The sequence below is a fragment of the Micromys minutus genome, assembly GCF_963924665.1.
Source record: "Micromys minutus genome assembly, chromosome: 27".
In the NCBI taxonomy this organism is placed as follows: domain Eukaryota; kingdom Metazoa; phylum Chordata; class Mammalia; order Rodentia; family Muridae; genus Micromys; species Micromys minutus.
The window spans coordinates 23628789-23700877 of record NC_137962.1 but is presented as its reverse complement, the minus strand read 5'-3'; the positions used below and the strand labels follow the sequence as shown (position 1 = coordinate 23700877).

Sequence of the window (72089 nt, the reverse complement as noted above, 5' to 3'; positions counted from 1 at the left end):
ACATAACAATGCATTATCCTCCCGAGCCACAGGTTCAATTCTGCCTGCAAGCCAGGTGATTCCACAATATGACCTTGATAGAACCTGTGTTTTTATTTCTCTAATTGTTCCATCTGAATCATTTACAGATATTTTCCTCACCCATATGTGTGTGTGTGTGTGTGTGTGTGTATAATCTATATGACTATATAAATATCTATATGACTATGTAAAGCATACATACCTAAGGCTGGAGGATTAAACGCGGCCTTGCCAGCACACAGCACTCACTCTGCTGCTGAAGTGCATAACCGCCTCCTCCACATCACGGAATTTGACCAGGAGCCACACGAGTTTAGTCATGTTTTTTAGTCTCTTGAGATTTATAATCTTGTTAGGTTAAAAGAATGTGCCGTGTTTTAGGTTCTGATTATCTTTTTCCTTTGTCTCCTTTTTTTTCTCTTTTCTTTGTAATTCATTCTCTCTCTCTCTCTCTCTTTCTCTCCTCCTTTTTTTTTTTTTTTTTTTTTTTGGAGACAGGGACTGTTACACCAGGCTGACTTTAAACTCACTATATAGCCCAGGATGACCTGAACTTCGGCTTCCCTTGCCTCCACTCCTCCAGTTCCGAGTGCTGAGGTTATAGGTATACACCACTGTGCCGCATTTTTGTAGTGCTGAAGATTAAACCCTGGACTTGGTGCGTGTTAGGTGAGCTCTCTACCAACTTAGTTATATTACCATCCTGACAATATCATGTAAGACTGTGGGGCAAAGGTCCTGTCTTAATTAGGGTTTCTATTGCTATGATGAAACACCATGACCCAAGCAACTTGGAGAGGAAAGGGTTTATTTAGCTGACATTTTACATCCCATTGATGGAAGCCAGGCAGGAACTCAAACAGAGAAGGAACCTGGAAGCAGGTGCTGAGGCAAAGGCGATGGAGGAGTGCTGCTTTCTGGTCTACTACTGTTGGCTTGCTCAGCCTGCTTTCTTATACATCCCAGGATCACCAGCCCAGGGATGGCATTAATCAATCACTAAGAAAATGCCCTAAAAGCTTGCCTACAGCTCAATCTGACGGATGAGAAAATTCTCAATTGAGGTTCTGTCCTTTCAGATGATCCCAGCTTGTGTCAAGTCGACATAAAACTAGCCAGCACAGGTCCCACCAGGTTTTGTCATATTGCAGTCACGTTAAATCTAGAGTTTCTAGGCTTACATTTAAAATTTTTAATTAATTTTATGAGTATGGGTATTCTGTCTGCATTTATGCCTGTACACCAGCTATCCAGCTGGCTGCCCTGGGGCTGGAACCACAGGCTGCTGTGTAGGTGCTAGGAGTTAAACTCGGGTCCTCTGGAAGAAGAGTCAGTGCTCTTACCTACTGAGCCACCTCTTCAGACTCTCCTATGTCTGTCTATATGTATCTTACTGAGCACAGGCTTTAGTTTTCAATGGACGTTTCAAAGATTTCCAAAACTTGGAAGTTTCCAAAGGTCAGGGTTACAGTAAGATATTTTCATCAGGAATAAATAAAATTTATTTATTTTATACTTATATCTTAAATTTGCATATGGCTTGGATCCATCTGTTGTGGGTGCTGGGAAGGAACCCAAGTTCACTGCAAAAGCAGTATGTGTTCTTAACCGCGGAGACATCCCTCCATCCCTGATCTACTCTTTTTTTAAAAAAACATTATTTATTTTATGCATATGAGTACACTGTAGCTGTCTTCAGACACACCAGAAGAGAACATCAGATCCCATTACAGATGGTTGTGAGCCACCATGTGGTTGCTGGAAATTGAACTCAGGACCTCTGGAAGAACAGTCAGTGTTCTTAACCACTGAGCCATCTCTCCAGCCCAATCTACTCTTTAAAATAGTAACTATATGATACTCTGTTGCCGAAATGCACCAGACTTTATTCTATTCCTGTCCTCCACTGTGAGCTATGCTGGCTTTTCCGCTAGAATTAAAACAAGGCAGCACTTGAGACCCATGGCCGGTCAAGCACAGGAGAACAGTTAGAAACCATGGCTGCCTGTATTTAAAATTCCATGACGGATTTCCTTTTCTGATTACTTTTCCTATTAAAACCTTTTGACCCTTGTTTTTATTACCACAGGGTTTTTTTTTTTTAAACAGAATTAAAAATAGTATCAGTTAACCTTTAAATAGCCTAGATCAACATAGTTTTAAAGTATCAGCTCATTAGACCTCCAAAAGATAACTTACCAAGCATCTCTATTAGTCATTGCTTATTCAGCGTACTTGCCTCTGTATGACAGGCAGTATAACCCTTTATAGTTCCCATTTAACGGAAACAACAGGGAGAAGAGAAACGAAAAGGTAATAGTAAAATTGTATTTTAATTTTTCTGAGGGCATAGTTACAAAATTGTAGTTCCTTCTTTCCCCAACTCCATTAGAAAAAAAGTTATCCCAAATGTCAGGCCTTAGTTTCAACTACTTTTGTTTGCCTGTGCATGTGTGCGTGTCTGCATGCACATGTAGATATATGTGTAGAGGACCAAAGCTGGAGTCGGTGTCTTTCTTAATCTCTATTTATGGAGGTGAGGACTCTTATTGATCCTGGCTAATCTATTTAGCCAGCTTTCTCTGGGGTCTCTGTCTCTACCTCCCAAGTGCCGGACTTACAGTAGCTTCTACACCTTTCCTATTTTAGCCTGAGTTTTGAGACCCCTTGTGGCAAGAGCTTTATCCACTGAGCCATATCTTCATCCCCATGTGAAATGTTTTTGAAAGTTACAATTACTCCATGTTTCTAGAATGAAGCTTTACAAATACAGCACTGTTTTCTGTGGCAGAGATATGACTGATTCCAGCTTAAGATAATCAGCCCAACACCTACGAATGGATCACAGATATTGAAATGCAACGTTTCCTTAGGTTTACAGAGCAAAAAAAATAGTACGAATTTCATTTACCTTCTACATGTTGAAATCATTTACTACTTTACTTGTGTCCGTGTGTGAAATAATCTTTTTTAAAGAAGACTGATTTATGTGTATGGGGCGCTTTGTTTCTGTGTATGGATGCTTATCTCAGGCATGAAGTGTCTTTAGGGACCAGAAGAGGGTGTCCCATTCCTGTAACTGGAGTTTAGGTGGTTGTAAGCTATGCTAGGAACCGAACCTGGGTCTTCTGCAAGAGCAGCAAGTGATCCTAATTGCTGAGCCATCTCTGTAACATTCTAGAATAGTAAGAAGACATCTTGTTTCATTTCCTGGAATCAAGTATCCAGTCCCTGCAGAACTCTCTGGGGTAAGTTCTGTGTCTTCCAGCCTGGCTGTCACTGCCCGTTTACCTCGGTCTCACACTGGAGTCTGTCTAAACTGAATGCAATCCTATTGGAACTTTTGTTGCTGGTAGTGGTGGTGGTGGTACAGAATATTTTAAAATTCACTTTAAAAGAGTCATCGTCTTGAGATGCCGAGCCTTTTAAAAACAAAGCCATAACGCCACTTTCTATTCTCTTGAGACGTTTTAAAGAGGACTGCTGTCTTGCTATCTTTGTGAACAGAGTAATTCTATTATAGCTTAATTTTTATCTCTCTCTGTGTCTCTGTCTCTTTGTGTCTCTCTCTCTCTCTCTCTCTTTATCTCTCTCTCTCTGTATGTGTGTGTATGTTTCTGTCCTTCTACCATCTAGGACCTGGGAATCAACTCAAGTGTGCTTGGAGCTTAGATCATTAGACTTGGAGGCAAAGGCCTTTCTGTGTTGAGCACTCTCTCTGGCATGCCCTGCTCTATCTTCTGGTTGTTCACATGCATGGGGATTATTGATTTCTCCATCGTTTGACAGGCAGGTGTCATGTTGGATTATGTCTCCCTGCCTGTGGCAGCTTTCCCACAGAGTCTTATCCGCAGGTCCCCACGGCTGTTACCGGTAAACAGTGGTGATGCTAAGACGTACGGCTAACCTGTGCTTAGACATTTAGAACAGTCTCTCTGGGCACCTGTTTGATTGCAAAAGTGATGTAAACTGTCAAACATAAGCGCACACAAGCCGACGACTGAAGTTACAGACGGCGTGAGGCCAAACAAGACACACATGCAAACAAAAACTGTTCTCGTGCTCGGTTGCTGGTTAATCAGTTGTTTCAGAGCTGGTGGGGACAAAACCAAAGGACATAACTGCATGCCACTATCCCTAAATAACCGCCGGCCTTGCGTTCTCCGCGTTCCTTAAAACATCACTAGGCGACCTATAACAAACACAGATTTGAACGTGTCCGGCACTCCAGTGAGATGTTACTTTGTTGCCTGCTCACTGTGTTATAGTTCCTCACAAGATTTAATTTGAATATCAAGTTTAGTTGACCAGAAAAGTGGAACAGGTCAAAAGGAGCCCTGCCTCTCAGTTTGGGGACACAGAGCTGTCACTGGAAGCACAGTGCCAGGGTGTCAGCAACCCACATCCTCTGTATTGTAATGTATTATACTGCAGAAGGGGCCTCTTGGCCTCCTCGAAGTGATGTTCGGAACAATGCCAGCTGTGTGCTCGCCTGCAGCGTAGGGATAGTTAAGATAAAGCCGGGTGAGAGCGTGGAGGAAGTGATTCATTGACAACCTTGCTCGGAAAACTCAGCCCAGGATTGCATCAGCCAACATTTGAAAACAACGCGTCCCAGGAAATTGTTTGGAAACCCATCCTGGCACTTTTCCCTACTGGCCTAACGATTGGTCGAGTTAACGCAAGCAGCAGCCTCTTGCGCTTTGCAGGTTACCTGTTCTGGTAGCTCTGGCAGGGGTGTGGGAGGGCCGGCTCTCCAGGCTCTCCCGTTTGCTCTCTGAGGGAAATGAGGCCCACGGAGGATCTGGGGTTTGCTCAGGGTTGCGTAAGCAGAAGGTGGCAGAACCAGGAGCTCCTAAGTCCAGTTCCGCCAAGGCATCGCGAGGGCACGGGTTGTGATTGGATCTCTTAGAAATGTAGTTTTCTGACTTGGGGGATGGGCATCGTGCTCTACCGTGGTGTTGTAAGGGTGAAATGAAGCCCACGTAAGCAAAGCATTTCAGGTAGTGTTCCCACATACACAGGACACAATGTATCTACGAAGCATGTCCGTTTTATGTATTATTCCCTTCTGCTCTGCCCTCTCAGCGTCCTGTTGACAGGCATGGGTTTAATTTACATTTCTAGACACCCACCCTCGGATCTCTTACCTACATCATCGCAAATTACGGCACGGTTTATCGAATCCTCAGCCGAACGACTTCCCTGGGGACCAACTTAGAGCAAATTCCTGCCAGAGCCTTTTAGTTGCTAACCTCTTCGCCTACTTTGCAAAGGCCAAGAGTGCTTCCAGATGATCGCGATGAAGCTACGGTTTATTGAATCATACCATTAGATGAAGTTGGAATTACACTATGATCCGTGTGCCAGATGACATATCCCAGGAGGCCATAAGCACCGGGCAGAAGCAGAATCATAAAAACGCGCTCATTTGCCAATGCGTTTGTGTAAGCGATTACACAGCAGGCCAGGAATTTCCTGCGGTGCCAAGTTTTTCCCTTTATGGAACTTTTCAATTGCCTGTTATGGGTCCCTGTGCTTCTTCCTCAGGCCTGGCTCTTATCAGCTCCATTCAGCCATTCCTTCCTATGCGGCCTGGCATGCCGGTGACACTTGTGAATGGGTGTGCCCGGCTTTCAACGGTTAGAATGTCACGGCTGTGTCGAGGAGGACCGGTTGTCATCTCTGCTCCTTCACACATAGGAGTGCTGTAAGTGACTTTTCAAACACGCCTTAGTTATTTAAACCTCCAGGAAAACAGTTTCAGACGATCAGAAGCCACATGCATCTTATAAGAAATAATTTCCTACAATTATTAATGTGTCAGTTAACAATGAGGAAACTTCCAGGGAGCCGAGGAAGGTAATTCGGGTATTTTTTTAAAAATTTGTTTTTAGACTTATATATGTGTACGAGCGTTTTGCCTGCATGAATGTCTGTGCACCAAGGGCACATCAAGTACCCTCAGAGGTATTGTATTCGCTGGGACTGGGGTTACTGATGACTAGGAGTCACTATGTGGGTTCTGGGAAACAAAATGGGGGCCTCTATTAGAGCAGCCAGTGCTCTGAGTTGCTGAGCCACCCCCACAGACCTAATCTGAGTGTTTTTAGTGAGAACTGTGATGAAAAGTGAAACAGGACATTGCAGAGGATGGCGGGAAGCTTGTCTGGCTACAGGGTCCAGTCCAGCCCCACAGCCGAGTCAGTGAACTGGGAGAGCGCTGGGGGCTCAGTTTCCTCAGCCCTAGAAATGGGAGAGCTGGTCGGAGTTCTTCATCTCTGACTTGTGAAGTCAAAGGGAACACCCCGGAAATCCTCTTCTAGAGATTCAGAGGAAAACTCATGCAGCCTTATTTTAGTGTGTAGACATGCAGATTAGCCTTGAACCCGCTTAAACTCGTGCTCAGGTCGTAAGTAGGAAGTAGTCCAGAGATTTGATGCTTCTTCGCTTTCCACAGAGAGACGTGGTCCTTTGTTTTTTAAAGTAGACTCGGCTATAGCAGAGTTAACAAATTTATCAGCTTCCTAAATATAATCTAATGTAAACTTTTTTTTTTTAAATCAATGTTACAACAATCTACCAGGAAAGGGGGGAGATCGGTATTCTCTTTAATCTCTTTGCGTATGCAGCTGTAATTTGAACTTTACCAAGTGTTTTAACTCCCTTAGATTAAACTTCCTTACACATTGCACAGGCGAGCGATACCTTTAATCCCAGCACTCCAGAGGCAGAGGCAGGCAGATCTCTGAGAGCTGCAGGCCAGCCTGGGCTACATAGGGATTCCAGGCCAGCCTGAGCTACACAGTGAAACCTGTGGGGAAAACATAAAAGAGAGCAAGTTATTCATATTCCCTGACTGTACAGCAGAACTAGTGTCTAGAAATGCAAACACAAATCCTTGCCGATTTCACTGGGCATCTGAACAATGGGTAAAGCAGGAATGTGTGTGTTGGGAGGGGCAGGAAGAGCTGCCACGATCTCTTCAAGTGACAGGATGCTCTACTTCGGAAGAGTGGCAACTCGGAGACAAATATGTTTAGAGACAGAGGTGGATTTACTTTTGAAAAAATTCACTTCTTAATAAGCAGGCATGTTAAAAATGAAAATGTGGGGGAAAGTAGCTTTTGTAACTGCAATTGTGACTATTTATTTTGTCTTTACAATACTGGGGCTGGAACCAGCATCTCGTAGGTGCGGGGCAAGCGTCTTTCAGGCTGAGTTATAGCCTCAGCCCTCAAATTATAATTTATAGGAAAACAGAATCTCAATGTTATAAAAACAAACTGCATAAAGGCAAGGGACATTTTTACACAAAGCTCATAGAATAGTCTTTAGTAAAGACAGTAGGCAGACGCAGACACATGCCAATAAATGGATTATAAAATAATTATAAAAATTATAAAATACATAGTTCCTTATAATGAAATACTGAAGGGCATGAGAGACTTGAATGTATGTCTGGCTCATTATTGTTTTATTTATTTCAAAACAGGGTCTCTGTACATACAGCTCTGGCTATCCTGAAACTCACTCCGAAGATCAGGGTGGCCTGGAACTCACACAGATCTGCCTGCCTCTGCCTTCCAAGTGCTGGGATTAAAGACTTGCACCACCTTATAGGTCTGACCAGAATAGCTCTTATTTGGGAGTGTTTGATACTGTAACAGCTTCCAACCTTTCTATAAGAGTCTAATTGGTTAACATTAGTGGAATTGAAAATTCCATAGATGCTGTCTTGCACGTGTGAAATTAATTGTTCAGTGGAAGAAGCCGGTGTAAAAGAAGCCAGTGGATTTTCAGCGGGAGGAACAGTGGCTGGATATAGGTTTTCCTCCCCTAAACGGTCACTAATTCACCAAATATGTTGAGACTTGACCATGGATGTGGCAGTATTTTATGGCTAGTGATACCAAAAAAAAAAAAAATCAATCAACTCGACCCAAACTTGGTTTCTCATGGAACTTGGAAGTAGCTTGGAGATACAAACCCTACGCCAATAAACAAGAACACAAGCAAGGTAAACGGTGGTGGTGCGTGTCAAGGAGAAGAAAGCGAAAAGGGGGTCGGGGGTGGGGGTGGGCATGGAATTGTTAATACTGATTGTAAGAACTGAAGTCGGTGAGTTGTGAGAAGTGATCTGGGGTAGTAGACGCTGCATTGGATTGGGGGTGCATGCTGAGCAGTGAGAAGCCCTGGGTGCAGTCCCCCACACTTGAGAAAACAAGAAACTCAATGTGGCTACTAGACAGTGCAGTCTTAGCCCCAAAGAGTCAGGGATGTGGAGGCAATACTGAATTCAAACTCGGACAAATGCACGAGAAGAGTCAGAATGTCATAAAGTGGCTAAGAGAATGAACTGTGCACTATCAGTGCTGGAATAAACCGCTAGCCGTTTGATTGGGGGAGAGAGAGCTTTATGCAGATCAGACTTACCAATGGATGTAAAAAGCCTCTGGCTGAGAAATGTGCATTAAACTGTCAGAATGTTAGTTAAAGAAGCAGCTCGTCCATTCTTTGACTATGGAAAGATACTTAGAGCAGGACAACAAAGTCAGACTGTAAACAAAGAAGCTGATGACAGGAAGCTTGTGGTAGAGTTGCAACTGGGGAGAAAGCAATGGCGGGATTTAGGGAGGAGCAGTCAAAAGAGACGTGGTGGGAGGGAGGCAGAGACACTGAAGCTTCTTTCCAGAACCTGATGAAAGCTCTGACCTTTCCATCCAGAAAGATCCTCAAATATATACATGTATTTTGTATGTAGTCTTAGACATGGCAATAGTCCATCTGCCGTCCTCAGATTAAGGACCTTAATATAGCTCGTTTATTTACCTATTACCAGTGCTGGGAAGCACCCGAGCCGCCGAGCCACACCCCCGTTCTTGTACTGTAGCATCTGAACGTGACGCAGGACGTCACCCCAAACCCCCAAAACAAACAAAGGATTTACTTATTTCATTTTAACTGCTGAGAGAATTTAGGGCTGTCTGAGATGAAATGCTGTCTGAGTGAGCTAAAACCCGACACCGGAAACCAAGCCCCATCTTCTGAGGTTGAACTGATATTTCTGTCTCTCCCATCCTAATGGGAGGCCCAGTTCTTCAGGCTCCGGATGCTCTAGAGTTGAGTAAAACTACGTTTGTCTGGAACATTTAGTGTCAGGTCTGACATTGCTGTGGTGGCTCACACCCACACAGAATGGTCACTCAGTCGATGTTTGTCTATAACACACTTGCTTTGCAGTGTCCCTGAAACACGGACATTCCATTGATTGTCTATACAATTTCACACCAAGTCAAGGTTTGGGGAACTTTCTTTGGTCAAGGAAGTTGCTGGTGATTGTTGCTTTTAAGGTTTTTAACTCCCTAGATTACCTGAAAAATATTAGGTATATGTATTTGAAGCTATTTTAATGCCTTTTCTACATAGTGTGTGTATATATACATATACATTACATATACATATACACATACACATACACATACACATACATATACACATACACATACATATACACATACACATACACATACACATACACATACATATACATACACATACACATACATATACATACACATACACATACACATACATATACACATACACATACATATACATATATACATACACATACATATGCATATACATACCAAATAGTATTTGTGAGGAACATTAAGGCTAACAGGGAGTTTATGTCATAGACAGTGATTTCTTTGGGATGAGTCTAAGATCATTTGCTCAGGTGCCTCTTTGGATGACATTTGTTCTCCCAGCAGGGCAAGGCAAGGCCCACATTGTTGATTTGATTTCTTTTGATTACTCAGTGATTAGCAGCTAGCGCATCCTTTGCGTTCATCTACCTACTTATCTCTAAAGTATTCAGATGTCTCTCTGTTCAGGTTCTGGGCATTTCTTTGTCAAGCTATCTTATTGGTCACAGTGGCCTGGGATTAACGTCTTCGTTAATTAGAGATCAATCTGGTGGGTCTTCGGAAGAAGATGGGATGTGAGAGAGAGAGAAGAAACGCAGGGTTTTTTTTTTTTAATCTGGCCACTAGAACCATAGATCCAGAGGCTGCTGCCTGTGCTTCCTGGGCTCTGGGCTATGTGCTGTGCACAGGTACATTCTCTTCACTTTCAAGAAGCCTGCGAGGTGGTCGGTGTCACCATTTGTCGCTAAAGTAGTGGGAAACATACTCAGAGATGTTTTCATAAGTACCTCAGATGGACAGTGTTAGAAAATAGCAGTCAGAATTTGAACTCAGGAGCATTGAGGCCCCAAGCCTGTATGGTGTGTGTGTGTGTGTGTGTGTGTGTGTGTGTGTGTGTGTGTGTGTACCAGTGCTGCCTATGGCCATGTGAGCAATGCTGACACTGTAGTGATTTCTCTCCGTTTGTTTCTGGTTAGCTGCCCAGCATTCTTTTCAGTGCATGTGCCCCACACTCCTGGTTTATTTTCATTCAGTGATAAGAGCGCACAGAGAGCTGCCGGTCCTTTTATGGCTTGTTGAAATTTATTCTGTATTTACTACTCGCTGTGCATCAGAACGACTTGATTAGTTGAAAATAGAAGCATTGATGCCTGCGTGGGATCTGAATAATGCATGATGTGTAAATTTCTGGTTTCTCTTTTGGAACTCGATAATTTGCATTTATCTCTTCTCTTGGGCCTCTGGAAGAGCATGGGACCTTCAAGTATTAAAATCAAGGAACGGCTATTATGATTTTTCTATACTCCATGAGAATACAGCCGTGAGCCTGGGGATAGATCCAATGACCTGAGATTGCGCCTCCTGCCCGTGTCCCTCTGGGGACAGTCACCGTGCTCTGAAGGTGTGCCAAGAAGACTTTGCTCCACCAGACGTCACCCAGTTTGTTTACTGGGTGACATCTGCCACAGGACTGCACTGGAAGAGCATTTGTTGTTATTCCTTGTCTCTGTCCCTGTCTCTGTCTCTCTGTCTCTTTCTCACTGGACAAGTTCTCATAAGTTCGGGCTGGCCTGGGACTGACTGTGAGCTCTTGATCCTCCTGCCTTCACCTCCACCTCCAAACGTTGGGATCATCGGTGTGTGCACTGTGCCTGGCTTAGCAGTTTGTCTTCTGCAAAGTTAAAAAACAAAACAAAACACAACACAATGCTACAGGACTGGAAGGTTTATGAAGGCTTTGCCCGGTGACAGATAACCCTTAACTCGTCAACTGTGGGAAATACAGTGATCACCCACTTACTACGTCTGCTTTCAAGGAACCTGTGAATGGGGGGAAGGGAATATAGAGATCGATTCCAGTGTGGGGGTGTCGATGGCCAGAGTCACGGGGCCAAGTGAGGGCACAATGGAGAGGCGTTTGGCATCACTAGAGGTGTCAGGGGAAATGTTCCAGAGAGGAATAATCTATTCCTAGCTGGGCGGACCACATAGTTTGTGGGGCCCAGTAATTCATTTACTCAAAGACTTTCAAAGTATCACAGCAAATATGGGCACCTCAAACTGAAGTTCCTTTCACTTAAAAGTGTAGCCCCCACAGAGGGAAGATGAAGCCAGCCTGGAGCCTGGGCACCAGTGTTACTTGTTTCTTTTGAAACATTCTTATAATCAAACTGCAGTCCAAGAGAATACATTTAAGTCATTTTGGTGTGGTCCTGGTGGTCTTGGGGGAACCAAGGACATCAGAAAGGGTCACAGGGGCGTTAGTTTGTTGCTTCTCCTATGCCTCCAAAAGGAATAACATGTCAATGGCAAAAGGCAAGTTATTAATAGTATGTTTGCTGGGAATGGAAGAGAAACCCTACCTGCCGATGAGAAAAAGCAGATCAAGTGTCACCTGTGGCACGCTGTCTTCATGCTACCAGCCCTCACGGCTGAGCTGTGTGTGCTATGTATAGATTGTGCCCTGTCTGGACAGACACTGCCTATGACAGTTCCGGCCATGCATCTGTCACGTAACTCACTTTGGCTATTGCAGCAGGAGGAAGCCATGCCGGCTGGGTCTGAGGAGAAGTTCTGGGCCAGTTCTTCAAAGGCCATGGGAAGTTGGTGGTGCCTTTCTTATCCCCCACCTCAAGCCCCATGAGTCCCCTGTCCCTCATCCTTGATGCTGAATGAAGAAGCTGCAGGGAGCTGTAGCCAATGCATGAAGGAGAAACCAGGGAGGTCAAGAGCTTATTTATAAGCCGGGGAAAGGAGGGACCGGCACGCTGTTATCGTGAACTAATTCTCACAAGCACAGCACTAAAGGACAGGGCGATGACCCCATCCTCGAGGGAGCAGCGTTGTTCTAAGGACAATGGCAGCTTCTTCAGCGAAGGAGACTGAATTCTGCTGATGGTTACAGGATCTGCTGGGAAATCAAGCTGGACACTAGATGCAGGAAAGGACTTGATATCTGCAAGTCCTTGCCCTGGCTTCTCCATCTGGCTCAGCAGACTTTGGCCTGCTTGACCTTGGACGAATTGCTTAGCATCAATTTCCCCATCTGTAAACCTGGGACGCTGTTCACCTCCCGAGGCTGTGAAAGCAGAGACACCGCCTGCTTTTCCTTTCATATCCAAGCTCCCTTCCCATCAGTTTGGTTTACCTGTTTGGTGACACGGTCATCTCTTGTGACTTTTGCATTATCCACTCTTCATATAGAACACAATCGAGGGGGTGGGGAGAAGCAGGAGAGTCCGGCAGGGAGGATACCCAACAGGTGGAATAAGTCTCTAGGACTTCCAGGGCTCAGGATTTATTCTCAGTATAGGAGACAAAAAAATAAAACCCCTCCAAAACAATAACTGAAAACCAAAACAAAATGAAAAGACACACACAGTACACACACACATACACACACACACACACACACACACAGAGAGAGAGAGAGAGAGAGAACAAAAATGAAATGGCCCTCTCAAATGAAATACAAACCCCCAAATCAACTAGAATGACAGGATATTTGGAGGTTCCTGCCTGGTGATTCTTCCTCTTCAAGAGTTTGTTCCATTCTCTTTCTCTAGTGACAACCATGATCTCATATACGGTGTCTCCATTTTGATATCTTATGCATATTACAAAATATATTACTTATTATCACAGTATGCACTGTTCCAGGTAGATATGTACACACAGTTAAAATTTAAAACCATGACTATATATATGTATATATATATGTATACATATATATATATATATATATATATATATATATATATATATATATATATATATATTACAAAGTACACATCTAGGATGAAAAAGTAAGGCTGAATATTCTGGCGCATGCCTGCAATCCTAGAGCTTAGAGAACCAAGGCAAGGAGATGGTGGGATTGGGGCCAACCTGGGTTACATAGTGAGACACCTATTCACCTACCCCATCTCACAAACCAAAAAGAGGAAAAAATTAACAAGACGTACTATTTACTCCTTAAAAGATAAAGGAAGCAGACGACAAAGCTTTCTGTCTTTTGTCAAGTGTGTTTTTGTTGTTGTTTTGTTTTGTTTTTTGGTGACTGTCACTAAGGCTCAGGCCCTGCACTAGTAACTGGAAACCAAGCAGAAGGAGACAGAGAAAGGCTTGCTCTCTTTGGGGTTGCTTTTTAGTGGGGGGAGGACAGTACATTAGCAAGCAAATACAGTAACAGCCCCTGGAGTGTCAGGTGAGGGTCTCCAGAGACCTCGGAAGTGAGTAGGTTCAAATTAAGACCACACTACAGCTGTCTCAAGAAAGGAAAGTAATAACTGAGGATGTATAAGCTGCAAAAATTAAACAATAAAGTAAGACAACCAGGAAGTTGCCTGTAGTTTGCAAAATAAGAACATAAGAGAAGTACAGAGGGTCAGAAAATCAAATAAAAATGATGTAGCAGTGGGGGATGGGGAACCAGGGGCAGCCACTAGAAAGTCATATGCCAGTGAAGTGAGAGGCTCCCAGGACCCAATGAAGATGACTTTAGCCAAAATACCCAACAAAAGGGAGCTAGAGCCTGTAGAGATTGCTTCCAGTAGATGGGCCCCCAGTTGAGAAATGTGGCTACCTGTGCATCTCAGAATTTTTAACCCAGAAGTATTCCTGTCCAAAGGAAAGACGGGGACAAAAAAATTGAAACAAAGACTGAAGGAAAGGCCACCCAGAGATTGTCCCCCCTAGGGACACCAAACCCAGACACTATTGCTGATGCCAAGGAGCGCTTGCTGACAGGAGCCTGGTATGGCTGATCCCTGAGAGGCTCTGATAGCACCTGACTAATACAGATGTAGATACTCATAACCAACCATCGGTCTGAGCCCAGCGACCCCAGTGGAAGAAGAGCAAGGGGGAAGGATTGAAGGAGCCGAAGGGGATCTATAAGAAGAACAACAATATAAATTAACTTGATGACCCAGAGCTCCAAGAAACTAATCCATGAACCAAAGAGTGTACATGGCAGAGTCATGACTCCAGATACACATGTAGCTGAGGATGGCCTTGTCTGACATCAGTGGGATGGGAGGCCCTTGGTCCAGTGGAGGTTTGATGCTCTAGAGTAAGGCGATGCTAGAGTAGTGAGGCAGGAGAGGATGAGGGTGGAGGAGCACCCTCACAGAGGCAAAGGGGAGGAGGAAGAGGGGAGATGGAGGATGGGATAGAGGAATTTTGAAGAAATATCCAGGAAGTAGGCTATTGTTTGAAATGTAAACAAATAAAATGACTAATAAGAAAACCCTTGAAAAGTATTTTACTATTTCTATCCATTGGACAAAAGCAAACAAACTAATTTGAGATGTCTTCTCGCACTGGCCAAAATGAGAAGGAGGAGCTCTCATTCTCACTGATGGGAATGTAAACTTGTCCAAAATGGACATCAGTGTGAAGGCTCCTGAAAACTCAGCCGTCCTGGGTAAGACTTTGTTGGGAGTGTGAGAGAAGGACGCCAAGCCAATACCAGACACTTGTCTATCTGTGTTTGTACTGCAGTGTTCACAGTAGCCAAGCAATGCTTGCCAAGTGGGACTCTGTCATGGAGAGAAGTCAGAGAAAATGGCGTCCATGTACACTGTGGGATTTTTTTTTCAGTCATAAAGAAAAAAACGAAATCTCGACATTTGCAGAATTGGTGGAACTGGAGATCATTATGTTACACGAAATAAGTTGGATTCAGAAAGACAAATATGCTCATTCTGTTATATGTGCAACTTATATTTAAATGTATATATGTTTGTTTAGGTTACCAAACCTAAATAAGAAGGGGGATATAAGTGAGGAGGAAGAGAACGTAAGGGGGACATATGTGACATGAAACCATGCAGGAGGAGAAAGGGGAAACAGGGAAGAGTGGGGACTGCAACGGGATCAGGTGTGACAGAGAAGAGGGAGAGTGGCGAGGGAGGGGGCGATGGAGGGGGTGGAAAGGGGTGAGGAAGGGAGAGAGCAGGGAGGGAGAGGGAGAGGGGCAAGGGAGGGGGAGAGTGGGGAGGGAGGGGGAGACGTGTGGGACGGGGAGGGCGGTGGGGGAGGAAATGTATCAAATGTGTACATGCGAGTGTGGTAAAGAAACCTGTGCGTGGATAAAGAAGGAAAAGAAGGGAAGCAACATTTGTCGGGTCTCAGGCTTTGACTGCTTCCTCTGTTCAGTTTCATTAATTTTCATGATAGTACCTAGTGGATCCATTTTTTTTAGGGAAGGAAAGGTAAGTTCACAGTGGTGAGGCAACTTTCCCGAATGAGCCAGCGGTGAAGAGGGGCTTTTGGTCCTCACCTTTCAGTTCCTCAAACCCGATGAGTTCTTATAAGCAGGCAAAGCACGCACTTCTCTGTCCTACCCCCACTGTCTTCAGTCACGCTATTTTTAGACAATCAATTATTGTGTCTTGGAATAAAGTTCAACCTCAGCTTCCTGTGCCCTTAGAGGCAGTCTCCTCCGATTGCGGTCGCTTGTTGGCTGTTCTCCCCCCTGCCCCCCTCCACACCATGTGCTCACATGTGCGCCTGTGGAAGGACCGCGCCGCGTGAAGTTTCAGGATCTTATGCTTGGGCACGTGGCTCCGTGAATGGCACAGCGTTGGTCGCACTCGGCTATTGATTGCCTCTGAGGTGCACAGGGTTGTGTGTCAGGCTGAACACTTGTTCTCTGAGCCCCAGGAATTGAGGACCAGAGTTCTTCTGACTGCAGTAGGAGCCCAAAGGTTCTTTTTTCCCTCTCTGAGTGGGAAGAGATGCCCTTGGAGGTATCGGAAAGGCTGCTGGAGGAAGGCGGGCATGCCACGGCAGTTCCGGCTCTGCTCCGTGCAAAGATGGGGGAACTTCTCTGGAAGTAACCTAGGCAATGATCCAGTTTCAAGTCCCAGGGTGACTCAGAACAGCTCTGTCTGTGGAGGACATTAATGCTCAGTACCACAAAACTACTCAGCCTCGGCCTAGAGGGAAATCTTACATAGGCCCAGCCTAAATGGCATAATCTCATTTGAAATGCAAAGATCTCAGGACCCTGAGCAACTCGGGGAGAGTAAGGGCTCTCGTCTGGGGCAAGCCTTATCAGGGTGGTCGTTTCCAGCAGAGAACTCATCTCTAGGTCACTTTCAGACTGGGGATGCAGCGTGCCATACGTTATACTGGCAGCGAGCTTACATTTGTTCAAGGAAGTTAGGCAGCAGAGGAAACCCGGAACACACCCTACTTGCAATGCGCCTGACGAAGGTGCCTCTGTTGGACGCATGTCACTTGAAGAGAAAGCTCTATTTTTGCTTGCTAGTTGGGGAGTTGGAGGGATATTGAGTCCTACACTAGTCAGGGGCATGGTATACGCACACCCCGCAACGCACCAGCCTGCTGGGTGCGCGAGGGCAGTGGAACCTTGCCAGCTTCGGCCTCCTGCCTGCCTCCGTACACACCCCTCTGCTGTCTTGGAGGCACCAGGCTCTGTGCCTTCCACTTCCAGGCCGAGTTCAAACTTGTCTTCAAACGTGTGTGATTTGGGAGGGACCGAAATACATAAATAGACATCTGGTGGTGACTAAGGAGCCCGAGAGTCTGGACCCTTTCCTGGCCAAGCTGGGATTAAGACCTAAGATTGATCGAGAGTCTCAGAGAAAGTGGCCTGGGGCTGGGAGAGGACGTGGAGCGGGTGGCAGAAAGCCGAAGAGGAAGAACAGGCCCTCGGTGGAGTTTGTTTTTAATTTAAATCAGGGGCTCAAAAGAGCTGGCATTAATGCCTCATTACTGGTTGGTTTATTTGGTTCCCGCATCCTGGCTTTGTGTTAGAATCACCTGTGGAGACTTAAAAGGGTGTAAATGTTTGGTTCCCTTGAGGGGAATTCTAAGTGGAAGGCTGGTGGATGGGATCCAGACATCTGTTGTGAACAAACCCTCCATAGGTTTGCTATTAAGGAAGCAATTCTGTGAGTGGCTTGTCTTTGAAAATACAGTACTTTTCAGAAGGCATCAACCCTGATCACATGATTACTTCTCATGAGGAAAGTCCCTTAGATTTATTGAAACGTTTTTGCCAAGACAGAAATGAGAATCTCAATGGAGTAGCAGTGCTCAATACATACATACATACATACATACATACATACATACATACGTGTGTGTGTGTGTGTGTGTGTGTGTGTGTTGGGGTGGGGAAAGTTGAGACATGTTTTCATGGCAGTGAACTCTTAGTCTTCCTGCCCCAACATTGCAAAGCTAGCATTTTGTGGCATGCTTAGAAATGTGGCCTAATTTGAGTAAGCACGGATCGCAGGCCAGGACCTCTGCCTGGTAAGTGCCAGGAGTGTCTGTCTGCGCAGAGGAGGGGAAGTCAGGCTGCAGTGGCAGTGTGAACCAGCCAGCGAGCACCCATGACAGCTGACACTGAGGAAGATGAGGTGCTGCTGGGGCTGATTTCAACATATGCCTGCCAGTCACCTTCTGAGAACTGTCTTAAAGAGAAATTTGTTAAAAAGTAACATAGAATGAAAAGAGTAAATATGTCTCAATGCGTAGCAACATCAGAAATGACGATTATTAAAGACACACAGGTACGTTATTGAATAATAGTGTCATTAATAGTTCGACATTAGAAATGGCACCTAAGCTCTAGGAACAGGTAAAATGCTTGTGACCAAAAGTCAGATAAAATGCCCAGTGCCAGGAAATTGTATAAAAGCTGTTTCCAGTAGAGGAAGTGGTCTGAAGACAGGGGAAGATTGGGGTCAAAGACAAGAGCTGGGAGTGTGTTCTCCCTAGTACTTGTAACAGGGAGGGTAGGGGGGAGGAGGTGGGGTTGGGGTTGTTCTGGTCAGCATTCCTAAGGAAAATTAATCATTCCTGTTTGGTCAGTGGGCTAGGATGTTTTTATGTGGAATTACTGGTGGCTTTGATCTTTAGTCCTCTGGGGAAAGGACTCGCCTTCGGGAGGAGGCAATAAAATTCAGAAGATACACCAAGTATCAGAGAAGTGTGTCTGTGGAGAGGGGTAGGAGGCAAATATACTGGAAGGCAGCTTGGAAGTTGCAGAAACAGATGCTGAGACAGATGTTTAAATGTAACTTTTGTTTGTTTTGCCATTTTTTTTTCAAGACAGAGTTTCTCTGTGTAGCCCTGGCTCTCCTGGGGCTCACTTGGTGGACCAGGCTGGCCTTGAACTCACAGAGATCTGCCTGCCTCTGCCTCCCAGAGTGCTAGCTAGGATCAATAGTGTGAGTCACCATGCCTGGCTAAATGTGACATTTATATGAGCCTGTAAAAATCCCTTGTGTGTATGTGTGTATGTGTGTGTGTGTGTGTGTGTGTGTGTGTGTGTGTGTGTGTCTGTCTGTCTGTCTGTCTGTCTGTCTATGTGTGTCTGTCTTTTTAAGTGTAGGGTCAGAGGAGCATATAGGCTGTCCTATACTGTTTGAAACAGGGTCTGGCAGCCAGTAAGCCCCAGTAACCCACCTGTCTTTTTGTCCCACAGTGCTGAGGTTACAGGAACGTGTGGCTACACCCAGCTTTTTATATGAGTTGGGTTGGAACTCAGGTCGTCACGCTTGAACAACAAGCAAGCTCCTCCTCTGAGCCGCCTTCCCAACCCCCCTGGGACCCGTCTCCCGCTGGCCACCTAACATCATGCAGTAGGAAGACTTTGGACAATAAACTCTTCACTTTTTAAACGTTTTTAATCCACTTAGAACCTGACTAGGTTGTTACTGGTTTGTTCTTTAAAGAAACCTTTCCTACTTTCTGAAATACTAGAACACTTCATCCTGTGTAGAGGCAACCTTGATGAATCATTTCCCATCACATTCCAGATAGGATTTTGCTCCCCACTGAGTTGTCACTGCCTCTCATGCCTTTTTCTTTTCCTCCAGCATCAGCCACTTTAGCTGTTTGCCCATATCCTGCTTCTGGCAGTAGATGCTGGAGGAAGCTGTGGGAAGAGTGGTCCGAACAGTGGGACTTCAAATCTGCACAGGACAGAAAAACGTGAGGAGCTGTGGGGAGCTGTGGGGGGATATGCGACAAAGTCCATAATATAAAAGAATTAACTGATCACATACTAAGCAGTAGGGTCCAATGATAATAAAAGTGCAAACAACCTTAATATGTGTTCATTAATGTGGTTCTTCAGTTTCTCTTCATGTTATACCCCCGCCCCACCCCACATTTATTAGAGGAACAGGGCTAATCTAGATTTAGAATTCATTAGTGCTTGTTCACTTAAAGGTTTTTGCACAAGGACAGTGTGGCAACATCAACCTTTACTGAATTTCAGCTCTACACTTTTGTAATATAATTATTTCCTATATTTTACCGGATAAAGAAACCGAGCTGATTATGGAGTTAGTAGGTGGCAGAGGCAGACCAACAAGGAAAGGGTGGTTCCCCCCACTGTTGGATATCGCTGTTTGCATAATATTGTAAGAAACCTCAGAAATGTGGGATCTGGTACTTAAGATCTATCTATCTATCTATCTATCATCTATCTATCTATCTATCATCTATCTATCATCTATCATCTATCTATCATCTATCTATCATCTATCTATCATCTATCATCTATCTATCTATCTGTCTACCTATCTATCTATCTATCTATCTATCTATCATCTATCTATCTATCTATCTACCTATCATCTATTTATCTATCTATCTATCTATCTATCTATCTATCTATCATCTATCTATCTATCATCTATCTACCTATCTATCTATCTATCATCTATCTATCTATCTATCATCTATCTATCATCTATCTATCTATCTATCTATCTATCTATCTATCATCTATCTATCATCTATCTATCTACCTATCTATCTATCTATCATTTATCTATCTATCATCTATCTATCTATCTATCTATCTATCATCTATCTATCTACCTATCTATCTAACTATCTATCTATCTATCTATCATCTATCTATCTGTCTACCTATCTACCTATCTATCTATCATCTATCTATCTACCTATCTATCTACCTATCATCTCTTCTCTTTTGCTATCTCTCTCTCAAGTATCAGATATATAAGCATATATATATATATATATATATATATATATGATTTATTTTGCATATGTGAGTGCTTTGCCTGCATGTATGTGTGTACCACATGTGCGTCTGGTTTCAGAAGACAACGTCAGAGCCCCTGGATCTGGAGTTATGGATGACTGTAAACCATCATGTGGGTACTGGGAACTGAACCCAAGTCTGTAAGAGCATTAAGTGCTCTTAACCACAGAACCATCTCTCCAGCCCCATTAAATATTTTTTGAAAAACAATTATTTGGCTAAATATTGATTGTGAGATATAAGGCTGGCTGGCCAGAAGAGATGATGGGAAGATTCCTCTCTCAACTTTCTATATGGACATAAAGCTATAGTGAATGATTTTCTGAGAAGGCTAACTCATCTGTTGCTGCGTCTATTCAACAGAATCATTGGTGGACTAAATGCGTGCTCAACTTCCTTTCTCCTTCCTTCTCTCTCTCCCTCCTTCCTCATTCTTTCCTTCCCTCCCTTCCTTCATTTCTTCCCTTTTTTCTTTCTTCAAGACTGGTAAGAGCTAGGAAAAAAATACAAGTCCTGATAAAAAATATTTCCAAGGGTACTTAAGAGTATCCAGAAGGAGAGGAACATGTCCTTGATGAATGACAAGGGCCCTGAGTGTTGGAAAAGAAGCAGAAGTTCTACAGTGGACATGGGGCATGAGGTACATGTGGGAAAGGACTTTGAAACTGCTAAAGTCACTCGAGATGTTCTGAGAGTGTCAGGGAGCTAAATGTACAAGACTTAGGAAGAAGGCCCGTGTCAACCAAGGGAAGAGACTGGGATCTTTCTTCAAGGGCAGGAATGCTAAAACTTTTTAAGTTTGCATATACCCAACAGGAAAAGTAACTTGAGCATGTCCTCTTTAACTATGTAGTTACTAATCATTTACATGGGTATTTATTTACATACAGGTTTCTAGTGATGTAACAAAACAGTATAGTCAGGAGCAACTTTCTCTACTTCCTTCCTTTCTTCCTTCCTTCCTTTGAGACATGGTTTCTCGGTGTAGCCCTGGCTGTCCTGGAACTCACTCTGTAGACCAGGTTGGCCCAGAACTCACAGAGATTCACCTGCTTCTGCTTCCCGACTGTTGGGATTAAAGGTGTGCGCCACCACTGCCCAGTGTGATAGGATATTTTCAATGACTGGCTCTAAAGTCAGTTCATTCTGATTTCTAGTTTTAATAAAAGTAAGATGTCTCACAAGCAAGTATAGTTCCAGTTTCAGGGATATGTCTTGACAGGACTAAGATAGGACACTCATCCCTTTTCTTTCATTTTAGAATTCTTTTCTTTTTGAAAGTATGCTGAAATTATATAATTTCTCCCTTGCCTTTCTTCTTTCAAATCTTCCTATATATTCCTTGTTTTCTTTCAGATTCATGGCCTCTTTTTTCATTACTGTTGTTTCACGGATATTTGTGTATGTGTGTGTGTTGTGCATGTGTGTATGCATCTTTGTGTGTATGTGTATGAGTGTGTGTATGTGTGTAATGTGTGTCTGTGAGTGTGTGCATGTGTGTGTCTGTGTGTATATGTGTCTGTGTGTATGTGTGTATATGTGTCTGTATGTGTGTGTATGTATCTGTGTGTGTCTGTCTGCATGTGTAAGCATATTTGTGTTCCTAAATACAACCTGCTCAGTGCACAATGTCACTCATATGCAAGTTTCGAGGTCTGACCACTTGGCATTAGATAGCCCACTAGTGTGCTCTTCCTTGGGGAAGACTGTTTGTCCCAATCTTAGCATTCCTTGGTTGTCTATAGTTCTCTGTGTAGGGTTGAGGCCTTGAGGCTTCCCCCCATTCATTTTGGCATGTCAGCTCATGTTTAGGGGGTGATGCTGATGAAACTTTATGTGTGTAGCTTCTGACATTCTCAGGAGACACAGTCTCACAGCAAGCTCCCTGACACACTCACATTCTTTCCACTTCCTCCTCCACGGTGTTCCCTGAGCCTTAGGTACAGGGTGGTTTTGTAGATATGTCTACCGGAACTGCTTTTCTTTGTAAATCTGCAGCACTCCACCCAGATTTTTCTCAGTTTAATTATTAACTTCCCGCCTTTCAGTCAGCCTTGCAAACTCTTTGGAAGACGTTTCTATTATATTTTTAGTTATTGATCCAACTCTATGAATAGGCTTCATTTGGAATATTTAAACAGATCAGAAAATTTTGTTTTTAGTTTGTTTTTTTTTTAAGTGTGAAGATAAAAATTTTTAAAAAAGGAAGAGAAACGCATCTCATTATTTTCTACATCGAGCCAATGACAGGGAGATACCTCACGGTGGTGTGAGCTAGCTCCTGCTGAGGAAGAACACCCCCCCACACACACACACACACTCTAGTGTCTCAAAACAGCTGGGATTTCAGAAAAGGCTCAGCTGTGCTCTTTTGGCCCAAAGTCTCTCTTAAGATTGCAGTTGGGGTGATGCCAGTCCCCCAGTCAGCTCAAGGTCAGATGACATGTGGGGACCTGGTTTCCCTTCAGTCACACCCCCACCGTCAGGCCTCAGATTCTCATGCACTCATTGGCTACTGGGCTTGTCTATAAGGAGACAGAGAACAAGATGGAGGTCGGCTGCCGTCTGCTACACACTCCATGTTCTCTTTGTTAGACTGCAGCTCACACTTCAGGTGAGGGATTTTTCGTGATAGGTGATAACAAGGGAGATGGGATGGGGTGGGGCTACCCCAAAGGTCACCAACACACCCATCTTCAAAATGGCAGATTTATTCAGAGGAGCAGCTGCTTCCTCAGTCAAAGGCATCTTTACCTAAAGAAACACATTCAGCATAGTTGTTTGTGTGAAGATATTTGCCTAACCCTGGAAGATGTTACTCAAGCAGACAACTGGATGAAACTGTCTGCTTAAGAGAAGGTGAAAATCACCTTAGTTTGACAATTATTTCAAGTCTTTGAACCCCAAGGAACTAGTCCACTTGTATGACGTACAGACTTTTTCATCTACCTTAGAAGAATTATGAAGAATCTACTTTCTGAAGCACTTGATTATATGAAATTAACCATTGATAGAACCTTCTAGCACAGTGGCTCTCCTAGATCCTAATGTTCCTTTAATACAGATTCTTATGTTGTGGTGATTCTCCCCCCAGCCATGTTTTTATTTTTCTGTTACTTCATAACTGTAATTTTGTTGCTGTTATGAATCTCATGAGTCAGTAGCCCCCCAGGGGGTGGCTGTGACCCACAAGTTGAGAGCCACAGCTTAGTAGGTAGAAAGCCATTCACTCTGGTTTACTGAAAGGGAAGGCATGAGTGGGCCTCTCACTACATGCCTTCTGGTGGAATCCTGACTTTATCCTCAGGAAGGCTTGTGAATGAAGGACAGTCAGGGCAGGCATCATTCCATATAGTCATGTCTGAATGTAGTTCCTGTGATTGAGTGTAGTTCATATGATTGAGTGTAGTTCATGTGATTGAGTGTAGTTCATATGATTGAGTGTAGTTCATATGATTGAGTGTAGTTCATGTGACTGAGTGTAGTTCATGTGATTGAGTGTAGTTCATATGATTAAATGTAGTTCATATGATTGAGTGTAGTTCATATGATTGAGTGTAGTTCATATGATCAAGTGTAGTTCATGTGACTGAGTGTAGTTCATATGATTGAGTGCAGTTCATATGATTGAGTGTAGTTCATATGATCAAGTGTAGTTCATATGATCAAGTGTAGTTCATGTGATTGAGTGTAATTCATGTGATCAAGTGTAGTTCATGTGATCGAGTGTAGTTCATGTGATCAAGTGTAGTTCATGTGATCGAGTGTAGTTCATATGATTGAGTGTAGTTCATGTGATCAAGTGTAGTTCATGTGATCGAGTGTAGTTCATATGATTGACTGGAGTTTGTATGATTGAATCTGGTCTATATGACTACACTTAAGCACCTTTCTTATTACCTGTGCTTTGGTCTTATTAAAGACTAGGATATGTGGAAATCTAACTGCTGACCCGCTGTGGCTAATTCAGAACTTGTTAGATGTTTTTATATTGGGACTTCTGCTCAAGATATTTTTATATGACCTCAGGTATGGAAGTATATAAAATATGTATATCAATCAAACACTTAATCATACAGAAATTATAAAAGATTTTATTTTGTATACATATAATTTCACAATGTACTAAAGATGAAGATAAATTTGCACACTAATAAGATGGAAGTACTTATTTATTCTTACATAAACCAATCTTTTGTGAATATAAACCGTCATCAATGTTTTTCCAAGTTGATTGGTATTTTGAATCACTAAGTCAAATTTAGAGACAGCCACTTTGCATATATGCATAGTACAAAACAGAGAAGTATGTTTGAGACCTTTGGAAGTTCTACCGTAATTCCAGGCCATAATTCATTTAATGCTTTTATAACATGAAGCTTAAGTCGGCAACTCAAACAGCAATTTTTCAAATCAGACATTCCAATACAATACAAGCCAAAGAAATAGTAACTTGAAACTCACATGCTCAGGAACCATGGTGAGAGAATACTGGAAGTCTAGAACCCAGATGGAAGAAGCTTAGGCCCAGGCTACTGGGGTCAGGGGAGGCGTGAGGGTCCTGCCCAGCTGTTATTATTAATCTTATGGTCTATGAGACTGACTTGCCAAGCACGATGCATGCTCGTAACACTATAGCAATGGGATGGCCAACTGCTCTGTGTTTGAATTTGAGACCTAACCCACAGGAAGGGAATACAGGAGTTTATTCCTGGTACTTGAACCTGGTTTCAAAATAAAACAAAACAAAATGAAACAAAACCAGGTGGAGAAGGTCATAAGCCTTAGGCTAGAACTGACTACCGCTATTTAGCTAAAAGAACACAGCATCCCACGGCTGTCTGACTTGTCAAACAAACAAACACCACTCTCACCATGAATCAGAGAGGCCCGTCTTTCCAGTGGATGGTGGTGAATGTGGAGATTTGTAATTGCACAGGTTCTGAGTACTCAGGCTAAGAGAGACATTTATATCATTCTTTATACAGTCCATCACTGGGAAAACACAGGACAGGAACTCAAGGCAGGAAGCAGGAACCAAAGCAGAGACCGTGGAGGTTCGCGGCTTGCGCGCTTGCTTTATCCATGCCTAGTCAGTCTTACACAACCCAGAACCACATGCGCAGGGGCGGCACGGCCCACAGCGGTATAGGCTCTCCAACATCTCAAGAACATGCCCGCAAACTTGCCAATCCAATAAAAGCAAGGCTGAGTAGCCTGTCATCTCTCTGTAACTCACACATCCCCATGTCTGCGTGACCTCAGACCCCATGAGCCCCCACCTCACTACTGCCGCATAGTGAGCTCAAGGCTAGTTCGGCTTAAGGTAGCAAGACCCAGACTCACAAAAATGAGATGTAAAGGGGAATGAACCTTTACTTTGCCTTTCTTAACAAGACACAGGTTGGAATTCATTTCGTTCATTTCTTGCTCACAGTGGTTTTATCTCAGAGGTTTCTCAGGGCTGTAGTTGAAGGGTTTCAGGAATTCAGCTAAGACGGAGGTGTGAAGGAGAGGTGGGCTTCCCTGCTCCTTCCTGGTATTCAGAATGTGGAGCCGCACCTTTGTTTAAACAAGGGCCTCTCTCAGCCTTGTGTGGCCTCAGGTTCCCCTGTGCGGGCTTGCCCCCCTTTCCAGAAACAACACTGTGAACCTCTGGCGTTCCTGGTGCTGCTGTGTTATTTCTGTGGCCCAGCCAGATCCCATCCTGGGGAACACGGAGCCAGTGTGCCGTGGGAGTTAGCGCTGCTGTTGAAGTTGGCCCGATTGCTCCTTAGCCACAGCGGTTCCCATGGAGGCGAGCCAGGGCCGGAGGGTGAACAGGGAGGTGCCAGTGCCATGTCCCTCGTTCTGAGTGGCAGGTGTCCCTGAGCACGGTGGTGGATGGCGCCCTGTGGGTAGAGCCCAGTTATCAGTGACCTCAGGCTTCTATTGTTTAAATCTCGGAGGCTGCGTGGGTTGGGCTGCGGGGAGGGTGTTTGGGAACCCGAAGACATCTAACCTTCATTTAGCCCTGATTCTTGGGGAGTGGAGAAAAGGGCTTCAACTGTTTAACTGGCTCGAGAGTCTAGTTCTGACCTTGTGAGGTGCCTGATGAGGGTTATGTGTACAAATCTGTTCCCTCCCTCCCTCCTTCCCTCCCTCCTGTCCTCCCTTCTCCTTTCCTCCCTACTCTGCTCTGGTGCATTTCTGTCTGGTTCTTAAGCAAGATCGTGTGTGTGTGTGTGTGTGTGTGTGTGTGTGTGTGTGTGCGCGCGCCCGCACGCACGCGCTTGTGTAACCTTGTATATGCTAGGTGCCGGCCTCATCTCATCCTCAGCTCTGACAGGACTGCACAACCCTTGTGGAGTAAGGCTGATCCAGGCTGCAGCACCCTCTCAGAACTTATCTTGTGCCTTGAGGCAACTTCTTTTCCCCAAGATGGTGCTACTGACACAGGTGTCCCCTCCTTCCACCCCCAACGCCCCCCTCCAGTGTGACTAATGTGGCTCCACACAGCACACAACAAATTGAACGAGCTTTTGGGACGAGATCGTAAATTTCCTGTAGAAATTGTCACCCGAGGGCCAGCAGGACCTTGTGGAGGAGTGAAGGGTTCTGGAAAAGCGTATGTGTGTGAGTCTTGAGATCTGAGTCAGGAACATGGTGGGTGTAGTCAGCAAGCGAAAACATAAGCTCTCAGCATGAGTAGTAGGATTACAAACCATCGTAGAAAAAGCAAAAAGATAGACTTTCTGGTCACTAAGAACTAATAATATTTTGCAAGTCACGAGCATTAAAAATATGTAGAAAAGTTCATTGAAACTGTAAAAATCCAGGCAGCTGTGAAATTCTCCAGATGCTCTTGTACTTGATAGTGAGGAAGAGGCCTGCCTGCCTTTACCCCTAGTTGCCTGTGTGGCCTCTGGGAGACCAACAGCTCATTTCCGGCCTTTGACATGGCCGCCTTTGTGCTTGGGGCATTCCCAACGCACTTGAGATAAACGTGAGTAAGCTGGGTGAACACACAGCTCGGAGCACGTCCCCTTCTTTGATTCCTCCAGCCCCCAGCCCCTTCGCCGCCTGGGCGGGCAGCAGGGTGCTCTGAAAGGCTTTACCATTCCTCCCCTGTGTTCCCAGGGGACCGCTTTCTCTGCTCTCTCTGGGAACTCTACTTGCTGCCACTGCCTGCTCTGAAGTCACATGGCTGCTTGCCACCCCACTGCCCTCCAATCTCCCTCCCTAGGAGCTTTGGGAGCAGGTCCTCCCTACCGGAAGTCACACCCCGCGGGTGTTCTTAGCCTTACCTGCCTCTACACAAAGGCCTGCTGCTCAGTGTTCACCAGGATGTGTTTTGTTTCCCCCAGAAGGACTCTGGGTAGAGACCCAGGATTTTCCTACTTGTTACCTTGTTGTGTGTGAAATTAGGTAGAGAGGTCACGGGTAAAGAGTGGGAGACTCAATATGCAGACCTTCCCGTGGTGTGTGTGTGTGTTTAACTATAGTCTTAATCTTGGCCCAATGTCTTATTAACTAAAAACTTATTAGGCAAGGGTTCTGTATGGGACAGGAATGTGTACAAGTTTGGACTGGTGCATGACTCATTGGCTTTAAGGAATTCAAAAGTTGGTGGTTCACTAGGAAAGTCAGCCTGAGAAATGACAGAGAGGAGGAGGAGGAGGAAGAAGAAGAAGAAGAAGAAGAAGAAGAAGAAGAAGAAGAAGAAGAAGAAGAAGAAGAAGAAGAAGAAGAAGAAGAAGAAGAAGAAGAAGAAGAAAGGGGGGGAGAGAGGGGAGGAAGAAGATGGGGGCAGGGGGTTGAGAGAGAAGGTGGGGAAGAGGAGTTTAGAGGGCCTCTGGTAGGTAGAGCCAAGGGAACAGCCACTCACTTCAATGAGGGCCTTGCAGCCCATCAATAGTTCTGCCATTCACATGGAACATGTGGTAAGAAGATGTCGTTTTAAAGCTGTCTGATGGGAGGGGGAGGGAAAAGGACTGTAATCGTAAGGTTCCTTATTATGTCTGCCTGAGTTCAGCTCCGGGTAGAGGTAAGTGTGCCATCCTTCCACAGAGTCCCTGACTGAACTCTTTCCTACATCCAGACATCCCACTGGAACAAACACAAGCAAACAGCAGCAACCAAAGAACAAGAACAAAGAAAGAGCTATCTCATTTAATCACGGCAGACTCACTCACTCTGAGTGGGTTTCTACACGGAACACAGAAACACACAGCTGTGGTGACAGGAGACAGGCGTGGACATGGGTCTGTGCAATCTTCGCTAAGGTGCACACACTCACCTATTTGCCTGTTCATACTGATTTTTTCATTCTTTTTTTTTTTTCTTTTTGGGAGGGAGGAGGTGGTCACATTCTTTGGCAATGAGAATTTGCTTGTGCCTGGGGCTTAGTGAGGGAGGTCCTCAACACGTTTTTTGAATGAAGGTCTGCAAAGTGCAGCTCAGTTGCTCAGAGTGTGGAATCACCTGGCAACAGGCTCCACAGAGGAGGGTGGGGGAGGGTGGGGAAGAGGGAGGGTGGGGGAGGGTGGGAGAGGGGGAGGTATCAGGTTCCTGTTCTCTCAGATCACTCGGTCTTAAATTCTGAAAAGGGCGATGAACAACGTAAAGTCTCCAAAGCTGACTTCTCTCAGGAGAAAAGCCACCAGAATCCCTTGGGCGAGTCCAGTCTTCCAGCAGGACTTCTTCACCATCTTTTTTTTTTTTTTTTTTGGTCTCACAAACCTGTCTTTGTGCTTCACACAAAGCCTCCGCTTTCCCCTGTGCTGCCTCACTGTACTGCTTACTGTTTGTCAGCATCAGAAGGTTTCGTAGAGGACGGAAATTCAGTAGTGGTTTAATAAGGCTTGGTCACCATGAAAAGACCGGGAAGTCAGCAAACCCTCTCCTCACCCAGGGAACCGCTACGGCTACCCACAGAGGTTTTAATATCATGTTAACATCCAAGAGAGGTGTCAATAAAATTAGATTATTCAAGCCCAAACTAATTCCCCCAAGTCTACATTACAATTAATTTCACTGACAACTCCTAAGTTGATGCAGGCTCAAATAGAAGACTTGTTCTTTCCTATAAAGTGAGAAACTATATTCAGAGATGTAGGCGCTTAAGAAGAGCTGACTTGGGCTGGAGAGATGGCTCAGTGGTTAAGAGCACTGACCGCTCTTCCTAGAGGTCCCAGGTTCAAATCTCAGCAACCACATGGCGGCTCACAACCATCTGTGATGGGATCCGATGCCCTCTTCTGGTGTGTCTGAAGAGAGTGACAGTGTACTCACATACACAAAATAAATAAATGGTTTTTTTTTTGTTTTTTTTTTAAGAAGAGCTGACTTTAGACAAATTGAGAGTCAATCCTGGTGTACTGGTCAGGGTTCTCTAGAGTCACAGAACTGGTCATCTGGGACACTTGGTAGTCTTGACCAGCTCATGTTTTCTTCCAGGACTATAGTAACCGGAGCACACACAGTCTCGAAACAAAAATGCCTTTAGGAAATTATGTAAAATCTTGAACATGTGTGACTAATGGAAACGCTGATGGTAGACATTGCAGGTACAGGTGGAAACAGACAGGGTGCCACGCACCACACTCATTGTTTAGCACACATAAACAGGTCGATGCGGAGAAAGGCCTTGGAGGTACCACCCCAAGACCACACGTACTGCAAGCGGCAACCTCGAGCTAAACCCGGACCCTGCGGTCTTTGCGTAGCTGTCTGCTCTATCAGTCCCCACGACGTTCTTTGCTCCGTGGACTTGCCAGGGGGAGTGCTAACTGAACAGTCATCAGTGGGTCAGAGCTTTGCTTGCTCACTGAAGACGGAGCACAGAGAAGGGGCGGGGATGCTCTCTGGAAGATGAGTGGGGGGAAAAGCTGTACCTGGAAGGAATACAGCAAGTAGTTCTCAAAATGGGCAAGAATGGGGAGTGCAGAGGCCAGGGATGTTCGGATGCAGCAGGAAGGTCTTCTGAAATAGCAGACTTACGTCTTCCCCGGCTCTCCCTCTGAGGATTTGGGCACTAGAAAGGATCACAGTGGCCAGTACTCCCGAATCTACTTTTAGAGATGTATGTGGTCTGTTCATGCTCCTCCTTTACCGGCTTTGACGTGTGCAGACGATCCTCAGGGCTTGGGGGGGCCCATTCTTTCCCCGACAATGTAAACCCAGGCCCGTTACCACTACTGCCTAAACCGATTCATCACCTCCCCTAGGGCAACCCCGAGAAACAGCTTTTAACAGCCACTGGGATACCCGCTTGGCCTCCTTGCCTTCATAATCCTTTTTTGTAGGGCATTCGTCTTCTTGGTCTCCCCTGTAATAAACTGGTTTGGAAGCTCGTCTGTCAGCTGTTCCTGTCACTCAGCTCTGAAGGGTAAACCGTTGTCATCAAGCAAGAATTGGAACAGGTGGAACTTGATACCAGCAATGTGACACATAGAGGAAGGTCAGCGAGTGACTCAGTTCTGGAAGCTTAAGTCAGGTTTGATAGAGGTGACCGGGAATCCAAACACGTCCTCGAGGTTCCTGCAGCAAACGGCCTTTAAGCAACTTCACTACTGAAGGTTCAGTTCCAGTGTTAGGTGACCAGTTCGGTACAATTATCTCCCTGCCAGCTACCTGCCCATCTCATTCTGGCTTCCAGTGTGAACAAGAGTGGTTTAGGAAACTCATGGGGGAGGGGGTGGGAAGGGAGGGGGAGGGGTTGAGAATGTAGAGCCTTGCTCCAGGGTTCAGACACACACAGCTCATAGCTCAGGGCCAGAGCAGGCCTGTGTCATGAAGCCAGCAAAGGAAGAGGTTCGTGAGAAAACACTCTTGTTTCTCAGATGTTCTCATATGGTTCCGTCCCACCGACTTGCCATTTCTGCTTTGTGTTCTTGAGTCCCGAATCTCAGGCCAGGTTGACCCAACCTCATCAAAGTCCTCTTGCAGTTTGCCCAGGTGGTCAGTCCTTCCTACTCAGCTCCGCTTTACAATCAGACTACTGCAGTTTATGGAAGGGACAGCAGATGACCTCACAGGAGTGAACCTCCCGCATCCAGGGAAGGCACGCACTCTAAGCCAGGTGTCCCTGAGGTGTGACATCATTTGCGGAAGTTGCCTCATCTCCCGGTCTCGGGTTCTGACTTCTGTGTCTTGAGGGACTGTGTCTGCAAATGCACAGAAACGCTCTGAGGTGAGATGCTGATGCACACAGTGCTCGTGGTCACCCTGAGGTCAGGTCTACACAGTGCAGGCGTTGTGAATACTCTGTTCCTGATGTCAGGGCCATATCTGCCTGCCAGGATTAGCAGAGGGAAGTGGAAGGGCGGTGTTTTTGTGCTGAAAAGAATGCAAAGCCAGCGATCTCCCTTTCCCCCTATTTTCAGGGTGTGTGCGTGGGCTTTATGCTTTCTTTACACTTCCCAATTCTTTTCTTGTGAAGGTTTTGCTAAAACCTGTAAGTTTAGACTATGGGGGGTGGAACCCACCCACATCCTCCGGTTATTGATGTTTGAAAACATTTAAGCATTTTTGACCTAAATGCTAAAGAACAAAGCCAATTGTTTAACTCAAAAGGCAGCATGTAAATATTTAGGTTAGATATTTGGAGCATCTATTTTTCACAATTGCCGAGCTTCCTTCCAAATATTAGAGAGTTAGGACGCGGGCCTTTGAAAAGCGTGGGAGAGCAAGGGTGAGATGTAAACCTGGCCATAAACTTCCTTCCATTCCAATGAGACCCTCGCACCATGGAGGTGGGCCTGGCCTGCTCTGTAAGTGATTCCATAGCTTGTATTTTTGGAAATTCGAATTTCACTTAAACAGACAAAGTTGACCATGAATGAGGAGAAGTGTTAAGTAAAACCCAGCTCCTGGGAAACAGAAAGTATTTTTCATTCTGCCTGTGTTGTTTCTCCTTCCTTGCCTCCTGCAGGTCAACTTAGGCTCAGTGGCCTTGCTTCCCAGCACTCTACTTGCTTTCTTTCCTGGCTGTGTTCTGTCTCTTTTTTTTCTGCATGCACTTACTTAAACATTAATCACCAAATGTTTGCTTGCCTCATGAACACGCCAGCCACGGTTCGGGGTGCCGTTATGTTTCATACAAGTTGGCTCTTTTCCTTCCGGTGTATTCCGTTATATTGACAAAACAAATTATTTCAATGCACAACCTGTATATTAGAGAGACATGATCATGCCTTGTGTGGTAACTCGAGAGTGAGCATCTGCAACTCAGGATGGAGACCTTGATGAGGAAGGAAGGTCAGAGGTCAGAGGTGACAGGTCAAAAGTGGTCATTGCTTGCCATGAGAGAGCCCACTGTGATCTAATCTGCATTCTTTACATCTATAACCTAGAGGAATACTTGCCATGAGTGTTCACAATGGCACTGTAGGAAGGGGGAAACTGAGTCGGAAAACCTCACTTTAAGCAGGGTTCTAAGAATTAGGAAGACTCATAGAGCTCCAAACACAACAATATAAACCTCAGGGTTAAAATGAGACAGCTGTGGAACATGCTCACATCTGACTAGTGTGGGACACACTCCATGTGCAATCATTTCTGTAACTACCACATGGCACACTTGGTTTTTCCGATTTGTTTATTTAATGTATATGAGTACACTGTCGCTGTCTTCAGACACACCAGAAGAGGGCACCAGATCCCATTACAGATGGCTGTGAGCCACCATGTGGTTGCTGGGATTTGAACTCAGGACCTCTGGAAGAGCAGTCAGTGCCCTTAACCACCGAGCCAGCTCTCAAGTCCCCACATGCTATACTTAAAGCAGAACTTCTTGTGGATTTTAACACTGACCTTAGCTGTGTGAGTTTGGGGGAAGTTACCTTGCTTCTCTGTGCCTTGGTCTCCGAAGCTAGACACCAAGGAGCATGGTTATGAGGGCTAAATGAAATAGCAAATATACATGCATTTAGCATGCCTAGCACATGAGAAACATCTCATAGATGTTAGCTTATACTATTAATTGTTACTACACGCGAAAAGGGAAGATCAGTAAAAGTACAAATTACATTAAAATAGAATCTAACTCAAAGTCAGAATTTGAATCTCAGGCAACTGAAACACGGTTTGTTGTTGTTGTTTTATGAAACTGATACATTTTCCACAATCGATGAGATAGTTTTTCATGGGGCCACAGTTAGGTCACGTTTGTCACAGAGAACAGGCCAGAAAGCATCAGTTTCTTTACAGCTGTAGAGAGCATCTTTTTTCTGTCTGTCACGGTGGAGCGGCGGAGAGGAAGACAGAGAAACCGTGTCTGGCTCTTCCAGTTAAAAGTGGGTGAGGAAGACCGTGTCTAGAAAAAAGATATCCACCCAAAGAGGAACGGATTTGGAAACTGAGGCAATCACTGGATTAGAACCAGGATAGACGGTGTGTGTGGGGTCTTCTGTAAAGTTCTGTGTAGATGGTGGGACCCTAGTGAGCCACACGGAGTTGAGAAACACACTAGAAGACATGCATATTCCTACAGGAACCAAGAGTTAGAGGCACCCTAAGAGATGGGTTTGACAGAGGCACCCTAAGAGATGGGTTTGACAGAGGCACCCTAAGAGATGGGTTTGACAGAGGCACCCTAAGAGATGAGTTTGACAGAGCAAGACAAGAAAGCTCAACTTTCATCTCTTTAATACCTCCGGACTCAGATCTCATTTTATTGAACCCGTGGCCTCGACGTAGGGTGGAGGGAAAACACAGGCTTTGTACTCTTAGCTGTAAGTTCACATAAATCCCTTTGACCTTCTCCAATCTCAGTTTTCCCATCTGCCCCATGTTAACTCTTGAGCTTCCTACATGGGTGTAGGAATAACCAGGGTCCAGTGGGGAGGGGATGGGCACATAATAGTGTCTCATAGGCCATGAAAACTGAGTGTGGGGACTCTATGGGGTTATGATTTTATAGTCCCAACAATGCCAGGACCTTTCATGAGGATTACAGAGCTGAAAAACCGACTACAGCAACCTTTCCCAGTGAGGCAAAGCCTCTGGATCCTATCTCTTAATCCTTCCATGAGCAACTCCCTTTCGGTGACATCTTGATCCGGCTATTGGGGTGTAATCAGTTTATCTTAAAATGTGATCTCAAAGCGGCACCAGGGTCTTTGTGGAAGTAGTCTCTTCTGGTTCTTTGTCACAGGTTACGGCTCTCCTATCACCCCCTCCCATGCCAGAAGCTCATCCTTAAAGACTTTTAATTGACTGCGTCTTTCTGTTCTGTAATTCTAGCTTGCTAAATAAGCTCTCCTAAAAATATCATCCGATGACAAGTCCAGCCTGCTATGCTTTCAATTTCTCACATCTAGGGTGACTTGAAGGCTTGCATCTTCCTAATCCCTTCAGCAGACAGGGTGTAGGGCGCTTCCTCTGTGTTTTCCTCCATCCTTGGCCAGATTCATTTTCCTTTATTCTTAAATAAGTTATTACTTTCTAATCTCAGGCACAATTTCTTCTGATAGTCTCTCACTTGAATTGTTGTCTCTGTTAATAATTCATCCCACCCGCTTTGTTAGTAGTCCCAATACCCCATTTCTATCTGTTCCCTACAAAGAATAGAAACCAGTATGAACCAGATCTTCAGGTAGGATTTAATTAGCGCAATGAGTGTTTTCTCTTGAGCCTTCAGGATGGAAGAGGCAGAAAAGAAACACGGATTCTGAAACTACAGTGTTGTTCATAAGCACAGCAATAGTGACCTTTCCGTTCTTTGAAACAATGTATCTTTTTTAAAATTTAAAATACTTTAAGTGTGTTTGCTTATTGGATGCCAATGAGGGAGGCATGGCCACCATAGGGCCCATGCAGAAGTTAAGAGGACAACTTGTGAGAATGGTTTTTCCTTCTGCCATGTGGGTTCCAGAGGGTTGAATTCAGGTTATCAGTCTTGGTGGAAAGTACTTTTACTTTCTTCAGGACCTGTCTTGCTGCCCCATCAACATAATAGGAAGCTGTCCCCCCTCCCCCCAGAGAATGTTTCTGTGTTGGCCCCAAATAGCCAAAACAAAGCTCAAAACAGACGCTCAGACCTAACACTCCATGCCACCAAACGGAGATTAGTTCTCTATTTGACCACCTTAAGAAGTCAGGAGAGAGAAGGCAGACACGTTGATCAAATGGGCCACTTTCTTTCAGTGTGACAATGATGTTCTCCCCACCATCACGCTGACACACCAAGTCTAATGACACGATGGTAACCAGTCTCCCGAGGCTCTACTGATCTCCCCAGTGTCCATACATGACAAGGAAAGAACAGAAAAGACCAACACTTTTTCTGCTTTCCTCACCCCTTGCTCCGTGAAGCCGACCTCTGCTGCTCACCCCATTGGAATTCTGTCCGCATTACAGGATGAGTGTCTGTATCTATTCATACCCCCAGGGATACCTAACTAAGGTTGGTAGATTTAAAGGGATTTGCCTTTTGCGCCCTTTGACAGTGGCATGAGCTGGATCATCTTTGTTGTTGCGGATCCTGGTGAAAGACTTGTCTTCAACAGTGAAATCTAGCCCTTCATTCCTCCCCATTACAAGCTGGTACTCTTTAAACATCTTTCCTCCATGGTCCTCTGGCCTCTGGGGTTGAGAATTCCAACATGTAGCCCTCTGCATCCGAGAGCCTTGACAGTGCTTTTGATGGCTGCCTGGAACTAGAGTTCTGCGCAACCGGGCCGTACTCTGTGCTGGTGCGCTTGCGCCAACTTCCTGTTGCGTGGCTCGGTCATGTCGAGAATTGAGACATTTCCCCTGATTCTCCACGTCAAAGTAGGGAGTGCTCCTGGAAGGAAGTAGGGTATGGTGTGCTCATCAACATTCTGGGGTACAGAGGCATGGCGGTCAGAGTCAGAGAAGTAAGACTAAGCTGGGCTGTTTAGATTCAAACACTGCTCCAAAACAGGATTAAGCGGAAAAGCAAAACAACCCCCCCCCCATCGGCATAAAAAGCTTAAGACAGCACTTGGGCTCGTGTCTACCAATACTATTCAAAAAATACATCAGATTGCCCCTGCATGAGGACCCTTCACCCCCTATGCTCAGTCATGCGCAGGAGCGGGCAGGGCCATATTCCAAAAGGACCCCAGTGGGAACTGCGCATGCCGAGAACTCAAGTTTTAGTGTCACTTCAGTTCCCGCTTTTAGGCTGAGGCCCCTCTTTTGCAGCAGCCTCTGCTCTGGCCACAGCTGGATTCTCTATCGCTTTCCCATTTGGTGCCTCTGGGTTCCTGTCCAGATCTATTTTGGCAGTCATTTCTGTGGAGACAGGACTATGTCTGTGTTGTTCAATGCTATATCTGTAACTATTAGCCGTTGGCAGAGGAGAATGTAAAAGCATGTTTAACAAATGATACGTGAAATTCTAGAAAGTGCTATTGGACGTAAGCAGCTTCCAAGAGATATTCTTGAATGTTGTAAGGTCAACACACTGGAATGGGGGTTATGTAGGTGGAGTTGGGGGGGGCACTGATATTTGAGAACATACTATTAGCAGAAACACACTGGAAACTTACAATTACAGGAGAAAACAAACAAATATGAAGGTTCATACTGCCTGCTTTAGAAAATGGTTCTGTTAGACATAATGTTTCAAAACGAAACAAAACAATACAAACCTGGGTGTGCAGTTTAGCACTGACTTCAGGAACAGACATTGAATGGAAGATTCCATGCTATTTCTTGTCTATTAATTGGTCAGGTCTGGTGTCTAACGGAAGCACGGCCAGGAAAGTTACTCTGCCATATTTTTAGAAGCACTTAAGTGACCCACCTAGTCTGACAGCACCTAGAGTGCTCGGCCATGTCCAGAACGTGTTGTTTCTTTGTGGAGCATATGATACATTCTTGCTCCTGCTCCTTTCTTTTAAGGAACCCTGCAGATCAAGTGTCCGGCCACAGTGGGATACTTGTTCTAAAGCAGTCATCAGCCAGGTTGAGACAACATGAAAAGTATTTCTATGTTTGCCAAGAGTTTGTTCCCACACTTCAGCCCAGATTTTTTTTTTCCCCCTGCTCCTTGTGGATGGTAGAGGCAAGTCTCAATGTCATACAGGATGTGTGACAGTGAATGTCACATCAGGCTGAGTGACTGGTTTGTAATCCCTCCTGTTTTAGCAGAGTAATTAAAAAAAGACAGGAAAATCCCCTTTGATCTTTGACTGTACATATTTATAAAATCTCTTATACACCAAAGAAGCTTTCTATCTTACAGATGAAAAGTAAAGACATAGTTATTAAGTGTTAGAATGGGTTGAGATTTGGAGACATGGTGTGCTGTCTAGTTTTGGGTCAACTTGACACAATCTAGATGTCACAGAGGAGGGAGCCTCAGTTGGGAAAATGCCTCTGTACGATTAACCTGTAAGGGAATTTTCTTAATTAGTGATTGACGGGGGAGGGCCCAGGCCATTGTGGGTGGTGCCATCCCTGGGCTGGTGGTCCCAGATTCTATAAGAAAGTAGGCTGAGCAAGGCATAAAGAACCCACCAATAAGAAATCACTGCTCCGAGGCATCAGCTCCTGCCATCAGGTTCCTGCCCTGCTTGAGTTCTGACTTCCTTCAGTGAAGGACTAAAATGTGGACATGTAACCCAAATAAACCCGGCTCGGTTTTGGTCACGGTGGTTATCACAGCTGTAGTAAACCTAACAAAGACAGATGGTGTGAATTGCTAATGTCTATAATTTTAACAAATTATGCAAGATTTTGTATGTACAAAAATACAGTCTTTTAATTCTTATTTTTTCCGTATCAGCTAAAGGAAATTAAAAGAAGACAGTTGTTGCACTAGGATTAGATTTATTTTAGGCATATTTGTTGAGTTTTGGATGTGTTTCCAGCCTCCACAGGGAGAAGGGTGTTCTGGCTTTGGGAGAAAGAAGCTTGAAATCTGTTTCGAACCTGGAAGGCTTGTACAAACTAGTGGAGATTCCCTTGAGGGTCCCGGGGCTGGACCCTCACCATAATATCTGGGATGGTACCTAACACATATACTAAGCTACAATAATTTAAGAGTCTGATTCTGGGTTGGTCTTTAGCATATATATCTATAGAAAGCAAGCCAGCATCGTGGCAAACATCCAAAAACATAGATCTATTTATTCTACAGTGTCAAACTGATAACCCAGATATGAAAACTCAGAACTGGCAGGATTTGGGTGGAGATCATCTAATCTGCACATAACAACTGTCAAACCAAGATGTAGACAAACAAGGGGCTTTCTCTAAGGCTGGGCACGGAGCCCGAGACTGGCTTCTAACATAAAAGATTCAGGTTCTGCTTTGTTCTCTGAACTTCCATAAATTACACAAAGCTACAAAACTGCTGGCCAGGAGTGTTATGCCTCTGAGAGCATCCCTGGAACTGTACTGTGACCTGGAGCCTGTTGCTACTGTACTTCCTCCATAGACTTCCCAGTTCCAGACTGTAGTACCAGGAACGTTGTCAGGCTGAACAGTGAGCGGTGTGGGCAGGCTCATGTTTTTCATTGTGGCATCAATAGACATCTGGGCTGAGTAACTTTCCTTGCTATTGTGATTAGAGCATCAAGGACCCCGGGTGTGCAAATATCTTAATGGCAGGATGTAGTCTTTTGGGTATATGTAAAGGGTGCTTTGGCTGGGTTATATGGCCAGTCTATTTTTAGTTTCTTGAGAAACCTCCACGCTGATTTCCATAGTGGCAAAACCAGTTTACACTCCCACTAACAGTGAACTGGGATTCCTCTTTCTCCTCACAAGCCTCTGTTGTGATTTGTTTTCCTGTTGGTATCCATTTGGAAGAACAGGAGATAGAATCTCAAAACAGCTTGAATTTGCATTTGCATGGTGACTATGAATACTAAACACTTTATAATGTGTGTTGATGGTTTAAATTCCTTCTTTTGAGAAGTATCTTCTCAGCTCACTGGCCCTTTTGATTGTGCAGCGGGTATTCTTGGTTTTCTCTACTTTCTCCTATCTCAAGCTGGCAAAGGTTTTCTTATGTTTGGTGAGCTGGCCATTCACTTTACCATGGTATTCAGGTTTTTTTTAATGTTCTTAATTGTCAACTTGACTCATCCAAAAGGAGAAGCCTCCATTGAGGAATTGCCTAGATAAGAGAGACCTATGGGCATGTCTTCAGGGGCTTATCTTAAAAACTAATTGCTGCAGAGGGGCCCGGCCCACTGTGGGTGGCACCATCCCTAGGCAGGTGGTCCCAGGCTTTGTATGAAAGCCAGCTAAGCATGAACCTGTAAGTGAGTCAGCGGGCAGTATTTCTCCCATGAGTTCCTTAGTGATAGGTTGTGTGACCTGATGTGTGAGCCAAAAAACCCCTTCCCTCCCCAAGTTTGGGTTTGTGGGGCTTTTTAGGTATAGAGTCAAGTCATTTTTAGATAACTTGACTTCTGTGGTGGTTTGAATATGCTTAGCCCATGGAGTGACACTATTCGGAGGTGTGGCCTTGTTGAAGTAGGTGTGGCCTTGTTGGAAGACCTGTGTCACTGTGTGGGTGGGCTTTGAGACCATCCTTCTAGCTGCCTGAGAACTAGTCTGCTCCTTGATTTTTTTGGATAGCGATGTAGAACTCTCAGCTCCTCCAGTGCCTCCCGAATCCTGCCATGCATCCCGCCATGATGGTTCACACCTCTGCTGCCTTTGAGAAGAGTTGCCTTGGTCATGGTGTCTGTTCATAGCAATAGAACTCTGACTGAGAAAACTTCTTCCTTATTTTTACTCTTTCTGTAACTTTCTTTTGTATTATTTCTATAGGCTGGACTTGAGAGAGAGCACTATGTTGAATAAGAGTGAGAGAGACAGGCTTGCCTTGTTCAGATTTTAGAGGAAATGATCTTGACACCCCCTCCTTCCCACTTAGTACCCTGTTGACTATGGGTTTACTGTGTATAGCCCTGATTCTGCTGGAGTATGTCCCATTTTTTCCCAGACGTTTACCATGTGAACATGTTAAACTTTATGAACTGTCATTTCTGCACCTGTCACAATATGCTATCGAGGGGGGGGGCTCTCTGGCCATGACTGTTTGAAGTTCTAAAGATTTTCTTGATTTGGCTATTTTCTCTCTATATAGGTTTGGAAAATTTATAGTCATCATTTCTTGGAATACATTATGTAAGTCGTGTGACTTTTTTTGTCATGGATTCTTCTACCTCATGGACTCTTAGGTATGGTTGTTCGAATGAATCCTGGAGTTCATAGCAGTTTTGGTCAAGTTCATTTTAAATATATCTCAGTATGTCATTGCTTTGACTTTGTCCCCTGTCTTTTGTTTGGGCTTGTCTCCAGTAATGCTTTCTGATGTTCCTTATTGGACTGATTGATTCTTTCATTCTTGCTTCTTTTCCGGCACCTCAGCTTTCCTGCTGAATCCCCCCCTGCACCCCTTTCCCCACTTTTGATGTTTCCCCTCTAAATTTCTGACATGTTCATACATTTTGGTAGCTTTCTTTTCTAAGTCACAGATTGATTTAATAACTTTATTTCACAGGTCATGAATTACATTCCTTACTTGATTTTTTTTTTTTTTTTTTGGTCCTCTGATCATTGGCCCGTTTTAGAAGTGGAACCGGCAGTGAGTATCAATATTTAAGTAATAAAGTGAAAGAGGAAAGGAGAAGGCAGCAGTGGGAGGAAGGGAAGCAGCTATGCCAGAGTGTGGACAAATTTAGAGTGTTTTCTCAATGACATACAAGGTACAGTAACTGAACACTTCAGGTACCAAAGCTTACCGACCAAAAAGCTTTAAAGACACAATATTTTTAAAAACTTGGTATATATACACATATATAATAATATAATTACAAATATATAATAATATATAACATATTACATATTATTTAATATATACATATTGAATATATACAATGATATTATGGAGACCCATTTGGGGCCTCTTGCTTCTACACTTGGCGGGAATTTGACAGGCCAGGACAAAGAAGTAAGCTCAAGGAGAGAATGTGACTCGGGGCCTGGGCTCAGGAAACAGGCCGGGATTAAGAACATTGATATTTGAAGCTCAGGGTAGGCTCAGCAAAGGCAGTCCTTTTTCTCAATTACCCTGCTTAGCCCCAAGAAAAGATGTTTACAGAATTTCTGTTTATTTCCTTGCTTGTTCCTTGACTCAGAATTGATCTGATTATTCTGCGTGGAATTAAAGTGGTTTAAAAACAGATTGGAAAATAAAAAACCCTGCTTCAGCCTCAGAACCGGCTGGGTCATGTTATAGTTTTTTCTAATTGTCTCTTGTCTTTTCAAGTCCTCACTCCTACCCTGAGGAGCCTGTTGACTGACCCGGCTGGCCTTGGTCATGATATTATATTAAATAATATTATATAACGATATTATATAATAATACCAAAAATATATAATAATAATTAAAAATTCGATATTAAAATAACACAAACCCCAGTGAGCAGCGAAATGAATTAGAACGTATATGTTCCCAGTCACTGCTTCTTTCTAACTGGGGGCCCGTTCCTGTTTACTTTGCTTAAACCCATTATGAGCTATACCCGCTTTCATCCCAAACGGCGCTCCTCCCGTTATGATGGGCTGGATGGCACAGAGACATGGGACTCTCCTGGGGCTGTCTTCACAGTGCTGCTTGGAGTCTGCCGGTTTCATCGGGGTGCTGGAAACAAGTTCTAAGATCTGTGCCCTTCTTCCCAGCTCCCAGAAGCTCCCAAGAGCAATAGCTAAGGACGGGGAAACCCTGCTATGTTGTGGCGTTCTCAGCTTCAGGGGTTCCGGATTTCTCTGCGAGTCCTTGCTGAGCAAGGCTCCTTTGTCACAGATGCGGGCAAGCCAGCTTTAGCTGTGATGGAGTTGTACCCACAGTCATGCATCCACCCTCTAGGAACCCTGTTTCCCCAGGCAACAGTGGGGAGGTGGGTTGATGAACCTTGGCCGGCTCCTGTTGCCAGATTCCTATACCTTGTGTTTCTGGGCATGCTATGGCCCACTTTCCAGTCTGGCCCCGAGTTGGCCTCCCGCTTTGGTTTATGGTAATGCAAGTATCTCGGGTTGAACTGTGCCAGGCGCTTGGTTGGAGTTCATTATAATAGAAGTGCCTGTCGGCCCTTTTTGCTGAACACATCACCTGGTCTTGTTCCACCTTTTTAGACTTCTTACTCTGTCTCATCTGTCTGGGGACTTTCTTCTGGTTCTCGCAGCCTCTGCTTCCGATTGGCCCTCGTGACTCTCATTTGCTCCGGTTTAAATATCACTTGTCTTCGACAAAACTCATGCTGATGCCTGGTGTCGCAGACGATGGCACCTAGCCGGAAGGTTTAGAGCGAAGGGGCAGAGCCCTCACAAAGGGATTCATGTTTTCCTCACCTGCTTCTTGCTTTCAGAGAGTGGGCTGGATTGAGCGCTGCGAGGGTTGCTGTTCCTATTTTTCTATTTGGCAGGTGCCTACTCTCTTTGCCCCTCTCCACTCCACTGTGGTTTGAAACACGTCACCCTCGAAGACGCTGGTCTCAACCCAAACATTCATTTTGATGTATCCAATTAAGTGAGAGGAAAAGTCATCTCCTATGGGTCTGCAGCCGCAGAGCAAGTCTCAGAACATTGTCTATGAAGTAGACCCCGAGTGTAAGACAGTTTCCAAACTAGATATACGGTTTCATATCAGTGACCAAAATGTTGATACATTATTTTGCATGACCGGACACTGATGATTTTACTAAAGCTGTCCAGGCAAGGTGCAGAGCACTGGAAAGCCCCGGGGCAATGCCGTGGATAGTCCAGCTACTTCAGCCGAAGGTAATCGTGCTAGGGTCCCATTTCACAGTTCTGATCCTCAGTCGATGGAAAAGACCCGAGCTGGTATCCCTATTGTTTCTTCCGGAAGGAGTAAATGCAAAACATAAAGTGTGCTGGGCCCTGTCTCCCAAACAAATGATGCCTAAATTCATTCCGGGGCGTCGTAACCCCACCCCCAACCCCGGAGTTATCAGGTCAAACGAGAAAGAAGCTGTGCAGTTCGCTGGCAGAAAAAGAAAGCTGTGAGCTTGGCGCTGGGTCACTGTTTGGCAGGTGACAGTGGTACTGGCGTCCTTACAGGCAAAAGGTCAGTGACATTTTTAGCTTCCTTGTCTCTACTGTCTCCTGTGCAGGTAAAGAACGCACTGGGAGAAAGTCACCTGAGTTCACACCCTGGGAAGAAGATGCAGGGTTGGCTCTTTCCCGGGTGAGTGGTGGACTAATAAAGAAACCCAATCAAGTGACAATCCCCAATCAAAACCAGAAGTTCAGTTCCGAAAGATGTCATACGTCTGTGACTTCAACCAAGCATTTCACAAATCAGTTTTACTTAATGTGCTTCCTAAATGCCTCCTTCCATGTGGGCTCTCGAAAATAATGTTGCTATTGAGGATGACTTCCCTGATTCTTCACTGTTCCGTGTTGGATAAGGCAGAGAAAATGAGTTGCCCCTGGGGACAGAGCAGACCCCCCCATCAGAGTTTACAGAGGAGCCAGATGTTGTTACCCAGCATGCCTGTCTTCCTTTGTCATATATATATATATATATATGTATGTATGTATATTCAATATATATATATTCAAATGATAGTCTACTTAGTGGTTACCCCCTCCACCAACCCCCCCACCTCATCCCATGATATTCCACTTCCAGGTTACCCCTTCACTGACCCCCCATTTTCCCATCTGTCCTCCCCTTTGTCTGTATAAGAGTTTTCACTCACCCACCCGCACTTTCCTGCCTTACCACTCCAGCATCCCCCTACACTAACTAGGGCATCAAGCCTCAGGTCTCCCCTTCTGTTGCTGTCTGGCAAGGCCATCCTCTGCTACATACGTATCTGGAGCCATGGGTCCCTCCAGGTGCACTCCTTGGTTGGTGGTGTAGACTCTGGTAGAAATGGGTGGTCAGGCCAGCCTATGTTGTTCTTCCAGTGGGGTTGCAATATCTCTCTGCTCCTCCAGTTCTTCCACCTGCTCCCCACCAGGTTCCCTGAGCTCAGTCTGATGGTTGGCTTCAAGCATCCACATCTGCATTGGCCGGTTTCTGGCTGAACTTCCTAGGAACCGCCACACTAGGTTCCTCCAGCAAGCACCTCTTGACCACGGCAACAGCGTTGGGTGTGGTGCCTGCAGACATGATGGGTCGTCCTTGGTGGTGCCTTCCCTAGTTGGCTTTTTCTTCCGTTTCTGTTCCATTTTTTGTCCCCGTTCTTCCTTTGGACAGGAACATTCCTGGGTTAAAAACTTTGAGATGGGTGGGTAGCCCCATCCCTCCACCAGGGACCGTGACTATCTGCTGGAGGTGGTCTCTACAGAATCTACCTCCCCCTTCTCTGCACATTTCGGCTAAAGTCATCCCCATTGGGTCCTGGGAGCCTCATTTGTTTTCCTGGTGTCTGGGACCCTCTGGTGGCTGTCCCCAGTTCCTTAACCCCCCGCCCTGCTACATATTTTTGTTTGATTTCCTGACCCTCTGTACCTTTGTCACATCTCCCCCAGATCCCAGGCTGCCACCCCTATTTCCTCCTCCCCCCACCTCTCCCTCCACCTCCCACCACCGTCCTCTTCCCCCTCAATGCAGGATTGAGGCATCCACACCCTGGCCTTCCTTCCTTCTGTGTTCCGTATGTTCTGTGGTTGCATTATGGGCACTGTGTGCTTTGGGGCTAATATCCACTTATTTTCATACCATGTAGACACGCAGAAAATGTAAAATAGATACAAATAAGATATAAAGGAACATTCTTGGTCAATATGGTAATATTGTTATATTTTCATGGAGTCCTTGAAATGATATGTTTAGTTTCTCTGCAAGAATTCACAAAGTGAGCCATGTAGCTCAGTGGGTAAAGGTCCTTGCCTTGAAGCCTGGTGATCCAAGCACGTGTGCACGCACGTACACACACACACACACACACACACACACACACACACAAAATAAAAGAAAAAAATGTCTTTTAAGAAAACATTCACAAGGGCTCAGTGATTAAAAGCACTGGCTGCTCTTCCAGAGGTCTTGAGTTCAATTCCCAGCAACCACATGGTGGCTCACAACTATCTGTAATGAGATCTGATGCCTTCCTCTGGTGTGTCTGACTGAAGACAGCTACAGTGCACTCATATAAATATAATAAACAAATCTTGAAAAAAAAGAATTCATAGAATGAATAAATGCAGTGAAGAACACAATGAAACTGATTTTGAAAATATGCCAGGTTTTCTGCTTACTTAGTGATTTATTAGTATTCTCATGGATTTATCTCTAGCTTTAAAATAACCGAGAAGACAAGTCTGAACATTTAGAAGTCTGACTTAGAGTTGCCTAGCCCATGTTAAAATGCATATAAGGTTTTTTTTCTTATTCCTATTTTGATAGTCACAACACATTTGCTCCAATGTCAGCCTTCTAGCTCTATTACCCACCCTAGACTTATAATCTTTATTTTTCAATTGCAACAGAACACATGTCTGTTCTTTTCTTTATATATGGAGATACTCGATCGTCTTCCCCACCCCCACCCCCTCTCTCTCATGGTAAAAGACTAGAGGGCAGGAAAGCATGACCTCTCACTGTTCATGGCCCTTAACTCTCACCTGGGAATTATGCACTGGCCATTAATTTGGGGGCACCTTTTCAGATCTCTTTCTGTGCTAGTATTTCCATTTTTTAATATTTCATTTATTTGTTTATTTATTTTATGTATGTGAATACATGGTCACTCTTTTCAGACACACCAGAAGAGAAAAGAGCATCGGGTCCCATTACAGATGGTTGTGAGCCACCATGTGGTTGCTGGGAATTGAACTCAGGACCTCTGGAAGAACAGCCAGTGCTCTTCACCGCTGAGCCATCTCTCCAGCCTGTAATTCTATTTTTAAAATGCAACTGAACTCTGGAAAGAAAGAAAAAAAGAAAGAAAGAAAAAAACCAGCCACACAAAGTCATTCCACTTTAGTGAGGAACAGTCTGTAGACCAAAGAGTAGAGGGCAAGACCAGGTAAGTTCAAACCATCTGAATGTCTAGTGTCCTTGGGAAAGGAAGCACCTGAGCTCCCTGCTCTCCTTTTTTCTGCAGCTGCACGGAGAGACATCACACAGCACCCACGAGGCGGGAGAAGCAGCTTCCCCAGGAACCAGCTGTAAGAAAAAGCAGGAGTCCACACCCAGCCATGGCTCCCTGAGAGCTTACCTGCCTATGAGACTTCATTCAGTCATTTCTCGTCTGGCCAGCTCAGAACATAGATACTCCTCCGGCTCCAATCCTGTTTATGTCCTGGGTTCAAAACATAGTTTGAACAAAAGCGTTTACTCATGCATCTCAAATCTGTGGGATTTCAGAATTTGGGCAAGTCCGACCCACAACCCCCCATTGCAGAAGAGAAAGAGCAGAGAGAACTCAGTCCCATCTCCCCGGGTTACATGATGCTTCCAGGGAACTAGACTTTGGTAAGGAGTCTGTTATTGTGCTGTAACCACAAGAAGGCAGAGTCTTTAGATAAATTTAGGAGAGTTCATTTGACAAATGAAAATATGGGATAACTCGTGAGCCAGAATTTTAATAAACAGTGTTACTCCGGCCATGGAAAGGTGGAAATGAGTCATAGAAAACAGCTTAATTGTCTGCTGCTTAAACAGCCAGCCAACTGATTATAGCTTAACTAGTTAATTGGCTAATATTAGGTAATTGGCTACAGGGCACCCTTTAATAAACTGAAGCACAGTTAGTGTGAATTAACGGTTTGGTCTGTCTGCTCAGCCCTGGACCCTCTCCAGGCTGATGGCTTCTCACAGTTTTATTGAAGATTACCATGGGGGAACTAATCAGGGTGACCTAGGACTTGGGGCTACTTTAAAAAGAGAGGAAGAAGAAGGTGCTTTTGTCAGTCCTAACCCTGAAGTAAAACTGAATGAGGCGAGACCCCGCCTTTCCGAGAGTGGACAAGAAGTCCGTGTGGAGGGAGTTAGCTGGGTCTGTCGATGGGGTCAGAGCAAGAGAGTAACCGAGGGTGTGTCAGGAGACAGCGATGGAGAGAGACCCAGGGATAAACTTGTCTGCATCGGACCAGGTACACGCACCCCCATTTTATTCTCAATCTCGGGAAAGCCAAACTATGTGAGGGTCATTTTGGTGTCTCTTGGGGGATGGCTTTGAAGAGGGCAAGAAGGAAAGCAGAAAGGTAAATTTGGGCAACTGCTGTAGTGTTCTAGAAGGAGATGAATTTGGCTCAGGCCAGGGCAACGGGACAAGAGGGATATTTAATAGGTATCAGACTGTCAGACCTTTTGAGGGTATGTTCAATACCTCCAAGGATCCTCCAAAATCCACAGATGCTTAAGACCTATTATAAAGTTCATATATTCATCCAAGATCCAAGTGCCTGGGAGCACCCCATACATGCTTGAGATCTTGCTTGCATTGTTCACACGGTCCCTGATATAACGTAAACAGCACGCCAGTAGTTACCATGTATTGTTTAGAGTGGGATGGTAAGAACAGTTCATGCCTGTTCTATACGTATAAAAACGTTCTGTTCACTCTACTGCTACAGGATGCAGAGAGCTGACATTTTGGATTAGTGCTGATGAGACCTGCAGGGAAATTGGATGCTTTCCTCCTTTCTTTTTTTAAGATTTATTTATTATATATAAATACACTGTGGCTGTCTTCAAACACACCAGAAGAGGGCATCAGATCCCATTACAGATGGTTGCGAGCCACCATGTGGTTGCTGGGATTTGAACTCAGGACCTCTGGAAGAGCAGCAGTCAGTGCTCTAACCACTGAGACATCTCTCCAGCCTGGATACATTCTTAAGAGAAAGAAAGTTACGAGCAATAAGGAAGAGTCCGATATCAGATGCTGGGTAAAGGATAAATATTTAGAGTGTGGGAGACCATGTTAATGGAGCATATTCGAGGAAATGTTCATTTTAATAAGATAACAATTAGTATATTATTTGGCAGAGACACGATTCACGTGTGATGGAATTTTCAAATACTCCCAGACATTAATTTACATTAGGCATTCTTCTCCTGATACAGTCTAGTTAACACAGACTCTAGCTCTCTGTGATTAGATTTTGCTTTGCTCGACGGCTTATCTCGTTTTGTCTCGGGTTCATTTATTGCTCCTACATTAGACTAACGACTCATAGTAATGTTTTCTAAATCACACGGAACAGCTATTTTCAACGTTTCAGATATATTTATATTCCAATATCTGCACTTGTCACTAAGTTCCGCCTCTCTCCGGAGACAGTAGAGCTGACATCAGACAAGGCCAGTTCAGTGTGCAACTGGAGAAAAGACCCAATTGCCTTTGCTGCTTTATTTGAAGGATTTCCGGAAAGGAGACAGAAGTTGAGCTCAGCAAAAGCTGAGGATGACTCCCTTGCTGGGAATTTTGTGCTGGCTTTTGTGGCTTCCAAGCCTGGGTATGGCCACCGTGGCTCACGGAAGTGACCGACTGGGATTGGGCCCTGAGCTTGTTTCACGATTTGACTTGGTCACTTCATGATGAATAAATAATGTTTACTCCAATACCGGAGTCAGAAGATTTGCCTGTCAGCTCTGAAGACCGAAGTCTTTTCAGCGCTGAGCTCTCCAGCGCCTGATAGCACCGGAAGTAACCGGAAGACAGGTCAATGTGTGTGCTCCGTATCGATTTCTTCATGGATCCGAGGATGTATAACCAGCCCTACTGTTTGATCTTCAGCTCCTGCTGAATTCTTAATTAAGTTTATAATATACATTAACTACAGTGGGAGAAGAGACTTCCTGGCTGAGGGTTAACATGCTCTTGATTTCGTTGCCAAATGAGGACGGATTGTGCCGTCTCCCTTGGCAGACCTCTGTGGGGTACCTCAGAGATGGTCAGCGCATTGCTGCGCATGCTCTTGTGCCTGGTTGTTTATCAGGATGTTTGGGAGTGACAAAATGCTAAACGTGGAGGAACCTTCGAAAGCCTCAGGAGAAGGATCGGGAGGCTGAGCTCACTCTGACTTCCCAGCCTCGGTTAGTCACCGAGGGAAACGTCAGTGTTGTCTCGTGGAGATTTCCACTCACTGGTGAAGTGTTTATTAAATGCTTGCCAAATGTTCCAAATGACAAGCAATGTTATCATTGTTTCTGTTCAAGTGAAATTTCAGTTCAATTCTTTTTCTTCTTTAGGAATTCAATTTCGTTTCCTGGTCTGCTTTCTGTGAAGACGATGAAATCGCAGTCAAGCGAGACTACCATATCCGTTCTTCGAGGTGCCGTATGATATTTATAGGGATAGGGATGGTGCTTTTAAAATTCTATTTACTTGCTTTGGGAGAAGTTCTTATTTTATAGGTTTCAACCTACTGTTGGGTTTTAGCCTCCTTTGCCTGTGGCAACACAGCCTCCAGGGTCCGATTCTGTTGGGCCTCTCATTATCTCTGCCATTCCTCTGTCGGGAAAGATGGTGACTTCTAACTGGCATCCAAAAGTCAGAGATGAAGACTAAAAGCCTCCCTTCCCAGACCCAGCCAGTCAATTGACAAAGAAGAGCCAAGTGCCCTGGTTCTTGACTTGTCCCTGGAGACAAGGCAGAGGCCGTGACTGAAGAACCGATAACTGGTCACATGAGGCCATCTGGTTGTGTAAGGAAAAAAAAAGAGATTCTGGGGTTCAAAGGGGATTGCTGTGTCTTGGGCTAAATTAAAAATAAAAGTTATTTGAGCCTTGGGATTCTGTGTTTCACATCGTGAAAAGCAGGCAGGCCTTTCTGCTTTTGAGAATATGGACATTACGTTAGTATGGTGTTCTTAGGAGGAATAGAAGGAGAAGCTACACAAAAATCTACCTTCCCCGTCAAATTAGGCTACTGTCATAGCTTTGCGCCTACTTAAAGTCAGTCATCTGTGTGTCTAGAGAGGACATCTTTAAGGATCAGTTGTCAGAGTCAACAATGACCTTGGGAATCACTGGACTTAGAGGTTGTCTTAGTCAGGGTTTCTATTCCTGCACAAACATCATGACCAGGAAGCAAGTTGGGGAGAAAAGGGTTCATTCAGCTTACACTTCCAGATTGCTGTTCATCACCAAAGGAAGTCAGAACTGGAACTCAAGCAGGTCAGGAAGCAGGAGCTGATGCAGAGGCCATGAAGGGATGTCACTTACTGGCTTGCTTTCCTGACTTGCTCAGCCGGCTTTCTTATAACCCAGGTCTACCAGCCCAGGGATGGCTCCACTCACAATGGGCTGGGCCCTCCCCCCTTGATCACTAGTTGAGAAAATGCCCTTCAGCTGGATCTCATGGAGGCATTTCCCCAACTGAGGCTCCTTTCTCTGTGATAACTCTGGCCTTGTGTCAAGTTGACACAAAACCAGCCAGGACAGAGTTCTTTCAACCTGGGTGTATGTCAGAGCCTCCCACACTGTGTAAAAATATCTTCAGATGCACAGATTCTGTTCTTGGGTCACCCAGGTTTTTCTTGTACAGTGCTCTTACTTTGCTGAGGGAGAGAGTGACATTCAAAGGGTTAACATACTGCTTCCCCTCCTCCGTCCCCCCACCCCAACTACTTTATCAGTTGCTTTCCAGATTAATCTTTATTGGCTGTATGCCCAGGCAAAGGGGAAAAAAAATCATCATATTTGGGAGGCGTCCAAGGCTAGTTTTATTTTAGTTTTTATGACAGAAAAGGAAGGAAATATACAATCAAATTAAGACAAAAATTCTATGAATATATTTGTGGACATAGCTGAATAGAGCAGTTCATATTCTGTGATAGTTGAAGTTACAGTTTCAGCTGCATGGTGTGGTGCACACCTTTAATTTCAGCACTTGGAAAGCAGAGGCAGATGAATCTCTGTGAGTTCAAGGCCAGCCTGGTCAACAGAGCTAGTGCCAGGACAGCCAGGGCTACACAGAGGAACCCTGTCTCAAAAGCCAACCAATCAACCAAACAGACAGAAAAGCTTAACTATCTCTTTAGCTGGGTGTGGTGGCTCACGCCTTTAATCCCAGCACTAGGGAGGCAGAGATAAACAGATCTCTGAGCCTGGTCTACAAACTGAGCTCCAGGACAGCCAGGGCCACAAAGAGAAACCCTGTCCAACCCTCTTTCTTTCACGGGGTCTTATGTATCCCACATAGGTCTTGAAATCATCACATTGTTGAGGACAAACTTAAACCCCTTTCTATGTCCCCTTGCCACGACCTCCCAAGTGTTCAGATGACACAAGTTCCATGCCCAGACTATGAAGTGCCAGGGATCAAATACAGAGCCTTGTGCAAGCTAAGCAATCACTCTACCACTGAGCTAAATCTCAAATCACCAGATCCCCACTGACCCCAATCCCCAAAACAACAGCAATGCACTTCTTTCTTTCTTTCTTCCTTTCTTTCTTTCTTTCTTTCTTTCTTTCTTTCTTTCTTTCTTTTTTTCAAGACAGGGTTTCTCTGGGTAACTCTGGGTAGCCCTGGCTGTTCTGAAACTCACTTTGTAATCCAGGTTGGCCTTGAACTCAGAGATCAGCCTTCCCCTGCCTCCCAAGTGCTGGGATTAAAGGCATGAGCCGTTTAGGCCTGGCCAACTATGCAAGTCCTACATTCTCATTTTTGTCTATTAAGTTTTGAAAGATGCTCATTTTATGAGTTTTCTACATCATGACTGATAGAGCCTTAAGCACAGACATATGACTTACAGCACAACCCGAGCATAGGTAAATCGGGCTTAAATTTTTATATGACGAGGCAGAGATAAATGGTGTCTGATGTGGCACAAAAGAAAAAAAAATTACAATTAAAACAAAAGCTCCTGATATTGATATTGACAGTTTCACCGTCCACCTAGGACCCAGTGTCCTTCCTACACTGTATCCCTGTCGTTCTGACAGTGACTGGCACCTGCTGTTTGTGCTCTGAAGTGTCCTCTCCTCTCACCAAACAGAACTTCCTTTCTGATAATGAGTCAGCACGCTGAGTGTAGCCCAGGGAACTGCTTTTCTGGTGGCGGAGATAGGGAACCTTGCTGCCAGGGTAAATAAATATCCATGTCCCAGTGTGGCTGCTCAAAGCACCAGAGGAGAAAAATCTAAGAGATGAAATTCCTTCCCCACCTCAGGAGCTTTGTTTGACAGCAGGGCCGGTGTTCTGGACAGCAGCTGTAGCAACTGTGGTCCCGTGTCACTGTTAGCTTTGCTTGAGAATCACATTAATCCTTTGTTCTACAAAACAAGCCAGATTTCTCTGGAGACAAAGAGTCTCCAAAGGGTCTAAGACCAGCCTTGGGCCTGAGATTTTGACTGGTCTAAAATTTGTCTCAGGGGCTGTTGTAGCTTTCTCTTGACTGGGAGCAGAGAAGATGATTCTCACGTTTGGTGCAGGACAATTTAGGGACATTTTTCTTCATTTTAATTCTTTTTACGCTATTATTGCAAGTCACCGAAACAAGCAAATCTTTTTCATTTGCATGGGAACTAAGCCAGAAGCATGATTGTGGCTTGCTAGGAGATCCGAGGTTCCGTATGTCTGCTGCAGGAATCGCTTTGTTCTGCTCTCCAGGGAGTAGGGGCAGTATGACCCTTGGCTCTATGACACTTGATTCTCTGACCCTGGATTCTGTGACCTTTGATTCTGTGACCCTTGACTCTGTGTCCCTCGATTCTGTGGTTTTGTTTCATTCATAATAGAGTATTAAGCATTATTAGTTAGCTAGAATTTATACTTAGAGAAAAGTCTACAGAGCTTACATAGTCTTCTTGATGTTCCATATACTGTTGAGGGAGCTTTGTGATAGGAGATGGGTTTTTCTTATATGATCTGCTATATAATGGCAATACTTTGAGTCTGTAATAAGCTGTTAAAAATTTAATGTCTACACAGACTAGAGCGTTTTCTTCCTTCTCTTGTTTCTAGGCATCTGATTTCTTTCCAAACGATTAGTCCTAGTTTCATACACATATATTTCTAAGTGTATACTGTATGCTCACAAGTGTATGCATATTTACATATCTGGACATTTACAAACACGTTATGCAGATGGCTTCATCCTATCCATGCTCCTTGCCCTGAGTCATGCCAGATGTTGGCGGTCTACCCATCTAAAGGCATACCACTGTCTTAGCCCGGGCATTTAGTTTGTTTCCAATATTTGGTTGTTGCAGATTAGATACATTTCACCTGTGAGAATGTATTTACCAAGTACATTCTGGGAGTCAGTTTCAGACCCAACTAAGTTCAGTGATTATTGTTATATAGTCTTGGATGGAGATGGGTCAGCTCTTGCAGAAGATGGTAATTCACAGACTCTCCAGGCCAGTCCCACCTACTGGTAACTCCGCCTCCATTTCTGGTCTCCACATGTTACATGTACACATGGGCAGGCAGAGATGCACACATATACACATGATTAAAAATGAAATCAAACCTTCAAAAAAAGTTTGGCCTTTGCCAATCAGATTGCTGAATGATGATCTCATTGTAGCTTAAAGATGGATTTTTAAAGAATTACGAATAGTGCAATGCCTCTTTGGAGTTAATAAAGGTTTTTCTTTTCTCACTTTTTTCTTCTGATATTTTCATCGTCTTACGTTTCAATTTTCAACATTTGTTTGATTCTGTGTGTATGCGTGTGTGCCTGAGTGTTTGAATGCACACTGTGTGCATGCAGAATCCTATGGAGGTCAGAAGAGGTGTTCAGTCTGTGGAAATGGAATTACAGACAGTTGTTAGCTGCCATGTGGGTGCTGGGAACTGAACTGGGCTCACGATTCTCTTTTAGATGCCAATCGAATTGGATATGTTGGGTTCGGGGAGGGCGTGGGTAGTGTGGACTTCACTGTCAGTCTGCAGTAATGGCACCTGGGGTCTCTGCAGAAAATAACTCTGCAGCAGGAGAATGTCGACGTGCAGACGGGCAGTGGGCTGTGAAGGTGGTGGAGTGGAGTACATGAATTGGTCAAGCATTTCCAGCGAACTGTAAGAGCTGGTTTTATCAGTGGATGTGATAAATGATGTCCCTATTTCCTATTCACATTGAGTCACCATGCAATGAAGGGGAGCTGACATTTACTAATCCAATGTGGAATGATTGAACAACTTAAAAACTGTGTACGTGTGTGTGTGTGTGTGTGTGTGTGTGTGTGTGTCCTGTGCTTGGGAGCCCATGGAGGACAGAAGAGGGTGTCAAATCTCCTGGAATTGGAATTACAGGCAATTGTGAACTGTCAGAAAAGGCTGGTGGGAACTGAACTTGAGTCCTCTGCAAGAGCATCAAGTGCTCTCAGCTGATGAGTCATCTCTCTGGCTCCCTGGACCAACTTTTGATAACATTTCTTTATTGAACATGGGATAACTGTGTCCTATTAATGACATCTTACATACCTGCAAATTCTAGATTGGGGACTGTTCCATTCCTTCTCTGTTGCTGTCATAAAATTCTATGCCCAAGGTGACTTATAGAACACTGTTTATTTGGCCTTATAGACCAGAAGGATGAGTTCATCATGATGGGCAAGGATGGCGGCAAGCATCAGGCATGGTGGCGGCAGGAAGAAGCTGGGAGATCACATCTGCAGCACAAACACGAACCAGAGAGAGTGAAAGAACCCCAGGAATTTTCGCCAAATGCAAAAAAATGCTCAAAGGAGTGTAAAAAAATCTTTGATTTGGACATTATGCACACGAAGCTTGGGATAAATTCCAGAGAACGTCTGTTTAGTATCTATTTCTTTGGCTCTTTGCTGAGTGTTTGGTTATCTGTAAATGTTCACAGACAGGATGACATCAGGCTCGAGGTATAAAATGTTCACTGTGTTAAACAGCTAAAGCCGATTGAGAGATTTTCGATTATTTTCAGGAAGTTTGCTGACTGGTGTTACTGGATGGATGCCAGCCTTCCTGGAGTTCTCTAGGGTGTGCATTGACCCAGCTATCCCAGATAGCCCCTCCTTTGTTCTCACCCTACTGGAGTTCACTTCTTCTGGCATTATGTATTTCTTCTCCTTCAGTTGTAATGGGATTGTTTTGGTTTGTAGTTTAAGACTATGGCTACATCTGTATCCTAAATGTATAGTCTAGCTTTGCTGATGTGTGTTTGTCTGAGACATGGTCTTACTCTGTGGTTTGGGCTGACCTCAAACTCATAATAATCCTTTGCCTCTACTCCTGAGGGCTAGGATTAACGCTGTGAGTCACCATTATATTTCCCTTATCCTGAATGAACCAGAGAGTGTGCTCCAAGGCTGATCTCTCCATCCCTCATCATATTTTATCACCTTCCATATCTGTAGGAACTCTGACCATCTCACATCTCTTCTGTTTGTGTTAACCGCTCCTTTTTTGACAACACATAGATGTCCTCAGAACATCTTATATCAAAGGAAAATGTGCAGAAATTCTGCCTTTGCTTCACCTCTGTCTTCGCAGAGAGAGCCAAGACTATTTGAGTTGCTCTATTGTCAAGACTAGTTGAGTTGCTTTAGAACCAAAATTAGTTGAGTTGCACCCAATATTGGTTGAGTTGTTTTGCAGCCAAGACTGGTTGAGTTGCTCCACAGCCAAGACTGGTTGAGTTGCTCCACAGCCAAGACTGGTTGAGTTTCTCTACACTAGTCTCTCATTTACTTTCACTTCAGCTGCTGCTTTCTCAACTCATTCTCACTGAGTCAAGTCTCCAGTTTGCTGAGCTTTCAGTCTTCCCTTCCTTGAGGTTGGGACCATTTCCCAGTGTTCACCATTCTTCCTTCTTGTGTGCTTCCCTCCTTCCTGGGATGTTATTCTGTTTCCTCTTCTAGTGGTCCATTGTTTTTCTCCCCTGCCTGTGCTCCAAGATTCTCCCCATTTCTCACAATGTATGAGCTCACCACATCCACACACTCTAGAATAACCAGTTGTGGTTTTTATAATGTTGATAATCTGCAAGGCCCAGGTTTTACTTTTGACCTAGTCTTAGAAGTCTTGTTATCTCAATAACATACATACATAACACTTGACATACATACCATAGACATTTTTATCTTTAAAATGGATATAATTCTGACCTCATAGAATTATAATTAGAAGTAAGTTAAATTACATATGTTTTAGAAGATATTTCATTTACCAAGTCAACAAACAACACTAACACTAAGCCCACATTACTATGGGATATAGATATAGATATAGATAGATATAGATACACACACACATACACACACACACACACACACACACACACACACACACACATATATGCTTTTGACTATCATAAGAAATATATTTAATAATCTTATCTAGGAAACTTTTACATGATTTTCTTTGAAAAATTCTTGTACTCCTTTTGTTTGATGTGATATACATCCTCACTTTCTCCTGTATTTCAATAAAACTTAAATCAGTTAAAAGCTGCTAGGCTTTTGAATGAACTAGTGTCCTATTGACAGTTTGGAAAACAGCCTTGTGACTCTGGTGATAAAGAGTGTCATGGTTTGAACATTAAATATTTCACATGGGCTCAGTCATTTGAACTTGGTCTTCAGTAAGTTGTACTGTTTGGGGAGGTAGTGGAACTTTGCTGGAGGAAGATACCACTGGTAATCAGTTCAGAGAGTTCACAGCCTCCCCCCACTCCACTCTCCCTACTTCATGTCATGTTTGAGAATGTGATCATCCTGTGCCTGCTGCCTGTTGTCATGTCCCCTCCACAGAATGGATGCTTTTTAAAAAATAGTTGCTTAACTTTTAAAAATTAAAATATAATTTTATATTTTTCTTTCTTTCCTTTCTAGTTCCCCCAATCCTTCCCATACACCACCCTTGTTCTTTCTCAAGTTCATAGCCTCTATTTTTTTTAATTATTGTCACACACATACTATTATTATTATATTATTATTAAATATAACCTGCTCAGTCTCTACAATATTCCTTGTATGTATATGGTTCCAAGAATGTCTACTTGATATTAGATATGTAATTGGCATTTATTTCACTGGAAGAGTAATCCCAAATAAACTCTTTCTTTCATAAGTTGCTTTTCACTGCGGTCTTTTATCATAGTAACAGAAAAGTAACCAATACATCTCATAAAGAGAGAGCCCCTCTGTGGAGGTCATGTCTCAGTTGGTGTCAGAATTTGGACATCTGTGCTGGGGAGAATCCTATTAGAACAGTGAAAGCAAAGTCATAGAACCAGACATGAACAAGTTCTGTTTGGCTGGATTACAGGACAATTAATATTGATAGAAAGTGGCTATGATGATGAACATGAAGAAAAGTCAGGGCTCAATTCTTCACCTTAATGCTTAGGTGCTCCACCAGACAGTGGCAAAGGCAACCCTAACTCATGACATATTGAGTTTTCAAAAGTCATTCCCCTCTGCCCCCTCTGTGTGTGTGTGTGTGTGTCTGTCTGTCTCAGTGCCATTGCCATTAAGCCTGCCATTGTCTTCTGCCCTCCTTTCACATTCTTCTTCCCTCCTGTTGATTGCTAAGTGTTGTTGCTGTTCTTTTTAAGTCTCTCTAGAATACTTCTATCCTTAAATCATGCACTCAAAGTGGCATCTTTCCTAATCTAGTTTTCATAGTGTAATCATACTGATCAATGTAAAATAGGAATTCAGTTATGTCATCCTTTTAAATTAAAAGCACACAGTGTTCCCTGGGAATTTTGATTTTCAAAACTTGAGAATTTTTTGATTTGTATTGGTTTGGCACCTGCAAAAATTTTTTCTTCTATATAGTATTCCTTTTGTTCCCATCCAATTCCACTTACAATTGGCATCCTTAGTATACAGTATATCTCCTCCCATGGCCCTTTTCACCTGCTTACATATGCTTGTTCCTTCCAGGAGTCTTGTGGGTGCTCTCAACTTTCCCCATTATAGCATAGAACCCACTATCATACACTGTAAGGTGAGGTGGAAACTTAAGGGCTCTTTGAAAAGTCAGTTGTGTAGGATGGTGTTTTGCTGGGGCAAACACATGAAGAAATTTTTTCCTGAAGCAGACACAGGTGAAAGAACATGTGATGAAGGATTCTTGGCTAATGGCTAATGGTCCACCTTACATTGCATAGTTGAGCTCCATTTGTCGGGACTCCATAGAGAGAAATACACCTAAATAAATAAATAAAAATAAAAACCAAACTTCTGGTAGTGTGCTGTATCTTCTTGATGCTTCCACAGACTCAGGATGATTGATGTCAGCTGATACAGCCACACATGGAGTTTTGCTGAGACAGACTGATGTGCTAAAGCAAGACATGTAATAAGGTAAGACCTATGGAGAACACATAATGTTTGAAGGGAGTATAAGACCATTTTGGATATCAGATATTTACATTATGACTCATAACAATAGCAAAATTACAGTTATAAAGTACAAGGAGGGGGTTCGATTTCACTCAGTCACTTTTCTCATGACAGTACATACCTTAAAACCAAAAAAAAAAAAAAAAAAAAAAAAAAAAAAAAAAAAAAAAAAAAAAGAAAAAAAAAAAGAAAAAAAGAGTAAAAAAATAAAAACAAAGTAGCAAGGAAATAATTTTCTGGTTGTGGGGTACCACAACATGAGAAGCTGTATTATAGGGTGTACTGGCTGGTTTTGTGTCAACTTGACACAAGTTGGAGTTATCACATAGAAAGGAGCCTCAGTTGGGGAAATGCCTCCATGAGATCCAGCTGGAAGGCATTTTCTCAACTAGTGATCAAAAGGGGAGGGCCAGCCCATTGTGGGTGGTGCCATCCCTGGGCTGGTAGACCTGGGTTCTATAAGAAATCAAGCTGAGCAAACCAGGGGAAGCAAGCCAGTAAGCAACATCCCTCCATGGCCTCTGCATCAGCTCCTGCTTCCTGACCTGCTTGAGTTCCAGTCCTGACTTCTTTTGGTGATGAACAGCAATGTGGAAGTGTAAGCTGAATAAACCATTTCCTCCCCAACTTGCTTCTTGGTCATGATGTTTGGGTAGAAATAGAAACCCTGACTAAGACAAATTGGTACCAGTATAGTAGCGCATTCCTGTGGCAACCTGACCATGTTTTGGGGAGGACTGTTGAAGGACTTTGGAACTTTGAGCTAGAAGAGCCATTGACACATTACAAGCTCTGTGGGATGTTCTACAGGCACTTGGAAGATAATGTTAAGAACAGTGCAGAAGATGGAGGCCTGGCTTGTAAAATTTCAGAGGGAAGGTTAAAGACCCTTATCAGGGCTGTTGTTGTTTTGACTGTGAAGATTCTGTGTTTTTAGGTATCTGGGGCTGAAGCATCAGCTGTGATTAACAAGAAACCAGAACTACTAAAGCAAAACCTTTGCATTACTGGGACTATTGATGCTGGTCAGCTGGAGCTAAGAAGTTAGTGGTGATTAAGAAGAGACCAGCATCACTAAGGTGAAATCTGGGAAGTGTTTTCTGAGAGTTCAAAGAGGATGTATTCCAGAGATAGCCAAGGTTGTAACTCATGCTGTGGCTGGACTTGGTAATGTGTAAGAATTACCCAGGTGGTACTGGTTTTGAAGGAGTGAAGGGGTCATGAAGAGCAGCTGAGGCTCGGCACTGTGAGAAGCCATGAATAGCCATTGGCGAAGGTGCAGCCTCAGTTGCAATTAGTGCTCCAGGACTGACAGTAGTATTTTGGAGATGTCAAGTTGAGAGCCATTGATCTAAAGGCAGGCGTTATTAAAAATGGGAGTTTCTGTCTTTCTAAGCCAGCACTTCATAAGGACAAAGCCGTGTTCGGCTCAAGCACCAAGATCGTGCAGCCCAATGGGGAGAAGCTGAATGAGTTGGAGTCTGGCATCTCTCAGGTGCTGCTGTAGCTGGAGATGAACTCAGATCTCAAGGTGCGGCTGCGGGAACTCAACATCATCACCGTGGCCAAGGAAATCGATGTGGTGGTCGGAAGGCTATCATAATTTCTGTACCAGTTCCTCAACCGAAATCTTTCCAGAAAGTCCAAGTCCGGCTGGTTCATGAATTAGAGAGTAAGTTTCGTGAGAAGCATGTAGTCTTCATTGCTCGAAGGAGGATTCTGCCTAAGCCACCCGGAAAAGCTGTACAAAAAAATGAGCAAAAGTACCCCAGTAGCCGCACCCTGACAGCAGTACATGACGCTATCCTTGAGGACTTGGTCTTCCCAAGTGAATTGTGGGTAAGAGGATCCGTGTGAACCTGGAGGACAGCCAGCTTATAAAAGTTTATTTAGACGAAGCACAGAAGAATGACGTGGAGCTCAAGACTGAAACCTTTTCTGGTGTGTACAAGACGCTCACAGGCAAAGATGTTACTTTTCAATTCCCAGAGATTCAGTTGTAAAGAAAATGACTGAATAAAGTGTAATTATAGTTTAAAAAAAAAAAAAAAAAAAAAAAGGAAATTTCTGAGAATCACTGGTAACTTGCTGAGGTTACACAGCTCTCAGGTGACAAAGACAGACAGCCTTGGGTACCTAAGAAAAATTCACATTCTTTATTCCCATGCCAGATGTAGGCTTGCTCAAGAACTTGGTTCTAACAGCATTCATAGAAGGTGTATACAACCATATTTATTCTGAGCTGAATGTGTCGTTATTCATGCACTTAAAAAAAAAAAAAAAAGCTTCTGTATTCTAGGCTTGAAATACCAGACCAGGCTGTTATCTGAGTCAGCCTCAGAAGACTTTTGTTTTTAAATTTAGAACAACTCTCCTAGAAGGCACTGGTGCTCCAAGGGTGAGTTCCTGTGTGTCAGAGAGGCTGTGCCTGTGGAAGGAAGGAAGCTTGGAGACTGGGAGCTCATGGGTGGGTCATTTTCTGCCCCAGTGGATTCTGCATTCTCTTTGTGACTGCAGTCTATCTGGGTAGTGACCTTATTTTAATCTTATTTCAGGAACTACCGCCCTGAATTGTAATCCTGCGATTTACGCTGCCATTGTACTTGGTGGGAATCCTGGTGGACTGTTGTCATAGCCCAGTGGTTTGACGTGACTTCAGGGGTTCTGATGATGTCACTTTGGCCTCTGCCTGTCATCTTTATGAAGGGTTGAATAGTTTAACAGAGTGCCTTTCATTTGAAAAATTCCAGACACTTGCCAGAATTCATTTCCTTTATCCTTTACCACTTCTATCTTCACCAAGAGGGTGGCAACTGTTGGCTCTTTCTTAATGAGAAGGACAATGGAGGTCAGGAGGTTAACTGGCTTGCCTCTGTGTCACATCCGGGTGACAGTCAGCCAGTACAATGGGGTTATGCTTTGGGTCAAATTGTTTTGTCTTACTGGGGAAGAAATGTGCACTTGATATTTAAGGATTTATAACGCTTTCACGAATATCCATTTATTCCTTCAACAACTATTACGTAGACCTACTATGCATCAAACAGTAAAGGAGTAGGGGATAAGACAAATGTATTGCCAAGGACATGGCTGCAGAGGTGGAACAGATGACGTCTTGGAGGTGTATGTGCTACATAGATTCACAGCAGTGATGTTCTGTAGGTAAGATGTTAATAATAGGATAGAAGATGCTTGGGAGAGATGAAGAAAGTCAGCAAGGGTTACCATGGCATAGTGTCATATGAAGTAGTTGCAGAAGGATAAAAAGCTAGTTCTTAGTAAACCTGGGAGGAACATTTCACACAGAACAAACAGCAGTGGTAAAAGCCCCTCGCACGAAACTGGCACAGACAGGAAGGAGAATGACGTCACATGGACCATGGGAAAGATGGATGTTGTAGCACACATTATGGTCTCAATCAAGGATGTCCTCAAAGACCCACCCTGTGATTTAGGCTTGGTCTCCAGATGATTGTGTCATTGAGAAATGGACAGTACCCTGAAGGTGCTGACTTCATCAATAGATTAATCCATTGATGAACTTAGCGATGGATGGGCTATTAGGACATAGGCTAGTCCTCTCCCAAAGATCACAGGGTAGGAGGATGGACCTGCATGCCTGTGATGGGGATAGACTGTCCTCTGTCCTTCTAAGCTATCATGAGGTGAGTGCAGTACTCTACCGTGGTGTTTCTTCCTTACCATGTGCATAAAAGACAACCTACCATGGATCAAACATTTTGAAACTATGAGCTCAAGTAGGGCTTTCTTTTACTTGTTTATCTGAGAGTTTTTTTTTTTTTTTTTTTTTTTTGTCATGGTGATGGACAGCTGACTGTTTCAAGGGGGAGCGAAGAGAACCTATTGTTTGTTTTTTACAAGATCTCTTGGCTTGTCCTGCAGAGGTGGACTGAGGGAGAGGGGATAGTTGACTTTTGAGTGTTGCCTTGTGTCAGACACTGCAAGGACTTCTTATCCATGTGTCTAAATATTCAGAGTCCTGTGGCGTAATAATTACTGTTTTCACTTTTCAGATACTGAAGGCTCGGTGTAAATTTCAACCTCACCCGAGGCTATTCAATCTGAGCAGCATGAAGCTTTGATTTCATTCATTAATTTAATTTAAATTTAACTTAATTTTAACAAGTGTATTATCGAACTGTCCTTTTGAGCTTTGGTTTATCTTCAGAGTCTAATGCATATCCCCAGAGACTCTCAAACTGTTATGCACTGCGGTGCTTTAGAAGCGAATGCCCATCATTAGGTTCTTGTATTTGAATATTTGGTTCCTAGTTTGTGGCACTGTCTGGAAATGTTTAGGGAGCATGGCCTGGCAGGATTTTAGAGCTTAGAGTTTTACCTACTTCCAGTTCATTCTTGCTGCTTTGTTCTTGTGGTTGAAGCCACAAGCTCCTGGCTTCCTGTGCCTGATGGCTTGCCTCCCCCTTGCCACCACGCCTCCCCACCATAATGGAATCTCACCCCCTGAACAGCAAGCCAAAACCAACTCTTTCTTCCATGAGTTGCTTTTCTTCTCCGTGTTTTGTCACACCAACAGAAAAGTAACTCACACATATCCCAAACCAACTCATTGTCTTCTCTCCATACTAATCAAGCTTTCATCTCCTCAGTCCCATCAATGGCACCACCCAGCCTGGGCTGGACAGCCTTGTGTCTTGTGTCTTTCTTCGTGCCCTGAATTAACTGTTTCCCTTTAAACTCAATTCTCTGCTCTATTTCATTGTTCGGCCCCATTTCCATCCCATTGCTTTTGCGCAAGTTAATTCAACTATTCCAGCAGCCTCCTCTTTGTTCCCAGTGTCCTCACCCTCTGCAACCTGTGTTTATTCCACTTCTAGATTAATTTCTCATGCCACTCATCCTTTGGAAAGGATGCTATCACTATCCTCTCCAAAGGAAAATACACCGTCCCTTCATTGTGGGAATCAGATGTATTGGGTACTTCACTATTCTAAGAAGATTGCTTTTTTTTTAAATTAACCAACAAGTCTCACCAAGTCTAACCCATGCCACGAAGAAATACGTTAGGAGAGCAGCAACTCCTGACTATGCTCTGTAGCATGAGCCAGGTAATGGTATGATGAGACATTATATTCACAGGCCAACACATGACTCCACAGCTTCCTAGGAGAGCTTGTTGACCCAACAGCTCCGGGAAGCCACTCAAGTGGGTCCCCTTTTGTTGGGTTGGACGGGCATCCAAGAAAGAGCCTGAGTTCTAAGGCACACAAAGTTCAAGACAGCCGCAGCCTCGTGGCTTTAACTGGCACTTGAGAAGAAAAATGCTGTTTAATTTTTTTTATTAACTTTTAAAAATTAGTATACAAAGTTACAGCTTTCTTGATGACGCTTTTATGCCTCCTTTGCTTCGGTCGGTCCTCCCCTGTCACCTCCCTGTCCTTGGCTTGTCCCTTTGCAGCCCACAGCAGGTCATTTCCACTCTCAGATTTCATACATTTGCTCACCCTCCCCTTCTCTTTCTTAAGGCCTCTTTTTCTCTGTTACAGTTCCCTTTAGAACTGCCTGACCCATACCTACCTCACTCATGTGAATGCACATTTATAAGAGGTCAAATGGCTGGAGAGATGGCTCAGCGGTTAAGAGCACTGACTGCTCTTCCACAGGTCCTGAGTTCAATTCCCAGCAACCACATGGTGGCTCACAACCATCTGTAATGGGATCAGATGCCCTCTTCTGGTGCATCTGATGACAGCTACAGTGTACTCATAAAATGAACAAACCTTTAAAAAAAAAGAATTAGAAGCTAAGATCTTAATATAAGACAGAACATCTAATATTTATGTTTCTGATGATAATTATTAATCTTATCTATCTGAGTTTCGGATGCCTCATTAAATAATAATTCCCTGATCCACCCAGTTTTATGAAAAATCTCATTTTTTTTTCTTCTGGCTTAATAAAAGGCTGCTGCGTATATGTATCACAATTTCATTATCCATTCGTCTCTTGGTAGACATCTTAGTCAGGGTCTTTATTGTTGTGACTAAACACCATGGTTTGTACTCAAAACAACTTGGGAATAAAGGGTTAATTTCAACTTCTACTGAGGTCAGCTCCATCAAGGATGGAAGTGGAACCTGGATACAAGAACTGAACCAGAAGCCTGGAGGGGTGCTGTTCACTGTCTTGCTCAGCCTGCTTTCTTAGACACCTCAGTACCAGCTGTCCAAGGGTTGCCCCTCCCACAGTGGCCTGGCTCTCTCCCATCAATCAAGGAAAGTCCCCATGGACTTGTCCAGAGGCAATCTGGATAGAGAAATTTTCTCAATTGAGCTTCCTCTTCCTGGACAACTCTAGCTTGTGCCAAGCTGACGAGAACTTAGCCAGAACAATGGGCGTGGGGGACGATTGCATTTCCTTGCTGTTGTCAATGGAGCAGCACTCAACCATGGATGTGGGAGAATCTCTGGGGTGGGATATCTTCTGGACGTGTGTCAGAGAGTGGCATCACTAGACCCTAGGGTAGTTGTATGAGCAGTACCTGACCACACTAATTTCCACAGTGGCTCCGATTTGCACGTTCACTAGCAGAAAATAAGGATTTATTTCCCACATCTTCACCGGGTTCCACTGTCTTTTCTGGTAACTGTAGTTCAAGTGAGACTCCAGCTCCCCAAGCAGCAGTCCAGATATCCAGGAATGGGATTCACACGGACTAGAGGTTGTTAGATCAAATCCAGTACTCCTCAAAACGTATGAAGCTGGTTCCCCTCCACCAAAAGGAACCTTTTTTCTTTCTTTTTTTCTTTTTTCTTTTTTGTTACTAGCAGAAGGGACAAATGGCTATCTAAGGAGCCTAACACCTCTGGGTGAGCCCTTGTCATTCTTCTCCAGCCCATGGGCTTCTCTACCTACTCCTTCCCAACCTATTCAATCTCCGTATAACCCTGCTATTCCCCACCCTGACCCACCACAACACACAACCACACACACAGACACTCACACACACAGACAAACACACAGACACACACACACATAGACAAACACACAGACACACACACAATCACACACACACAAAAAACACACAGACACACACACAATCACACACACACATAGACACACACACAGATACAATCACACACACACATAGACACACACACAGACACAATCACACACACACATAGACAAACACACAGACACACACACAATCACACAGACACACATAGACAAACACACAGACACACACAGAGACACACACAGACACACACACATAGACACACAGGCACACTTACACAGGCATACAGACACACACACACTCTGCCCACCCCATCCCTCTGCTCTGCTCCTGCTCCCCCCCCCCCCCCCCCGTGAGGTCCACTCTTCTGGCCATGTTCACTCTGCCTCCTCTCTCGGCTCTGGCCTCTTCCTCATATCTGCAGATGCTGCTGGCTGCCCCTTCTCATGTCTACAATAAAAACCATTCCCCAGGCCAGCGAGTGGCCATGTGGTCAGTTTATACTAGCCCTTTTCATTGAGGTGATCTAGAATCCCTGAGTACTTTTAATCTGGATTTTCCTGTTGTCTAAGAATGTTGAACATTAAAAAACAAAACACAACTATTGACCGTTTTTGTTTCTTTTCCTGAGAGCTGATATTCACTTCATCGGCCCATTTACTGATGGGCAGTCTGTACATGTGTGTTCATGCGTGTGTTCATGTGTGTTCATGCGTGTGTTAGTTTTTGCAGTTCTCTGTGTATTCTGGATATTAGCTCCCTGTCTGAGCTGGCAATGTCCTCACACAGTGCAGTCTGTCTGGTCTCTGCTGACAGCTTCCCTGATTGGACAGAGAAGATTTTCAGTGTCATGTGTTTCATTTATTGATGTTTTCTTTTCCGTGCCCTTGAACCTTATTCAGGAAGTCTTACCTATTGTCTGTCCCATACAGTGCTTTACCTTCACATCCTTCATGCTTCAGGTTTTAAATGAATGTTTTTTGATCTTTTTTTGTTTGATTGTTTTCTGTTTGATTTTTATGTTTTTGTGCAGGATGAAAGATACGGTTGACATTCTCTCTTCTTTATGTATATATGTAATTTTGCCAGCACCATTTGTTGAATGAGTTGTCTCTTTCTTCCTCCTTTTAAAAAATCGAGTGTACATAGCCGTGTGCCCGTTTCTCTGGGCCCACAATTTTGTTCCATTGGTCTTCAGGACTGTTTTGGCTGTCACTGCGGATTTGTATCGTAATCTGAGGTGGAGTGTGTCATGGGAGCATTGGCCATGAGCTTTCTTCTTTGTCTTCCTTTGACTGCATGCAAAGTTTTATGTCTCTGTAAGAATTAAAACGCCTTTTTTCTAGCTCTGTAAGGAATGTCACTGTGATTTAGGTGTGATTGCATTGACTCCACATTACCCTGTGTGATGGCGGTATTTTTACACTGATCTATCAATCTACAAGTATGGAAGTTCTTCCCAATCTCATGTGTCCCCTCCAGTCTCGTCTCGAAATGTGTTAACTCTTCACCACAGAGCCCGGTTCACCTCCTGCGTTAGGCTTATATTTAGGTACTTAATTGTTTTCGATGCTGTTCTGGATGATGTAACTTTCTGATTCTTTTCTTAGCAAGTTGGTTATCGGCATTTATAAAGACTACTGATTGTTAATATTGTATCCTGAAATTTTACTGAGAGTATTCACCAAACTTTAACGTTCTCGGTGATGCTTATGGGGTCTTTCATGTATAGACCCATGCTTTTGGCTAACGGGCAATTTTACTTCTTCCTTTCCATGTGCGTTTCAGTCTTTCGGTATCTTGACTGTGGGAGCCGTTTTGAACAAGAATGGAGAAAGCAGGCACACTTACCTTGTTCTAGATTTCGGAGAGAGTTCCCGGTTTCCCTCATTAAGTAGAAGGTTGACTGTGGGTTTGTTGTAAACAGCTTGAATGCACTGCAGTGCGTCCCATTAGTTCTCAGTTCCTTAGACTTCTGTCACGAGAGCATGTCAATCTTGGTCAGATGTCCTCCCTGTATGTGTAGAGATGGTCACGAGTCATGTGCTTAGGGCAATTTAGATGATGTGTTATTTCTTGATTGGTGTATATGGAACCAACCTTGCTCCCCTGTGATGAAATCTATTTGGCCATCACATATGATCTTGCGAGAGTTTGGAATTTGGTTTGTAAGCATTTTGTTGAGAATTTTCTCATCCTTACTCATTTGGGAAATCGGTCTATAGTTTTCTTTCTTTCTTGGTTGTGTCTTTTTCTGGTCTTGATTTCTTTCTTTCTTTTTTTATTTTATGCACAGTGCTGTTTTTGCCTGCACGTATGTCTGTGTGAGACTGTCAGATCTTGGAGTTACAGACAGTCATGAGCTGCCGGGTGCTGGGAATTGAACCAGGGTCCTCTGGAAGAGCAGTCAGTGCTCTTCACTGCTGAGCCATTTTCCCAGCCTCTGGTTTTGATTTCTTTCTTAGTCACTTTCCTACTGCTGTGATGAGACACTATAACCAGAGTAACTGGGAGAGAAAAACTGGAGGGGTTTTACTTGGCTTATGTCGTCTGCATCACAGTCTAATGTGGAATGCCAAGGCATGAACTCACACCAGGCAAGTAACCAGCCAGAGGCAGGAGCTGATGCAGAGGCCATGGAGGCGTGTTGCTTACCACTTGCTCCTCATGGCTCAGCCTGCTTTATTTATTTATTTTTTAATACACCTTAGAGATCAACAACCCAGTGTTGTCCCTCCCCCGTCCTCTAACGGGTTGTGCCCTTTCCCGTCAATCGCTAATTAAGAAAAAAATGCTCTACAGCCTTATCTTAATGAGGCATTTTTTTTCAGTTGAGGTGTTTATTTTCCCTCTAAGATGACTTTAGCTTGTGTCAAGATGACATAGAGTTGGCCAGGACAATAGCGATGCAATACTGGCTTCGCAGAATGAGTTCAGTTTTTTCGTTTCTATTTTACGGAACAGTTTGAAAATGGTTGGTTGGTCTTGGGTGTTCTATCAGCGTTTGAGTCAGCAGGCGCTGGACATTTTCTTTTTGTGGGAGATCCTTAATATCTTTTTCAATCTTGCTGTTTGTTATGGGTCTGATGAAGTCTTCTATGTTGTCGGAGTTTAATTCGATGGGTCATACCGCAGGTAAACACTTATCAATTTATTTTAGGTTTTCAGTTTTGGGGAATATAAGTATTCAAAGCCTTCCCAGTTAATTGGGTTATCGCTGGAGTCTGTATGAACAACTCTCTTTTTCACTAATTTAATTGCTTTGAGTTGTCTCTCCACGTTGGTTAGTTTGGCTAGGTGTTTGTTGGTATTGTCAATCTTTTCTAAGAACCAACACTCTGCTGGTTAATTTTGTGTATCGTTTTGGATCTCATCCTCTTCTGTCCTAATCTCTTATCATCCCTTTCAGCTGGCTGCAGCTGAGTTTGTCTTGTTCTTGCTCTTCTAGAGCCTTGAGGCCCCTCAGTAGGTCATTGCTCTGAGATCGTTCTGCTTCCTTACTGCAAGCTTCCTCCTGGGACTGCCTGTGCCGTCTATCAGAGGTTCTACTAGGTTCTGCTTCATTTGATTCTAGGAATCTTGACATTTCCTCCCCGATTTCTTCAATGATCCCCTTGTTCGTCCAAAAGTGGATTGTTCAGTTTCCAAGTACTTGTGTCGTTTCTGAGTTTCTCTTGGTATTGACCTATGTGTTTAGTGTATTAAGGTCTGCTAGGATACACAGGGTTACTTCTTTCCTTGCCAAGCCTTGATTTGCAGCAAGCAATGTGATCTGTTTTGAAGAAGGCTCCACGTGCTACTGAAAGGACTCTGTATTCCCTATCTGTTAAATGGAATCCTGGTTAGCCTTCTGTTCAGTACATTGATCTGTAGTGTTAATTAGCTCTAAACTTTCTTTACTACTTCTTAGACTGGAAGAATTTTCTAAATAGGATGGGTGGGGTGACTGACATATCTCACTACCTCACAACTATTATGTCATAACCTATGTGGTCTAACTTTTAATATCAATTTCACAAAATTTGCAGCCCCAAGAGGCACGGAATAAATATCTCCAATGGCTATACCTCTTTGATGTAGCCCATCTCCTCTGACCAGTTTTAGTTTGAAATCTACTTAATCAGGCAAGAGAACCAGGATCCTAGCTTCCTCCCTTCACTGGGTAGATCAACTGCCAGCATTTGACTTTATTTTTTGGTGTCTTTGGTAGTAATTGTGAGATTTTTCAGGGATAGCAGATAATTGGGTTTTGTTTAAATTTTTCTTTACATTTTTTGGGGGGCTATGCCTATGACATGTGGGCACGTATATAACATGGGGCATGTGTGGAGATCAGAAAACAACTTGCAGGAGTTGGTTCTTTCCATATATGATTCAAACTCAGGTTCTATGATTCAAACTCAGACCATCAGGGTTGGCAACCAACACTCACATGCACCAAATCATCTAGCTGTCCCCAGACCTTGTTTTATAATCTGGTCAGTTAGTCCGCATCTTTTAATTGGCAAATTGAGACCATTTACATTTAAGATCACTACTAAGAAGAGTGTGCTATTTCCTGTTTTGTTGGTTGCTGATCTGGTTGGGTGACCTGGGGCTGGCTCTCCCTTTCTTCCTTGCTTAGGATTATTCCCTTGTTGGGCCTAACTGGTTCCCTTTGGCCCTCTTCCAGGCCATATATCATATGAAATATACTCTTTCCTGATTTCTTATGAGTGAAGCTATCCAACAGATGGTCTGATGTCATCTCATGGCTCTCCTTTGTATGTGAGCTTTGTTTTCCTTTCACAGCTTTTAGCGTTGCGTCCTTGCTTTGTGCTGTTTACTGACTGTGGGGCACAGCGAAGAGATTCTTCTCTGATCATATCTGCCTGGAGTTCTAAATGACTCTTGTCACTCAGGGCCGAACCCTCCCTCTTTCACCAGCACTGGGAAATTCTTGGATATAATTTTATGGAATAAATTCTCTTTAAATTTCATCTCAGCTCCTCCTCCTCCTCACACCATGGATCTCTTTTAAGACCTCTGTAAAGTTAAGTTTTATTTTATGTTCATGAATGTTTCGCCTGTTTGCATGTCTGCATTCCATGTGTGACCCTGGAGTCCTTAAAGCCGGAATGGAATGTCTGCTTTCCTGGAACTGGAGTTGAGCTACGGTGTAGGTGCTGGGAATCGAACTCAGGTCCTCTAGAAGAGAAGCTCTTATCTTCTCATTATCTTCTCAGCCATCTCCTCTCCAGCCCCTTTGGTCTTGAACTTACCTCGGAGTTTTTCTGAGGGTTGGCCGTGCTCGTTCAATGTTTTTCCCTGTATTTGTGTTACTGTCAGACACCGCCCTCATTTCTCACATTTCTATTTTTTCCTTCTGTTCTCCTAGGTCTTTTTGTTGACAATGTGTTGCTGATGACTGAATTCATTCTTTCTTTAAATCAGTCCTAGAGTTTCTAGTTGGTTCTTTTTTTTTTTTTTTTTCATACACGTTTTAACATCTTTCCTTAAGTTACCAACTGTTTCATCTACCTTGATGTCTTTCTCATGCAGGTTCTATGCAGATTTCTTATTTAGGTCCCGGACTGACCTTTCTCCCTTCCTTCATTTGCTTGTTAAACACACGGACATTGGCCCTTTTAAAAATGGGATCTGAACTATATTTCTGGTTTTCAGTTCTTTTATTGCTTTCTGAGAAGCCACAAACTTATGGGAGTTATCGTAGGGTGTTGTCTGATGTATGTGTATGTGTATGTGTGTGTACATGTGTGTGTGTGTGTGTGTATGTGTGTACATGTGTGTGTATATATGTGTGTAGGTGTGTGTGTTCCTTCGTTGTATTTTGTATATCTGTTGGTATGTATGTGACCTCTAGCTTTCAGTACCTTCTCTGTCTCTCCCCTTTTTCCATCTTGCTGTGTGTGCATCCTCTTGGTAAGTTGCCTTGCTTGGACTTATGTTTAGGGAGGACAGCCACAGTAATAAGCACAGTGCTTCGACCGAAGTCCATGAGCTAGCCACTGGGAAAGACACATATGTTCTCTGAGGGCACACAGACACCGATACTACACACCTGGCTGGGGACGTCCAACCAGAGTTTGGTGGCTAGCCCTCACAAAAAAAGCTTACAGCTCTAGTTTTAGTGGACCAGGCACCCACTCTGGCCTCTAAGGGTACCAGGAACACACCTGGTATAGCTTATAGTGTTTTTAGGGGTATAGGCATCAGTGTTTAAGTAGTGTGAGCAGGAAGGAATTGGAGAGGGATGATAGGGGTCAAAGAAAAGATGTTAGAGGTGTGAGAATGGGTAGGGAAAATATGAGCATCAGGTTTAGTGAAAGGGAAGGC

General features: G+C 44.0%; 1 pseudogene across 1 annotated transcript; it reads left to right on the top strand.

The window, feature by feature from the left end:
- Positions 1-43239: 43239 nt before the first annotated feature.
- LOC308438353 (small ribosomal subunit protein eS7-like) lies at positions 43240-60759 on the top strand (annotated as a pseudogene). The gene is made up of 6 exons: positions 43240-43335; positions 43626-43699; positions 46572-46635; positions 49667-49749; positions 58295-58358; positions 60153-60759. The product of its transcript is annotated as a small ribosomal subunit protein eS7-like (transcript).
- Positions 60760-72089: the final 11330 nt, after the last annotated feature.